General features: G+C 38.2%; 1 protein-coding gene and 1 long non-coding RNA gene across 4 annotated transcripts; both read left to right on the forward strand.

The window, feature by feature from the left end:
- The first annotated feature begins 3711 nt into the window (after window positions 1–3711).
- On the forward strand, window positions 3712–33165 carry LOC134198900 (uncharacterized). 2 transcript variants are annotated; one of them, XR_009973176.1, is made up of 2 exons: window positions 3712–3809; window positions 32967–33165. It is a non-coding gene; the product is annotated as an uncharacterized LOC134198900 (long non-coding RNA). The 2 variants fall into 2 exon arrangements; XR_009973175.1 differs by lacking the exon at window positions 3712–3809 and adding an exon at window positions 32494–32577.
- A 6323-nt stretch (window positions 33166–39488) lies between these two features.
- LOC119628541 (piggyBac transposable element-derived protein 4) lies at window positions 39489–44513 on the forward strand. Of its 2 annotated transcripts, XM_038011120.2 has the most exons (7): window positions 39489–39811; window positions 40349–40519; window positions 40998–41084; window positions 41188–41262; window positions 41343–41486; window positions 41578–41648; window positions 41840–44513. In XM_038011120.2, exons 1-7 carry the CDS (start codon window positions 39804–39806, stop codon window positions 43585–43587), a joined length of 2304 nt encoding a protein of 767 aa, XP_037867048.1. In that variant the 5' UTR covers window positions 39489–39803; the 3' UTR covers window positions 43588–44513. The 2 variants fall into 2 exon arrangements, with proteins under 2 accessions (XP_037867048.1, XP_037867049.1); XM_038011121.2 differs by lacking the exon at window positions 40349–40519.
- The last annotated feature ends 27576 nt before the right edge of the window (window positions 44514–72089 follow it).

Genomic DNA, 72089 nt, shown 5'->3' on the forward strand with positions numbered 1-72089 from the left:
CGATCCATGTTTCGCCACGACCCAATATGCGACTAGATTAATCGGCATTTTACATTATCGAAATCGAACAATTCAAACGCAAACTTGATTTTGAATATTGTATAAAACATGATTTATTTACAAGTATTTTTACCAACAATATTACTTTAGAATTACACAAAATTAGAATATATTAACATATCGTGTAGCGATGCGGGTGATTTATAAGCATATTGGTTAAAACTAAAAAAAGCTTGTACTTCAAAAGTATTTCATAAATATATAAAACTGCAGCATCGTTCTCCGGAATAGCGTTATGGAGAAATAAAACGATCGACGAACGTGCATCGGCAATAAAATAAAACGGTATATGCGACGACAAAAATGAAATATTGTTAAACTTGCAAAACTAACGAACGGTTGGTAAAATGGTACGGGGGCGCGACGAGGCGAGATTAGATATTATTTTGCTGTGAGATTCGCAAAATGTATCAACAATTCATTAGCACTACCTAAGAATCGTGGAAAATATATCCATACCTATTTAAATACGAATAAAATTCTTTCAGCTTTTATTTATTCCTATTTATTACTTTAAATCAGTTAAAAAAAACTAGAGCGTTTTGTTAGTAAGAAATGTGTCAACGTGTCTATTCTGAGAGAGAGCTTCATATCAAAACTAGACTTTCCACTCTATGCCTTCGCAGGGTGCTGGAATTCTTCGGATATATTGCTCGTAAAGAGGATCACAATCTAGAACAGCTGATGGTGACAGGAAAGATAGATGGCAAGTGTCCCAGAGGACGCAGTCCCACGAGATGATCGGACCAAATACGATCTTCTCTAAGCATCAACTTCCACGATACCTTTCATGAAGCTAAGGATCACAGCAGATGGAGGGAAATCGTACGTGAGAAACTGATGCAGCGGGGGAGTCACGACCCTCAGTAATGAGGAAAACGACGCGATGAGGAGGAGTAAGAAATACTTTTAATCTATGTTAGTAACGTCCGTCTGGTGTAGTGGTAAATGACATGGTCACTACACAAGGGTGTCGCGGGTTCGAATCCCGCCAAGGGAAGATATTTGTATGATAAATATAAATGTCTTTTCCAGGGTTATGGATGTATATTAAATATATGTATTTGTATAATAAAAATCTTAAATTTATTTCCGTTATCTGGTACCTGTAACACAAGTTCTATACGAACTTATCACGGGACCAGTTAACGTGGCGTGATTGTTAGTAAATATGTATTTACTAATTAAAAAAAAAACCTTTAAAATCTAACACATAACTATCAGACATACATTATATAACATTACAATTTGTTCCTTCCAAGTGCCTCCTCCAAAGGCTATTAATCAGCATTCCCTCGATCTTGCTCGAGATGATGTTCAGAAGATTGTTGCCACTGGCACTTAGATGAGTGGACGAGCTCACAGCCCACCTGGTGTTAAGTGGTTACTGGAGCCCATAGACATCTACAACGTAAATGTGCCACCCACCTTGAGGTATAAGTTCTAAGGTCTCAGTATAATTACAACGGGTGCCCCACCCTACTAACCGAAACGCATTACTGCTTCACGGCAGAAACAGGCAGGGCGGTGGTACCTACCCTTGCGGACTCACAAGTGGTCCTACGACTATTGTTGGCAGACGAGTACACAGTCCACCTGATGGTGAGTTGTTGCCGTGGCTCATGAACATCAGCAACGCCAAACCGCGACCTATAAATTTCCATGTTTCCAAGATTTCCGTTTTTCCGGCACTTATACATAGCAAGACCAATTCATTTTACTTTTTTACTTTTTGCGTAGTCGGATGAAAGAGTTCACGGCCCACTTGGTTAGTTAGAGCTCTCAACTTAAATGCCACCACCTACTTTAAATATTTAAAATGACAATAGTTACACAGGTAAACGACTTATTAGTACTAAGGCGTATCATAAGACCATTGAAGTAGGTACCACCATCCCGCTTTTTTCTGCGGCGTAGCAATCGCGATTTACGTCCTGCAAATGAGATTATAAGTGAATTAAAAATAATCCGGGTATAATTTTAGTATATTTATTCTATAATGTTAATTTAGCAGGTTTTTTTTAAGGTCTACGGAAACGTTTTGACTCGGTTCTACGTTTTTACTTAAATTAAATAAAATAAAGACAGGACAAGCTTCCATTTGATTCATATTATTACTTTATTCTTAACTACTTTGTACGTAGATACATATTTTCGCTACGTAGGCAATATAAAAAGTTCCATGTGTAAACTAAAAGTCGAAGTCATATTATATTTATTGAAACAATGAAACACAAATAAAATTATAATTAATTATATTTGAATATAAATGAAGATACATTTTCTACAATTCAAAATATAGGAGTGGGTGGTATCCCTAATATTGTCGAAGTTGCCACAATTCTCGGAGGACACGGAGGAGTTTCATCTTCCGATTTTACATACAAAGCTATTGGTAGGTGAGACACGTAATGGAGTATTGTAGAATATCTCAGGTTAATGGAAAAAGTACACGGAAGACATTTAAAAATACTACATGTGACATATTAAATTTAGTTTTATATTCCAAATATTCAATTTTTTATTCTACTCAACAGCTTATGGGGCGTATTTGATTCCATTGCAAATCCTACGGTTAAGTTTTACTATCCTTTTAGGGCGAAACAAACTTAAATATGTTTTGGTGTGACGGACGTAACTGATATTGATAGCCATTAATTAAAGGATATATATTTTTAATTTAAATTAATTTTAATAATAAGATGAGCTCATGGTTTACGTGAAACTGATTGGCCTCGGGAGCCAAAGACATCAGTACGTAAATTCACAGCCCTAGGTTCTGTTATTTATAGCGACTAACCCATTCTTCAAATGGTGACGCGTGGATGATTCATTAAAATTCTCCTAAAGAATTGGCCTCGGGGTATCCTCCTGTGCGGGCTTGATCTCGAAGTATATCACTCATTAATAAATACTTATCAGACTTACATCGTCCATGTATCCAAGCATGCGCATCGTACGTTCTATTCACAATATCACTACAACTAAAAATTTTAACTGCCGTGTCGAAAAAAGTTTATGCAACACACAAAATTACAATGGACCAGTACAAAAACACGCGTTCCGAAAATCAGCAAGCCACTTTATTTGATATAAAGATTAAATCGTTGCCGGTGCCGTGCTTTGCATTTTTAACAGCGTTCATGTGTGAAGGGTACAATGCAGGTACACGCAAGTAGTACCAATCGAAATTGCAAATTTGTGCAGGGGCCGCCTCGGTTCGTTAGCGACTTGTGTTTACGCGTTACCGAGCAGTAGGGTTGTCAACCGCCGAATTAGCTCAATACTTTTTTTGAGCTTTGCTTCTAAATAGCAGTGTAGGATAGATTGTAATTTCTCGAAGCGCACCTTCCATAGTAACATCGCGTATATATGTATAATGTCTAAGACGATTATCAATATTTCATTAACCAACCCTATGTTGAGCTCTAATCACTTGAATGCCATTATTGTGTGTACTTAAAAAGTTTCAAATGTTCCGCTATCAAATAAATTAAATAATGAATCAAATGATAATGTGAATTATTTAAATTGTTTTAATTAGCCAAAAAAGAGATAATAAGAACTATAATACTAACCAAAAAAAAATCACATATATTCACAAGTCAAACGTCATTCTACTGAATTGTTTATTTAATCAATTTTGATAAATCAAAAACTCATTACGAGTCTTCGAATAACTCCTTTATATGTATTAGGTATATTGACATTCTGTAAATAGTTTCAAATTTACTGTCGAGCGATATCTGGTAAGAACCTTGTGGCAAGTAGCATCTACGAAATGTTATTTTGTCAACAGTGATGGTATTTGTTTCTGAAATGAACGGACTCAGTAAATTGCAGACTAGTAAAAGTCCTTGTACATTAGAGACGTCAAACGATTTCACGTTTGAATAACCGTAGAATTCATTCAAATTAAATGTACAAAGGTAAAATGTTTATTTTGGTGTAATAGTTAATTTATATTAGAGCTTGTTAAAATGTTTAGTGGAATATTCGATGTACAGTCCGTGTATTTTAGATAGCTTTTCATAATATTTGTGTCTGGTTTAGACGTAGCAAAAACTATTCTTTATCAAGTGTACTATATTAAATTTTACTGTGTGCTAAAACTAAAAGTTTTAAAAAATCTTAACATTTTTAAGGATAAATCATATCATAATCATATTTAAACTGAGTGGCTAGTTGAAAACATTTGCCGAATGTGTGTAATATTTTTTCAGTAAGCACGTTGTTGGGCATATACTTACTTTCTGGTCTTAATATCAAGTTTATAATTCCGTTAATATTATAGTTACCGACTAAAAATAAGATTTACCATCCCTATTAGCAAAACACTACGGAATGATACTTCTTTTGCGGAACGTTTTAATAATAGCTAAATTCAACCATTTGCATATTTGTGGGGCAATCCATTATCCGTGTTCGCCACCATTCGTGGTGTGCGACGAAGGCACATTTACATAAGTGTGGAATATTGTGTTGTATGCTTATGTACTAAACGCTGAACTAATATTTCGTGGTAATTGCGCATTAAAACGTTTAATTTTACGTCGGTTTAAGAATTAAATGGAAATGAAAATTTTCCACTAAACCTTTTTTTTTTTTTTGTTGAAGCCGGTTTTTCGTTTCTATTTATGTAAGGAAATGTTTTTAGGTATGCCTGATGTGTAATTTTGTTAATTTTAAAGGAAACGTGCCATTTTCTCTTTTTATCGAATAAAAGCTGATTTGATGGAAGAGTGGTTGCCACTTCAATACTGACCGCGACAAGACGGAACTTACGCTGGTGATCTTCTTTGCATGTGACGAGTTGTGGCAATTAATTTTTACGTAATAAGTAATAAGTAACAGTGAGAGAGAGTACTCTACTGTCACCAAACTCACCTTTCGCAGTCTAATACAGGGCCACCCGGCCGGGGTGAACATTATTCAACTCTTGATACTTTAATTGTTTGATTTGATGGTTTGATTTAATTGTTTGAGATTCTCTCCGTTATCGCTTTAAATACCAGTATGGGAAACCCAAAAAGAAACCCTGTAAGCAGCTCTACAGGCGATTTTCAAGAAAGCGAAAGTCGCGTTCCGACCCACTAGGTTATACCGCGTAATGCATGTGGGGCCATCTAAGAATCGCACCTTGACCCTGTCTTTTCCCATTGTTGTGTTCTGTATCATTCAAGAACGCCACTTATGATACGAGCTTTGTACCACACGTAGCTTATCAAGAGAAAAAATAGTACAGCTTTATGGATAAGTTACAAAACATAAAGAAAACAAGGAGGTGAACACATTTGGCCGGAATAGTTTTGGTAAGTCTAAAACTTTACAAATTTCACGACCCTAAAAACACGTGCCGCCTTATAATCGTCCTTGATTATCGTCAGATTCATTCATATAAGCTTTTGTCATCATATAAAGGCATGATCATACAAAATGCTGTCGCTGCCTGTAATGGAAGAACTTCTCGTGTGAATCAGCCCCCAGTTTGCCTGTGACGAAGAGATATAGGCATTAAGAGGGTCTAAATACTTTCAGGCGACTGTGCAAAAAACTCGATCACAAAAACGTGTAAATATACGTACGGATGTACATATAGACATTTCATAGGCAGATTTTAACTGGTTGCCATTCGTGTGCAAGTTTTTTTGTCATTTAATGACTTTCAGAATAACTATGGTACAAGCCTATGGGTCTCAAACCATGCGTGTAATTCTATTGGCGTGTAGCTAGCTAAGAGGCAGTCAGGTCATGTCAATGTCTTCTCCCAATTTAAAATGTAGGTTCGAAATATTGGTTCGTTTGTGTGTCACGTAGCAAGATCAATAATGAGGATGGCACTAACCTTAGAGCTTGGTACACCCATACTGGTGAATTACAGACGCTCTCGTGCCGAGTCGATACGTCTATGTCAGTATTGAAATCCCGGAGGTAGGTACAAATTTTTGTAATGGAATAGGTACCTAAATGACATTCAGATATTACTTCCGCGACGAAGATAATATAATCGTGTGGTAAAAATCAAACCCGCAAAAATTACAGTTTGAGTTATAACTATTCATTGAGATATATTTCAAGTGATTGGCAGGATGGTCGTAGCTCTTAATGTGAGCTTATAATTCGATCCCTACCACAAGTATAGAGAGGCTCTCGGGCTATCAACATTAACCAAGATCCTCTCGCCTCAAAGTGCTCCAATTCATTGGAATTCAACTGCTTATGAGATTACGAGACTATTCATAAAATTCTTCAGAACATTAAGGAGCATCTAAAAAGCACAGTTCGTCAATATTTTCTCAGTATTAAGGGTTTTTCTACTCGTGAAGAGTGAATAAAATTACATTGTAAAATACGAATAGCGCGCCAGTGACTGACTTTATAATTTTCTTTACGACTGTACAGGGAAAACGTATTTCATGATTTCTGACCCTCGTTTATAGCCGTAATATTTACGTACTAATAACTACTGTTGATTGCCTCAACGTTGAAAATAGGGCTTTATGTTTTACACTCAATTTAAATTTGTTTTGATAATGTTTGAAAATGTAGTTCATATCTTCTTCTTTTTTCTCCACACTATCCCACTAGGTGGGGTCGGCACAGCTAATTTTTCTCTTACATTCTCTTCTGTCAGCCGTTATCTCAACACTCACTCCTCTCTCTCTCTCATATCGTCATTCACACACTCTATCCTCGATCACTTCCCCCACTACCTTGCACTACCATTTCCATACATCTCCTAGTCACATGCATCTTCTCTCTACGCATCACAATATGTCCATACCACGCTAATCTACGCTAACTAACGCTAACCCTAACGCACGCACTAACTAACGCTAAAATGTAGTTCATAATATAATTTATGTAATTGTTTTTGATCTGTCGCTTTGTTCTCTTTTTGCTGTTATGAGGCATATTTTGGTTCAAAAGGAAATCACTGGATACAACCTTACGGCAGCCGGTGCAGTGGCATTGTGGGAGACAACCGCAGCCCCTCTCGTCCAGTACTGGCTTAATATGACATTTTGGCTATTCATTCGGTACACAATAGAAAATGTAAATCATGAAATGCCAATATTTCAACTGTACATCAAGTTTTGTACCCTTTGACCTGAATTTAAAGGAATTAAGTACAATATAAAACCAAAGCTTTCACAGCTGTAGTTACGACTTCTATGGCAGTTCAGTTTTATATCTGGTTCATGGGCAGTCAACTATAAACTTTACTGTTCAAAGTTAGCTTGAATGCTAGTTTTAAAACCATTTTTTACGTCAGCCAATGCTGTGTACAAACGACAGAATGTTTATTGGGTTTTAGCTTTCGTATTTTTATTTTCTCGTTGAGTCAGACGTGTATATTGCGGACTATTGCAAATGGTTTTACAAGCTGAAATGTCATCAGTAGTGGGCCCGCCTTAATACTCTTTGTGTATCATATCACATATCAACTACGCCACGTGTTATTCGTTGGTACATTCTGTTTGCCTGTAACGTGTTTATGTCACTTCTGAAAACAGTTGTACGTAACGTTTATTATTCCAACAAAGGACATTTGAAATGTAATTTTTAAAATAAGGGCGCGTTACAGTAATGCTGTTTTATTACACAATATATTATTCGTTTATCGTTCAAATGTAATATGTAAGTTGAATTGTAGAATCTGTAAGAAAATATACTTTTAATATTATTTTACCACTCTATGAGTATATAGGATAACCCAGAAGTAAGTTTGAATTCTAGTCACTATTGTACTTTCTATTATCTGAAGTCTCTTGAGAAGCAACCGCCTTGAGTTTATCTACATCATACTGCAGTAGGATTGACGGTGAATACATTTGACTCACCAGTGACTTGAATAATAAGCGTGCATGGTACGAACTTTAGAAGGAAGTCGTATAAATGATAAATTTACCATACGACGTTAGTATACTAGTTAGTACAATTACATTAGACTAGTTAATACAATTTTGAGGTTTTTAGTCGAAAGAGGCCTTACAGCTCGGGCAGCTAGTTGCTTGAAACCTTAACTCATGGTAAAAATCCAAGGAGAAACTCCGACGGCCGATGCTAAGGGCGCGCCTCATATTTAATTAATATTCTTCTTCTTCAACTTATGTCCAAAAATGTTGAGTGTAGGTTTCTTCATATGCACTTCTTTCTTCAATAATGTTCATTCAAATATATTATAAAGTTCCTATTTGCTAACATGTACATGAATATTTTATTAACGAGTTCATGGCCCACTTGGTATAAATTGGTAAATGGAGCCCAAAGAAATCGCAACGTATATGATTACTTCACTGCCGAAATATGCACCTACCCGTGCGGACTAACAATACATCTTGCTACAAGTAAATTGTTGCAAGCGATCGCAGTGCTGCACAAAACTTCACGACACACATGGAAAAAAGTAGAGTGCCAATGGTAATGCATAATTATCCACATAATCTCATTACAAACCAGAAAGACTATTATTAGCATTTATATTGTTACGCCGGTAAGAGTAACGCCATCTATCGCCGAATAGTGGAACGAATATCGAAGGATCTAGTAGCGCCCAGAACGCTCGAGAAGTACAACGCCATCTATTGACAGATAGCGGAAACTACTACTAGAGATGTGTAGAATATTCTGGATAATTCTAGGGATGAGGTATCGGCTATGAAAGCGTTGTAGAGATGGCACGCAGTCAGTCAGTAATCGGAACTACTCGAAGCGAAACAGCAAACGGATCACCTGAAGCGAATCGGAACAAGCGAATTGAGAGTTTTAAAGTGTTTGTTGAGTGTTTTAAGGTGTTTAAGTGTTTTAAGTGTTGAATACAGTCTTTAGTTGTACTTTGGTGAAATTTTATTTATCCCGAACCCAAGCGCGTAACAATATTTTATTGAATAGATATTAATGTGATAAAACTGGACAATGAAGCGGGTACATAATGTTCAAATTATGCTAAGTGCATTACGATTCAGCAGCTTGTTGATCATTACTCAGGAGACAAGAACATAAATTACGGTATTGTCCAATATTTAGGTATATGGTAGTGATGCAAGTCACATCAACGAGGCATGATATTTGACTTAGTGTGCGTGCAGGTACCTTTATAAGATTTTCGAGTACGAGTGTAATTTAATAAATGTTGGGAAGCGTACTATTAAAATTTAGTTAGACACTTCAAGACTAATAATTAAAAAGATATTCCTTCCTTCGAAGCTTCTTATTATAAAAATATTAATTTTAAGTTCTATTCGAGGTACAAAGAAAATAATTATTCGGGTATACATTTTTTATAATGATTTTTTATTAATAAAAATTAAAATAATTAGTAATTAATTGATGTCAGAAAAATAAATATTGTTATTTTAAACAAAATTTAATTAAACTCAATAATCTCATAAATAGAAAAACAAAAAAAATATGTTTTTTTTTCTTCGAAATTTTCTATTATAATTATTAAAATAATAATAACCATCATCATGTAGACTGCACATTAACACTGTATAGCTATCACACTAACACTATACATAAATAATAAAAATCTTACGTTACGGACGTTTTTTCCCGGTTAGGGTACCCCTCCGCATCGTTCCATAAGGAACTTCATTCCAAAAAGAAGTTAATGAAATATGAATATAAAATACATTACCTTTTCAGCTTGTTCTTTTAAATTAAATATACATATTAACTTTCATTCATATGTAAATATATTTTTGCTCAATGCTTTGTTTGAGATAGTTTGACTAGTACTTGACTATGGGGCGGTTGCAAGATTGCACTCTGAAGGCGCCAAGGGGCTCCGATCTCATAACAAACACAAATAAGCTGACGTGATCCTCTTACTTCTGTAGATTAGGTGCGGAGAAAATATTTGTACGCTTCGCGAACCACGAGAACGAATTCACGACCACAGCTCACAATATTATCTTATCGGTATGAGAAATTGTTTACATGTAGATGCGGACTTGGTTATTCGTAATATATTTCAGTGATTCCGTGTAAAGTTGCACAGGCAGCAAACCGGAACGGTCTCTTAAGGCTCCCTGTATTGAGTTGTGTCGCTTTATTTGCAAGTTAGAATAGTTATTTTAGTGCTGAATTGTGTTACAGATGGTATCGGGGATGGAGTAGGTGTGAATTTATTTTGTTCCACCGCGTTATGCAAATGTTGTCTGGAGCTTGGCATATTTGAAACTCGGTTTTGATTTGTCTTTCTAGACGAATAGAGTATGTTTGTATCTATTTCATTGATATGAAACATAATAAATTCCTTGATACCAGTTGATTTTTTATGATCAATTTAAATTATCATTAGTATAAAGCTCACGAAATTGTAACGGATGTGTGACTCTGATTCCAAATCAATGGTATTTAGATTTTCTATATATTACCTCATTTTTAGGTCGAGAAGAAATAATGGAACTTCCACCTTTTGGGAATGCACCAATTGAATTCGAACGACCCTCAGATACCTGTATCGCTCGTTACCAAATTTCAAATTCCCATCAATTCAATAATAGGCTCTTAATATTAAAATTAAAAGAGCACATTATATTGTTTGGTTAATTTGTGCTACAATTGCGCATCTCATTTTAAAAAAAAAAACTTGATTTTCTCAAAAAACCTCGCTCAGTAATCAAACGAATTCAACTCACAAGGCCAAATGACAATTCTCATCGTAATTATTTATTAATGTTCGTAAATACAAAAGCATTACAGTTGAGTTTATCTTCGAACTAGAATACTGTAAACCTGCTTTATAACCTGAATAAACCAGAATCGTACGCGGACGGAATACTGTGAAGGCCGCTTAAGACAATGGATTTGTTGGAGTTACGACTTCTAGCATTTACTTTTGTAGTGATAGAGGCCTGCTCCGCATAACCTCGTTAGAACTCGTCAAATACTGTTAGCTATAAACGTGAAGGGTTTTGTAAAATTTAATTTTGTTCCTGTTTGGTACATAAATGCATTGGACATAAGTTGGAGAGGCCTATGTTCGGCAGTGGACAGTAGACAGGCTGATATGATGATGATGATTGCATACATACATATGATATATCTATCAATGGATCTTACACGACGATCTTATATCTAGCATCTAATTACATAGTACTTTTTTCGATACAAATACTTTAAATACTGGTGGTAGGTAGGACCAGGAGTCTGCACGGGTAGGTACCACGACCCTGCCTATTTCTGTCGTGAACCAGTAATGCGTTTCAATTTGTAAGGTGGGGCAGCCGTTGTAACTATACTTGAGACTTTAGAACTTATATCTCAAGGGAGCGTATTTACGTTGTAAATGCCTATGGGCTCCAGTAACCAATTAATACCAGGTGGGCTGTGAGCTCGTCCTCCCATCTAAGCAATAAATAAAAAAGGGTGCGTGTACTGAAGCTGAGGGTACAAAGAGCCACGAAGGGCTTTCAAGGACACGACCTTCAACAATGAAGTATTCGACTAAGAAGAAGAAGAAGAAGTACTTATGTACGCGCGTAAGAAGTTATACTTTATTTTTATTTTTTATTTTTTTTTAAATCTATATCTATACTAATAATAATTATATATAATATTATATTATATAATTATAAAGAGGAAAGATTTGTTTGTTTGTTTGTTTCGAATAGGCTCCGAAACTACTGGACCGATTTGAAAAATTCTTTTTCCATTAGAAGCCGACATTGTCCCTGATGAACATAGGCTACTTTTTTTCAATTTTTTTTTTATTTTATTTTTTTTGGTTTCATGTGTGTTTTAATGTTTCCGAAGCGAAGCGAGGGCGGGTCGCTAGTGTTAAATAATAAGAATAAATACTTAACGTTAATAATTTAATAATATTTAGTATGAATTATATTAAATAATAATTTTGTCATTTATATTACTAAAAAATGAATGCTAATAACACTTTTTTTACGAGTGTACATGCGCGAAAGTTCACCTGCGGCTATATTCAGACTCGCCAAGTTAAGTCGGTCGTATTGTAATGAGCGATTTAGTGGGCAACTTCATTTCCGTTAATTTTGTGTCACGGTGCGCGCGCATCTTAAAACTTCACTCTCATCAATTTTTCATAACGCGCCTAAAGAAGTATAACTTCAAAAATATTTTCCGCCGGTAATACGTAAGTGGTATTCTCTGGTATTTGCTTACCTAGTTTTTGACTTCCTGATACTTTAATTAATGTCATAAAAACATTCGCAATTCAGACCTTAAAAGTATGACTTGGAATGTCTGATGGCCATTTATGATCAGTTAGTTCATAAGTACGTCTGCTTTTATTAGTTTATAAATAAAATAACGTAAAACGTTCTTGATAGACCTATCAAGAGACGCGGCTTAGTAACACCGGGCTTCGTTGCCTCGGGCCACAGGCAAAATCAATTTCGAGTCAGTTCATCTTATCGATACTTTCATTCCACCACTGACATCGTTACCGAGATATAGATAAAGCCTACAGCGGGTATAGTTTGTTTATATTATTGAACCAGTTCCAACAGGGTAGTGCGAAGGGATCAGAGTAAATTATTTACTTTATGCAAATAGCGGTCTCGGATCGTTGCTTTGGAATTATTTTGTGGAGGAAAAATAATGATATTTATTTGGGTTTTTGTTTTTGTTTCAACGTTATAATGAGAAGTGGTCTTTTTTTTCCCTATTTGCAGGGTCACTCAGTTTTTGCATTCACATTTGTATAATGAAGACTTTTTTGCATTAAAGTTATCGTAGAAGAAACGACTGTTTACCTTTAAAAATGCATTTTTGTACCCTCAGCTTCAGTACACGATTGTTTGTTTACCTTTAAAAATTCATTTTTGTACCCTCAGCTTCAGTACACGACTGTTTGTTTACCTCTTTAAAAATGCATTTTTGTACCCTCAGCTTCAGTACACGACTGTTTGTTTACCTTTAAAAATGCATTTTTGTACCCTCAGCTTCAGTACACGACTGTTTGTTTACCTTTAAAAATGCATTTTTGTACCCTCAGCTTCAGTACATGGCGTAATGTGTAATATGCCATATAGATTAGGCCTCTTGTCGAGCTATCAGACAATTATTTCATCACTCGTCAGATTTTTCCTACAGGATATAGGGTCCTCCAATGGGCCTTGCGTTGTCCGTCTATGGCTCATTTTTACGGTTACATTAGGTGATCGTTCCACTTTGCATGACTATGCCGAGGCTTAAGAATTTTCCTAAATATGTACTAAACACGTACTCAGTCCTAATGGATTCACCTGATCCCCTTTCGTAGCTGTTGGACATTCATTATTTGCTATAATGCTAACAGCAGCCAAAGTCTAAATCACCATACTCGTCGAACTCGTCGAAGAATTCGATTGATACTTAGCTCATAGCATAAGCCCACTGAGTATCTCGCCAAATCTCCTCAACTCCGATTCTAAACGCATTTGGCAAGCAGTGCCTTCGAGATAATTATCCCCCACGGAGGTACTCCGACACAGATAATTCCTGGGATTCAGTCACCCATCCATGCCAATAAATGAATAAATTATAGTTTAAAAGAAGGTGAATTGTTCTTGTTAAAACAAATCTCATATCTCATGAACCCAAACTGAATGAGCTTTTCAATGTTAGAGTCCTATTACCCACCATCCAGCTTCATTATCAGACATTTATTATATTTTCATTAGAAAATAATTAAATTGCGAAGTTTCTGATAAAACAAATTACATGTCGGCGATAATTGAATTCAAAGATTCTATTACACTTATTGGTTACACATTACGGTTTTTAATTAAAATGTCATTAAAATATGTAGGTATAGCTTTATCATAAGCACGATAATATTCGGTTACTTTTAAAGCGTCAGGTAATACGTGTAAATCAAGGTAATGTGACGTTTGCCATCAGCCCGCCGCATTACAGAATTCGCAAAGCGTATGGCGGGCAGATTATCATTTGAATGTGCCCACAGACGATTGTTGGATTTTCGTGACAGTTGTACAATGGGGAAAGAGACCCGAAGCGAAATATTTTTACGTAATAAAACCGATGTTTTTCGTGTTCGTTCGGTGAAATTACAATTTCACCACGAGTTACATTTTGCGTTACCTCTTCTTTGTGTTAAGGTTTCACTGTTTCCTTGATTTATTGAAGATTTGGGTTTGAATGGCTTTGTTTTTTTTTTTTAATAACAATTTTGAATCGTCGTTGTCTAAACGATAAGACGTCCGTATAAGACGTACTTATCTAGCGATGCACCGGTGATCGAATCCTGCTGGCAAGTACCAATTTTTCTAATGAAATACGTACTTAACAAATATAAATGTGTACGATTGACTTTCACGGTGAAGGAAAAACATCGTGTAGTAAAAGTCAAATCCGCAAAATTGTAATTTGCGTAGTTACTGGTGGTAGGATTACTTGTTAGTCCACACGAGTACCACCACCCTGCCTATTTCTGCCGTGAAGCAGTAATGAATTTCGGTTTGAAGTGTGGGGCAGCCGTTGTAACTATACTGAGACCTTAGAACTCATATTTCAAGGTGGACCTTGAGCTCCGACCACCCACCTAAGCAATAAATAAATAAAAGTTTTAAACATTAAATTCTCATTACGTATCCCGACGCATATTGGAAGTTTATTATGAAAATATTACCTATACATACGTAAACTCGTATATAGTATTGCGACGAAAAATAAATGATACCTACTTGAATCCTAAAAAAACATAATTCCTTATCTTTTTTTATTTACCTTCGTAAGTCGAGACCAGTCTTTTCTGTGTATTTTGCAAGTCACTACCAATCATAGTAATGGCGTCGCGTCATTCTCACTCTCCATAAAATGATCTGAAAAATGATAAAGCACGTAAAAATTAACAAGAAAATAAGATCTAAAAGCCATAGAGTGACTTGGTGCTTTAGATCGAATTTATGATGATCATTAAACTATCTAAATAAATTACCAAGTTCAATATTTAGAAGCAGTGATCGGTAACTAATATTAGCAGTTAAAAAAGCTATTATTTTTTAGAAACATTTTTACTTCTAATCAATTTTATAACTGTAAAAATCGATTTACTTTTAATAAAGATAAAGTCTTATATAGCCTCCACGTTATAGGAGGGGTATTGACTCCAAAACCTCTTTACGACACGCGAAGTGTTAGGAGGCGTGCAACCGCGGCGAAAAAATAATTTTCCGTGGCTCCTAGCGATACGCAAGAGATTCCCCATTAGAGCGACTATGGGTACGCCATTAAATAAACATCTCTGGTTCCCCGCTAGTTATTAGCGCAGCCTCCCCAACCACTCGAACCTCAGTGATACGGCACGCAGACGGAAGCGGGGGCAAAATCAATTTCATTTTTCGACACGTGCATTACTGCTGTGTTTGAACCAGACTCCTTAACGTATCTTTAATTATGTTCTTAATTTAAAACGCGATTTAAATTGTCTACGCGATATAAGCTCTATATATTAATAAGTGAAGGAAAAACTTTGTATCCCTTTTTACGAAAATTGCGCGGACGGAGGAGTATGAAATTTCCCACACTTATAGAGAATATAGAGAAGGAATGTAGAATGTTAATATTTTTTAACATTTTGCACTCCTAAATCCTCGCTGCTCCTCGCTGCATAAATCATTAAATAATAAATAATACATAATACATTAAATCAATAAAAAAACATTACACACACTACCATGTACGTATTTGACGCACACACGCATTCATATTATTTATTTATTGTCAAACTTTTGTTCTTGACGTCTGTGATCAAATTGAGAATAGTGGAATAGATTAAATTTTGTTTGTCTTTATTAATATTTTTCTATAGTGTAGTCTTGGTGAAATTTGTGATTATAGAAGTATAATAATCTTTGAAAATAGAATTATAATAGTGTACAGACTTACAATTTCAATTAATTATAGTCGAATTTCGATTACTGCGGGACCACTAGTAAGCTTAAATCGATTTGGTGAAAATGAAAACTTTAAATATGACGTGTGAATTTGTCTTAAAATCGTTGAGATTAGCTTAGAAACAAGAGTGATGCAATATTCGTTGCACTCGAGTGAAATATCTCTCGAGTACTATACAATTCTTTCACCGGTTTAATGTTTTGTAATCCATTCTGATAACCTCGTTTTGTTCAAAGTGCACTCGTTTCGTGTCATTACAGCAAAGCGAACTGATACACACGAACACCAAAGTACTAAGGCTGTTGTCAAAAAGGCGATCTTCTTTATTACGATGGCTGAAAGCAGAAAATCGAATGAAGTCTTATAACTAGTTGAAAGTGGTGCGGTTTTCTTATACGATGTTTTACTGCGATTGATTCCGTCCGCAAGACGGACGACGGACCCGAGCAGCGCTATCCCGTACTTATCTAATTTTATTGTCACTCGAAGACGTCCCAACCCTCTGCTAGAGACCGTTCCGCGGATACTAGAAAATTCTCCTATCGATATTTTTATCTTAAAGAAGGATCTTTATTTGTTAGCAGTTAAACTCAATTCTTCGTCTTGTTTCTTAGATAAAAGTAGTGCACATTCTTGGTATATATTGGTAGAAAATAATTTGCGTCATTGCTTAGTCACGACATGCAGGTATTGGGAGCTAAGTCTGAAATGTCAAGGTGAAGATGCTTGAGTTATAGATAAAGGAGTAAACGGTATATAATATCTAAGGATCGCGTGCTATGCCTGGAAACTTGTTCGACGGTCGTCTAGAATAACCATGTAAGAGCTCTAATCTTGCGCATAAATAATATTCTTGCAAAACATTATCTGATTCAGTTCTCTTTGGTCTCATCATTCATGCTGCATACCATTACAAGATTAGATATAATACCACAAGGAAAAGATATCGTACACTTTGTGTTACAATGAGTCGTCATAGAAAGCTTCAAACATAGTTGAATCATAGAACATTTCGTTGGAAATTTTTTTTTTTTTTTTTTTTTTTTTTTTATTGCCCTTGTAGGCAGACGAGCATACGGCCCACCTGATGGTGAGTGGTTACCGTCGCCCATGGACTTCAGCAATGCCAGGGGCAGAGCCAAGCCGCTGCCTACCGCTTAATACTCTCCACAAGCCTCGTTTGAAGAAGGACATGTCATAGCGCTCGGGAAACACCGTGGAGGGGAGCTCATTCCATAGCCGGATGGTACGTGGCAAAAAAGATCTCTGGAAACGCACTGTGGATGACCGCAGTGGCTCCAGGTAGTATGGATGAACTCTACTCCGGTGGCGGGCGGTGCGATGGTAAAAACGAGATGCCGGTATCATCTCGAACAATTCCTCAGAGCACTCCCCATGGAACATGCGGTACAGAATACAGAGGGAACCGAAGTCCCTCCGCAGACCCAGAGGCTCCAAACGATCCGTGAGAATGGGATTATCGACAATCCGAACGGCCCTCTTCTGTATGGAGTCAAATGGAAGAAGCTGGTATTTGGGAGCCCCGGCCCAGAGATGGGAGCAGTACTCCACGCGAGGCCGGACTTGAGCTTTATAAAGCAAAAGTCTTTGTCCAGGCGTGAAGTACCGCTTTGCTCTGTTGAGGACTCCCAGCATTTTGGACGCCAACTTGGCTTTGCCTTCCAAATGACTCCGAAACTGGACATCGCTCGAAATGTCGACCCCAAGTATCCCGATACTCTCGGAAGGTTGCAGGGATACTCCTTGGAATTGCGGCGCCATGACAAAGGGGTCCTTCTTCGCAGTGAACGCGCAAACTTGTGTCTTTATCGGGTTGAATTGAACTAAGTTCAATTCACCCCATTCGGAGACTCGCCCCAGAGAGTTCTCCACTTCAGACACAAGTTTTGATCGTCTCTCTTGCACCGCGCTCCGAGAGACACTCTGATGGCCGATATATCGCGCATCCCCCGTGCTGTCATCCGCATAGCAATGCATGCCATCAATAGACAGCATGTCATTGATATACAGGATGAAAAGCGTGGGGGAGAGCACCGAACCTTGTGGAACGCCAGCGTTAATGGTCATGGTATCAGAGCAGTCACCGTCTACAACGACCGTGATGCTCCGCCCATCCAAAAAGCTAGCGATCCACTTGCAGAGTCCCTCGGGGATTCCGTAAGATGGTAGCTTCGATAGAAGTGCCCTATGCCAGACCCTGTCGAAGGCCTTCGCGATATCAAGGCTCACAGCAAGAGCCTCGCCCTTGCTCTCCAAGGCTTCAGCCCACCTGTGAGTAAGGTATACAAGAAGATCGCCAGCTGAGCGACCGTGACGGAAACCGTACTGTCGGTCACTGATCAGCTGGCGATCCTCAAGATACTTCAGGAGTTGTGTATTTATTATTCGCTCCATCACCTTGGAAAGCAAGGAAGTTATCGCGATAGGCCTATAGCTCGACGGGTCCGACCGGTCACCCTTCTTGGGGATAGGGTGGACGTGGGCGGTCTTCCATGAAGACGGAACCCTGTTAGCGCAATTCAAAATCTCAAATCTCAAAATAATAATAATTTCAAAATAATTTACTGGTGGTAGGACCTCTTGTGAGTCCGCACGGGTAGGTACCACCGCCCCGCCTATTTCTGCCGTGAAGCAGTAATGCGTTTCGGTTTGAAGGATGGGGCAGCCGTTGTGACTATACTGAGATCTTAGAACTATATCTCAAGGTGTGTGGCGCATTTACGTTGTAGATGTCTATGGGCTCCAGTAACCACTTAACACCAGGTGGGCTGTGAGCTCGTCCACACATCAAAGCAATAAAAAAATTTAAAAAAAAATTACTCATCAATCAGCTATGCTCAACTATTATTATATTCATTACATACAATCTGAATGTCAATTCATGTGCGCAATAGTCAAAGCTCAACGGATAACATCGTAGTCGTCAGTGAGCACTGAAAGTGATTAAGCTGCAAAAGTAGTCTTAATTTTAACCCAAGAAATTTGTTATTTTTAATTATAAATTGCATTATTATATTGCATTATTTTAAAAACATTTGGTTATTTTTTAATAGACATAGCATAATCGTAGCCAGTTTAATATACATAGCATTATTAATATTCAACGCTTTGAGGTTTGTGTAGGCGAACGCACCGGTGCAAAAGTCAGCTGAGATAATTCATTCGTGTTTCATGCGTAGACAACTTGTCTTGCCATCATTGTGGAAATCTCGCTTCTACACAGCTTCATAGATAAATTAACTTGTTGTCTAAAAGAACATCGTATGCTGCATTTTAATCAAATCAACTGAAATCTACACTCAAAATAAAAATCATTTTTGAATTACAATAAAACATCGTTCTGAAGTAACCCGCACAAGACACACATGCTGCTTAGCACGCAAGGGAGTTAAAGCGCCTTGCCCTCGTCGTACTCATATCGAACCTGCCTTTGATCTTTGTGGCTACAATGCTCGTCAGTAACTCCTGAAACCTGATGCCGGGCTCCTACTAGTTCGACAGTCATCTCGCAAAGAAAGCACGAGTGATTTCGTCCCGCACCAACTCACTATGTTGCGTGAATTGTGAAACAAAAATCACATGAACTACTCACACAAACAAAAAAATTTTTTTTTTATTGCTTATATAGGTGAACGAGCTCACAGCCCACCTGGTGTTAAGTGGTTACTGGAGCCCATAGACATCCACAACGTAAATGCGCCACCCACCTTGAGATACAAGTTCTAAGGTCTCAAGTATAGTTACAACGGCTGCCCCACCCTTCAAACCGAAACGCATTACTGCTTCACGGCAGAAATAGGCAGGGTGGTGGTACCTACCCGTGCGGACTCACAAGAGGTCCTACCACCAGTAATCTCCATTGCTTCGTTTAAGAATCTCTTCTCGTGTAAATCTGTCTTAGGCACTTGTGGTTATACATGCACCGTTATTGTCTAGGTCTTAGGAGCTGCTGTGGCTAAAATGCAACTAAACAGAGATATGTGTGTCACAAATGCTTTTGGGTGTAACATAACAAAATTAAATCCACGAAGCTAAATGAAACGCCTTAAGCTCTGGGAGTGTGTTACAGATTCTTGTTTTTGCGGTATTTAACAGAACCGGATTTCGTACATTACGTTCTGGGAATATTGGACCCATACAGGAGCAATTAACGCCGAAATTTATTCCTGGAATATTTAATGTATGCTATGAATGCAAAATGTGATTCTGGATAAGTATTATATTTCATTAAATTGAGTTCGTCCCTTTTTTTTTATTATCCGACATCAACAAAGTCTGGATGTGGAAACTAGCATAAGGTGTATTAAAATGTGCATTTGAGTGTATTGTCGGTAGCCTAAAATTAGATATTTCTTTATTTTAGAGGGCTCGACGCTTGTGCATATACATTTACTTAAGTAAAGTCAATGATAAAATCTGATGCAATAAATGAAATTTAATTTCGTTTCAAGTATTAACATGGTCCCTATGGGCTTTTCAAAATGACAATAATTCACCTCCACTCCAACCCTGCGTAACTCTGACTGTTTTGCGGGAGCTGTGTTCTCATCTCTTCGGCGCATTAGCTATGATAATTGGAACATTTGCTTTGCGAATGGGATGACATCGGGACACTTCGTGTAATAATAACGTGGCAGAGCATTCGCGGTTTATGGCTCTACGTGTTTGCGCTTCCGAATCTAATTTGAACGAGCCGAAACGTGCCACGTTAGGATTTTGCGGTACGATTGTTAGAAAATTTGCTGCCGAAGTGCCTTAGAAGTCGATTGTAATGTTTATGTTTAAATTCTAATTTAATGTTGTTAGAGACTATTTGTGCTCACCATACGAGCTGTTTTCATTTTAGCCATTACAATTTAGAAGATTCAACTTCAAATTTTGTAGTTGGGCTCTTAATTGAATAGGTACCTAGTTAGTTAGTGCATTTTACACGGGCTAATTATGCTGTATTTGGTGGGACCAATCAATCATCATATATGAGTCGTATGAATCTATGGATAGTTACGCGTTGGGGTTCGGGATAAATAAATGTTCCACCAAAGTAAAACTAGAAACTGTATTCAACACTTAGAACACTTAAAACGCTTCACAAACACCTTAAAATTCTCAATTCACTTCAGATCCGGTGGTTGTTTCGCTTCGTAGCAGTTCCGATTACTAACTGACTGCGTGCCATCTCTGAAACATTTTTATAGCCGATACCACATCCCTAGAATTATCGAGAATATTCCACATAAGTCGAGTATTGTGTGCTTCCGCTATCTGACATAGATGGCGTTGTACTTCTCGAGCGTTCTAGATGCTACTAGATCCTTCGATATTTGTTCGGCTATTCAGATAGATGGTGTTACTATTACCATTGTAACATTAATATAATTAAAAGTAAAACTTCCAAAACCGAATAAAAAATGAAAAGAGTAGGTATTGATTTCATTACGAATAGGAGAATTCAGTCTATCTAGCCATTTTCTACGGTACATACAAACACAGATCGAAATTTTGATCATTACTCTGCTACGTTTTCAAACGAAAAATTCAAATCCACTTTGACAGGAACTGCATGACAAACGAGGTAGGAAAACGAAACGTGGCGAACTATAAATTCATAAAGCAATAGACAGTCAGACAAGTGTTGCTCACAATTTTGGGTTCTGTACACTATTTGAAATGATGAGATCGAATGACAGCGATTCGAAATTTGTTGAGTTGTATTAAAAAAAATTGTTAATATAATATTATCATGTTCTCATTGCAATGAAGTTTAGTTGTCAAATGTATAGTGGTAGCCGGTGGTTGATCAATCTGATATATTTGAAGTACATTTCGATTCATTAAATTGCTTTCCTATTTTTGTTTATCTTAAGGAATATCTGCAAGAAATTACACCTAACGATAAAAACTAATCGTATTTTTATATCTTTTTAAGTATATATTATTATATACTCTTTCGGATTTATTTAAAAGTGAAAAAGTGTAATTAGTGGATGATTCGTTTTTGTAACATCAGTAAAGAATTTAGAAGAGCTTAAATTCTTTCGTTTTTACATGAATAAACAACAAATATACTTTATTTATTATGTATTATAAATGTTGTATTATAAATTTAATTTATGTTCGATCCTTTTTGACAATAAAATAAATATAAACCAGATATTAGAACTTAATAAAATTTATCTCACTGATGAATCGTATAATATAGTACGAATTTCGATTCTTCTTCTTTTTCTCCACCTTATCCCACAAGGTGGGGTCGGCACAGCTAATTTTTCTCTTCCATTCTCTTCTATCAGCCGTCAACTCAACACTCACCCCTCTCTCTCTCTCATATCGTCATTCACACACTCCATCCATGTCTTCTTTGGTCGACCTCTTCCCCCTCTACCTTGCACTACCATTTCCATACATCTCCTAGTTACATGCATCTTCTCTCTACGCATCACATGTCCATACCACGCTACCACCACCATAGTACGAATTTCGATTACTATACGGAATCCTAAAAATTCCAGAGAGTCGCAATTCTCGGTCTAGTGGCTGCCACTTCGGTTGACTGATGACCGCTGCTCGGCTGAGCTAACCTCGGATTGTTCCACAAAGCGCTGAATCTAATTATTCTATGTTTTAATGACGGGTTTTTTCCACAACAGTCTTATTGATTTATACAATATAACTGAGCATTACGCATTACGAAAGCAGTGAAAGAAATGTTCTCCTATGTTTAAAAGGTTTATTGGAAAGTCTGTAAATGCACTTTTATGTGACACTAGATGATGACCGAGTTTAGCTCGTTTTTTTTTTGATAACGCCATCTTTTTGTGTCTTTAAAGCGGTTGGTTGCCTTCAATTAAGAAAAATAGTATTATTATTTGCCAATAGATGTCGGGAAGAGTTGATTATTGAAAACACAAAATTTTCTGAAACTAAATCGTAGCTAGATCGATTTATCGCCCCCGAAATCCCCTGTATACTAAATTTTATGGAAATCGTTGGAGCCGTGTCCGAGATTCAGATTATATATATACAAGAATTGCTCGTTTAAAGGTATAATATAATAATAATAATAAGATAAAGTTGTATTTTTAAATAATTATATTCGCGGATTTCAATATTAATCCAATTATAATAAATATTCTCATAGTAAATCTATTGTGTTTATTATATGTATATTATGCTATTTGAATTCCTATCTTTGAAATAACAGTCTTAACAAGGCATATTTAGGTTTTAGTCTAGATTCAGTGTTTGGAATTACGGTGGTTAGGTACGTTAAAATGACTAGATTAAATTATATTAATGTTAGTTATTTTGTTGAGTTTATCATTGACTACACATCGGAAATACTTGAGACCGTAGATTGACAATTTTGCGAAAGAATATTCTTCTTTTTTTTTATTGAACCATTTTATACCAGCTGTAGTTTTGAAACGCGAAGGGTAATTTGCTTATTTTAAATTTAATCTTATTTAATATATAATCTTATTTAGGTTTATTTTAAATTTAATCAGATAACTATAATTATTTTTTACGTATTTTTACAGAAACTGAGAATGAGTATATCAGAGGAAGTGTGAAAGTGGCCCCGGTAAGCAACAAATTAAGGAGCGGACGGTTAGCGTGGTATGGACATGTGATGCGTAGAGAGAAGATGCATGTGACTAGGAGATGTATGGAAATGGTAGTGCAAGGTAGAGGGGGAAGAGGTCGACCGAAGAAGACATGGATGGAGTGTGTGAATGACGATATGAGAGAGAGAGGAGTGAGTGTTGAGATGACGGCTGATAGAAGAGAATGGACGAGAAAAAATAGCTGTACCGACCCCATCTAGTGGGATAAGGTGGAGAAAAAGAAGAAGTATTTTTACAGAAACTCAACGACAGCAATAATGCTATCAGTACAACTTTAGACATATTTATAAAGTGTCGTTTATTTGAGTTACAGGCTTAGTTGAGTTGAGTTACAGATAGCACGAGCCGAGACAGAACTCTGATGAGTACGAAATAAAATGCGCGCTCTATTGCAATTTGCATGGCCTTCTCTCCCACCAACGACCGTTAGCAACAATGATCATTGGTTATCTGGGCCTGCAGAGACGTTGCCCATGCTCCTCGGGATATTCAGCTGAAAATTACAATCGAAAAACTCAGATAATAACAGTCTATGTCATAAACTGGAAATTAGACTATTTACTTAATATTTTAAATACGAACCCCATTCTATAAAATAATACCTCTTTTTCTTACTACAAGCGACTAAGACTTTTATTTTAGAACATATATTCCTTAACTTAGCACCTTCCTAGTTCGAAAGTTAGACGGCGTTTCATTAGTTATGGATATAACTGAAAAGCTCTTAAGAAGTAGTTTATGCTTTAAACTTACTTTCCAAGAAGAAGGCTATACCTGTTATATTGATAAAAGTTTTCGTATATACGTAGTTAATAACACTGAGAGTCTCTTTTTTTCCTACCTATGGTGATAGCCTTGAGAGGCTATTTCAGCTTTTCCTTGCCGTGTAGGCGAGCTCACGGAGCTCTAACTGGGACTGTTGCTAACACTGGTCTTAGCAAGAACAGTGCTACGAAGAATCTACGACCGAATCGGAAACGTGACCCACTGAGAAGATTCGGCGAGAAACTCATTGGGCTGTATCTATGGGTTAATTCACTCATCGAGCCCTTCGTCGCAAGCGATAAGTTTAATGAGGACGGTGACCGGTGCTTGTAGTACCTAAAAGAACCGTTAATAGATCGGGATGAGAGTCTAATTAAAACTTAACACCTCAAAAATTTTTCAAGAAAGTGCTTGCTCACGAGATTTAAATATAATAAATATAGTTTATAAACAAAAATCTAAGCCGAAATAACCTGGTGATTCTGATTAGGATAGCAAATTTTCATTTGAAATCTGTCTGTGTGTCAAGTCTGAAAGTTGATTGAAATTATGTTGAAAGATTCCATTATAGAAATATAAATAAGTAGTGATAATAAAAAATATATTAAAATAAAAAAGAGCAAGCTACTAGCTTCGATTGAACAATATTAGCATGATATAACGGTAGGCAGTGGCATTGCTGAAGTCCATGGGCGACAGTAACCACTCACCATCAGTTGGGCCGTATGCTCGTCTGCCTACAAGGGCAAAAAAAAAACATTCAACCACATAAGCAAACTACTATTGATCTTTCAATGTTAAAGCTATAAAAACATTCGTAATAGAAATATTAATTACGCCCTAGCCCATAGCATCAGCCCGCTATGATTCGGATCAGATTTTCTCAGCAGACCGCGATTGCGATCCGGTAGGAGCTACCAAGTCTCCTTCGGAGACCCACCGGTATCTGTTAGTAAGTACCACCCTTCCTGGCTGACTCCGTGTTATCATTCTATTCTAAAAAAAATAACACAATTTAATTCTTAGCATACCAAAGTGCTACGCCGAAGTCATGGCTATTTGATAAACCGATTTGAATAAAAACGAAGAATAAAGAAGCTTAAATTCGAATTATTCACCAAATCGAAATCAACAGTAACGTCAAGTATTTTGTGAAAATTGATTTTTTTAAAGATAGCATTAGAATATTCTTAACCCATAGACACAGCCCATTGAGTTTCTCGCCGGATCTCCTCACCGGGTGGCTATTTCGATTCAGTAGTAGATTGGAAGGTCAATGCGAAGCACTGCTCTTGCTAAGGCTGGTATTAGCAAATTCTCTCAGGTTGAGCCTGTGAGCTCACCTACCCATGCAGGCGTAGCTGGAATAGCCCCTTAGGCTGCCAGCAAATAGGTAGGAGGAAAAAGAGGAACAAATTCTTGGTTAATTCTGAACGTCGAAATTATATTCAAAATTATATTACCTTTGTAAATAATCTCATGTAAGAGGATACTGTTTGATATGAACTTTAATGTTTCTTCATAACTAATTAGCGGTAATCTTTAGCATCCAATTTAATTTTAGTTGCGAGAGATTAAGTACATTATACTAATTATTACGGAAAACTTAGTTTTATAATCAATAGGAATACCCACGTTGTTTACAAATAACCATGAAACTTCATCCTTAATTTACATGTATGAAACTTAATTAAGATTCGCCGAAAATACTTGTTAGTTTATTTTGAAAATACCCAATAAGTCTGTAGATACATATGGATACATTTATTTAATTTGTTTAAGTTACTCTCATAAAATACAATATTACGAATCAAATGAATGCATTCAAAAACAAAACTTAAACATTAGGAGTCAAAGTTAAACCAATTTAGGAACTTTATCTCAAAAACAAAAGAGAAAATGCAATACATAAAATGAATTTAGTTCTTGAGATGAACTGACATCTGATACTTACGGTCGAATTTCGACAAGTGGATGATCCTTGTTGTTGTTGTTGTTGTTGTAGTCCTAGGGTACCCCGCTGGTACATAGGGCCCTCACAAGTTGTCTCCACTTTACCCTGTCTTGCGCTTGCTCCTTGACATCACTCCAGGTCACGTTGGCAGTCCTCATCTCACTCTCTACGGTGCGTCGCCAAGTGTGTACAGGGCGACCAGGTCTTCTCCTGCCAAGCGGTTGCCACTCAAACGCGATTGATGCTGCGTTGACTCCGCTGCGCCGTAGAGTGTGTCCTATCCAACGCCATTTCCGATGAGCAATGTCTTGCGCGATGGGATTTTGGTCGCATTTAGTCCAAAGGTCTTTATTAGAGATAGTGACTGGCCAGAATATGCGGAGTATTGACCTCAAGCACTTATTTACAAATACCTGCAGTCGGTTCGTGAGTGTCTTGGTCACTCTCCAGGTCTCAAATCCGAACAGGAGAACACTCTTGACAATGGAATCGAACAGGGTCAGCTTGATCCGACGATTGGTCCTTATTGGACATTTTTTGTGGCTTTGTTTATTTGTTCGTATTTTCTGCGTGCTTGCATTTTTATTGCCACTGCAGGCACACGTCCCTCGGTATCTGGCACAATACCATCAGCGTAAATCAGGACTACCCGAGTGCTAGTAGTTCCTAAAAAGTTTTGATAGTCAAAGTGAATTACACTCACTAATTTTGAATTTAGAGGGTTATTCAGTTTCTGAACGTAAAAATGTCAGCGAGCATCGTCCGCCATCACACCAAACCTCTTTCAAATCCAGCTACCAAGAGCAACGCATCAATTGTATAGTTTTTTCTTATTGCTGTTAATCTTTATCTAATCTTTTTTTAATATATTTGTAAACGACTTAACTGAATATTTAGTTTGTAATGATTTATTATATGCGGATGACTTAAAAATATTTCACAATATTTCAAGTCCAGCTGACTGCTCCCTTTTGCAGCAAGACTTAGATACATTAGTTAAATGGTGTAATTCTAATCATATGTTTTTAAATAGTAGCAAATGTTTTGTTATTTCATTTACAAATAAACGAAATAGAATCATTAATAATTATTTTTTGAACAATAGTGTCTTAAATAGGTCCGTTGTCGCTAAAGATTTAGGTATTATCTTTGATGAGAAACTTTCATTCCGTTCACATTATCAATATATAACTTCTAAAGCTAATCAACTTTTAGGTTTCGTTCTCAGATCAAGCAAAGACTTCAAGAATCCTCATTCGGTATTATACTTATTTTTTTCACTTGTGAGAAGTCTCTTGGAATATGCTACACCAATATGGTCTCCGTATTATAAAGTTCATATAGATGATATTGAAAGAGTGCAGAAAAAATGTCTTAGGATATTAGCTTACCGTTTAAAACCAGGTCGAAATAATCTTAATTATGAATATAGACTAACCCAATTCAAAATTGAATCTTTATCTCTTCGTCGTAAATACTTTGACTTAGTCTATTTGTACAAAATCATACATTATATAATAAATTCAAGTGATTTAATTTCGCAAATATCTTTTAATGCCAGATATACTGCGCGTAGATCACATTGCACTAATCTTTTTGCACTTGAAGTTCACAAAAATAACATCTCATACTTTAATCCCATTGTTAGAATGGCACGACATTATAACGAGTTGGCAAGTGACAGCACTGATCTTGATATATTTGAGAGTAATTTTTATAAATATTGTAAATTAGTTAAACATATTCTCAAATAATTAATATTGTCCAGTTAATAATACATTAGATCTAATTTAATCAGATAGTAACTTACATATGTGTGTGCGGCTGTGTGTGTGTGTGTGAGTGCGAGCGTATGTGAGTATGTATACATCGTATTTAGGCATCTGTTCAGTTGTAAAAATTTTTCTGTATGCACCTGTTTTGAATTGCAATCCAGATTGTTATGTTAAACATTTAAACTTATAATTTCTTTGGTTGTAATTTGTTTTGTGCATCAATAAAAAAAAAAAAAAAAAAAACTAACTATATATAAAAATGAATTGTTGTTCGTTAGTCTCGCTAAAACTCAAGAACGGCTGGACCGATTTAGCTAATTTTGGTCTTGAATTATTCGTGGAAGTCCAGGGAAGGTTCAAAAGGTAAGAAAATATAAAACAGCTCGGAATTATATAAAAACAAACAATTTTGTTTTTCCTTTGATGTGTCCCCTTGATGTGTATTTTATTTATCGATTGAGGCACTACGAAGTCTGCCGGGTCAGCTATTTATAATAAAAATGTTCTATAAATATTGAAAAAAAAAAAACAATACACGCTCAATTACAACAACGCAACAAGGGTTGCCTTACGTGCTTTACTGGTGGTAGGACCTATTGTGAGTCCGCGCGGGTAGGTACCACCGCCCTGCCTATTTCTGCCGTGAAGCAGTAATGCGTTTCGATTTGAAGGGTGGGGCAGCCGTTGTAACTATACTGAGATCTTAGAACTTATATCTCAAGGTGGGTGGTGCATTTACGTTGTAGATGTCCATGGGCTCCAGTAACCACTTAAGACTAGGTGGACTGTGAGCTCGTCCACCCATCTAAGCAATAAAAATAAAATAAAAAAAAAAACCTTCGAAATATTGATGACGGACTAATTACGCGGAGTTCTAGGGTCCAATAAAATCGTATTCACTCCTGTTCAGCCCTATACAAGTTTGCTACGATATTCGAGGTCGCAACACGCCAATAATTTGATTAGCGCCCGACATCCGAAACTTCATGTCAATTGAAAAGTTGCGCTACACTAAAATGTTCTGTCTACTCGTGTTTTTTAATAGCCTCCTTATTAATGGTCGTTAAATTTGGTCGTTCTTCAGAATATTACAGAATTTATCGACATCGGCAAGTTGACAACTCAGACTTTACTGCTGAACCAGAACGTAAACAAAAAATGATATTTTTAAGCTATTGCATAGCTTCTATCGCGGGCCTTGAGCGCGGCGACTGAATCATGAAATTCCGTAACGAAAATAACCTGACACCCCCACTACGCTTACTATGTAGCTCGCGTTCAACACATTCACACGTTGCGCTGGTGTAGCATTTGTGAATAAGCGCGCGGCGTGACGTCGCACTGCATGAGCATCACGAAAAGTCTGCCCATCTCACACAAACACAGTATCATCACATCAACACATCAACATCAAACACAGTAAAATTCCTAAACGCTTAAACAGGTTCCGGCTATTTATCAGGTAACTAGAACCGATTGATACGCCCCTGTCTTTATTAATGCTCACAAGCGGCTCCAATTATATTATTTAATAGACTTGTCTCTCTACTTACCTTATTAAAAAAAGAATACTTAAATCTTTTTATTTTTAAAAGCCTGAGCACAATTGAAATCTAGGAAGCTTTGAATTTTCTAATAAAGCTTAACCGCCGGCTTCCTCTTCTTTAATAAACTACCTGTTTTAATTTAGCTCAAGATTGTGCATTACATCTGAAGCGATACCTAGAGTACAATAGTACTTTATAACAATAAGCACCGCAGACAGTTCCCGTATCGCCTCCAGGGTTCCGTCGCGACGTTACTTCTGAATAAGCCTTGAGGAACGTCTACTAAGGTACTTTATTTGAATAAGTGTAAGTGGGTACGTAATAATCTCGTCTCCGCTTTATTTACATTGTGTAAGCATTTATGAAAATCTATTTGAAATTTAGAATTTATGCAATATGTACGAACAGGCTCAGTATAGCATGCTATTTATAGATATATATATATGTATTTATTGCATAGATGGGTGGACGAGCTCGCAGCCCACCTGGTGTTAAGTGGTTACTGAGGCCCATAGATATCTACAACGTAAATGCGCCACCCACCTTGAGATATGAATTCTAAAGGTCTCAGTATAGTTACAGCGGCTGCCCCACCCTTCAAACCGAAACACATTACTGCTTCACGGCAGAAACAGGCAGGGTGGTGGTGGCTATTCGTGCGGACTCACAAGAGGTCCTGCCACCAGTGAAAATTTCTATGAGTCTTGGACTCCCTAATAATAATGACAATAAACAATAAAGTTAATTTTAAACGCCCAGCGAAGCGGGCAAGTGCGGCTAGTATGTTATAAACAGATTACGCTTTACAGAATTGTACGTACAACCTACCCGTATGTGGTCGGAATATGTCCGAACACCACTGATTATGTGAATTTAGTGTGGTTTCGGACACTGGAATCAAATTCTCAATTACTCTCTTCAATAACTTTCTACAATGGATTAGCGAGTCAGTGCCGACACGAAAGCAAACATGAATCTCGTTCAATATCTAAGTTGTACAGCAATCAGGCTTCCCAGGGACAATACAAACTTAAAGCGCCAAGTAAAGGGAATTGCCCTAACTCCAGCCCTCGCAGGTTGTTAGCTAACAAGATTACTTGTCGCTACTACCAAGTCTTGTTTAAACTATTAACTGCGCCGAGTTCAGTACGAAACCATTGTTTTATTCGACCGTCTTCCGGACTCGACATCGAGAATTGCCTGCTGAAAGTTTTATTAACTTTGCGAGTGGGTAATTAAAATCGTGTCAAAATGATTCTTTGCAAAGTTTTCGTTCAAGATTTGCCGGAAAATGTTAAAATAGTGTACAAAATATACCTTATTTTCTATATTTATTTATTTGTTTATTGTGTTTACTATATAAATTTTCCATAACACTAACAAGAGTTAGGAGGAATAAATTTTATTATAAAAAAAAGAACACAATATTCCTAACCTAAAAGTACATGTTATTATCCGTAACATGCTTCGTCAGAATTATTATACTTCGTTTATTATATTGTATTTGTTGTGTTGTATAGAAAGAAAAAGAAATAGAACAAAAAAGAAATTAAAATTCGATTTGAAAACTCGCGTCAAGCTTAAGGTATAATGAGTCTTTTTTTTACTTTTATCTGGTTTAGGCTTAAGGCCCATACATAATACTGTACTCAGAGTTATGATAGTTTAGGCTATGAATAGTAATTTAATTGAATTATAATGTAATTACGCAATATTGGGTAGTTATGTATCTATCAGTACTAGTTGTTTTTTATTCGCATATGTGCGTTTTTTGGTGTGAGCGTGGATCTTAAGAGGGCTTTACTGGTACAGGGTAGTGTGAGCACACATGAGTAGTTATAAAATGAGATTGAATCGTTCAGGTTTCAAAGATAGGGCTTTGTAAAAATCAACGAGACTTCAAGGTCATTAAAGATAGCGATGTAAGTCAAGTTGTTCCTCTCAGTCCCGTATCTACAGTAAAAATTTGTAGGTTTTGATGTTCTAATTAAAAACCCTATCATTTCGTTTATTAATTTAAGATGAAACATTGACTTCTTAACTCGTCGAAGAACATAGTCGATCGAAACTAAAACAGCAAAGTTTTAAGACAAACACACAGTAAACAAGCAAGTTTGCTAATGATTGAAATACTGATGAAGCGAGCTCGCGCTGGGTAATAATTTGATCAGAGTTAAGCCTTGTGCCTCTGAAACTTATGCGGTGACTAAATACAAACAATAACTTATAATGCTATTTAAATTCATATATAAATAGGCAAAGCTACAACAGTCAGTACAATTTTGTTAACCGAACATTTTTTTATACCTGTCCTGATGAAATTGCAAAGGCCTGGGCAACAGTAATTCCTCATTCATAAAAAAAATTGTAGCTATTGACGAGTTTTGAAATGATACTTTATGATACTACGAATATTTTTTTGGTTTTAAGTGTTTTTTTTTTCATTATTTTAGTAATAAAACAATCAAGAAAATGTAATAAATAAAATAAATTGAAATCTTGACGCGTAGATGATTATGGTCGAATTTCAATCATTGGGCAAACAATAGTGATCTTAAAAAAATAACTTTATGAAATTTTCATTTAAACTCAGAAGTTAATTATAGTCAGATAGCAACATTAAGCGGTAATTTGAATAGTTCCAAAATCATCTGGAAAAGCTAATTTTCACAAGCTTTTCAATCCACTATCTAAGGTAAGCTTAATAGCTTGTAATGTCAAATTAATTTAAAACCGGACTGTCTGTTAGCTATTTTTGTTTCTACAACATTCTATAATAGTTCATTTCATCATATTGTTTTTTCCAAGAACCTTTTTTTCAGGAACGGTTTTTTTTCACTCACGAGAAAAATATCCTTAAGGTCGAGAATTACTCAAAACAGAGTGACATATCATAGGAGTCACACTTTCCAAAGGGAAAGACTTATCATAATTACAATTTTAACGTGAGTTTCAAGATATGTTAATACTGGTTCGCATATACCCTCAAATTCACCTAACTCAATTTTCAAGTGGAAGATTGAGTTTTGGTTGTCGCCTCGGGGTAGGGTACACAAAAGGTTCCACATCGGTCCCTTGTATGACGTAGCTAATCTTCTGAGGATACGGAAATTGTGCTTATAGTTAAATTGGTTGAAATTTCTGATTATACTATTTAAAAAATTAAGGTTCTAACTATTTTTCACGGATATTAAGTTATATATTATTATTTTGGAAGGGCAAGAAGTGTTCCACTAATTAAACATAAGAACACGTTTGAAACATAACTTATACCATCTACCTACCTAGAAAGAAACATTACATCTCAACAGAAACATATCAAATTTGATTTCAGAATAAACTTGAAAAACGTATTGTGAAAGTCAAAATTTTAAGGAGAAATGAAATGACGATGACATAACAACTAATCTGCAGCTGAACAGTTGTGAAATACAATAAAAAATGTAAATTGTTGGAGCCAATAGTCGCCAATAGGTATACACTGAAGAAATATATGTCTTGCAGAATGTTTTATTAAATAAGTTTCTGTAATATGCTAATGTTTAATTACAGTTATAATGTTATTTAGTAATCCAAATAAACTACAAAATTTCATTACTATCTCAAATATTGAACTGGAGTTCACGTACTCACCGACATGTGTAATAGTCTTAATTGACAAATGCGAGGCGTCCCTAGCCATTAGTCATGTAAGGAAATTGGCCATCCCTACAAAATAATATCGGATTGCATGTTGATCTGTCCAACACTGATCTGCGTCGACTGGGCTCAATTGAATTAATGTCGTCTGGTCTCCCCGCGATTTTTGTCATATTTCCTCTTACTGTCCACTGGTTCCCCGAGCAAAATATACAAAAGACACAGTGAAGAAAGCAAGTAGGTGTTAAAAAAATGTGTATTTTAATTTTATTTCAAGGACCTTTTGTTAGCTTATCCTAACCTAGAATAGCACTACCTCATCTTTTGTCGTAAATTCCGAAAAAATAGCGAAATAATATCAACAAAATCAATTTACAATAAATGGCAAGGCTCTGCGTTTCAATTGATTAAACGACTTGCTTCTTTTTTTATTTAAAGTTATTAATAAATGTGTTATTTTGAATTGTAATGTAATCAATAATTGTTGATACAAATTATACAAGCACGATAAGAATTAAATTTATGCTGGTTACGTTGGTATAATGTTTTCAAGCAAAGAGTAATTATGAAAAAAAAAACTTATGAAAGATTACGTGTTTAAGATATTATATGACTAACCATTCTTTACTGTTTATTGTCATACTTGGATACCGTAGATATAAATTATTGCCACAGATACGCTTAATTGGTTTGGCGTTGCGGTCGCATGACATTTCCAGTGCATTGCTTTTGTCATCGGTTTAAATTTTTGCGGTACAACTTTCCTGAATTATTTAAAAAGGATGATTTCAATTGCCGTTTCGATATTGATGCGGTTCGCCGTTCTAGAAAATGGTTGATTTTATTTAAAATACAATGTGACAACATCTCGTTACGTATTTTTTGGTTTTGAAACATTTACAGATTTAAATTTTTATAGATATGTACTTTTTAGTAGTTTTTTCTTCAGTTCGCGTGAGTCGTAGACATATTATGTGATCAAAGTTAGTTTGAATATAGAAGGTTGAGAGAATGAAAATTTTAAATTTATAAGACCTTCTGTTCTCTTTTCCTCGAACGCTATGGAGTGTTGGTGGTAGAATGTAATGTGTATACATTCACGGGACTATTTTTATTTTTAATCGAATCGTAGGGGTTGGGATTTGCTAACAGCTGCTCGAGAGCATCCCATGTGGACAACTGCTGTTGAGCTGATTCGCAGATGTATCGACCATCGGATTAGAATCGTAACCCGCTCAGAAGATACGATAAGAAACTAAGCGGGTGATATAAATTAGGTTTCATAGCGAACTATTCGATGAGATCGTTAACTAATCAACGGGACTGTGTCATGGGCTCTTACCTATAAATCCATCCATATTTTCATAAAATTTACGATAGAATTATCGATATTCTAAGGTGCCATGTACATCATGGTGAGTGATAGCGTCGACGTGGTACTTATGAACTCCAATAATCATGAAATACCAAATGCGCTTATCTTTGATTTAGTGTAATAACAAAAAACATGAAAAACGAAGAGTTTATTCTATATTTAAAAATCGACTGGCGCATGTTTTATGACTGTGTGCGATAAAACGGCCATGAATATATCTCGATGAAGTTTTATACTGCAGAAAGAAATAAATAATACTCAAACACACATCCGAATTCAACCAATCACGAACGTTCTGCATATGTCGCATGCGGCAAAAAAAACCCGCAATAACTCAAACGAAGATCGCAAACAAAAAAGTCACGTTGTTGTCCCACAATGAATATTAACACTCGAATAACGCGCGTCGCAATAGTAGTACCACGAAGATAAATTTATCCGCGCGTCGGGAAATGGACCATTTTTCACAGCACCTAACACTAGGTGTCACACGCTCGCGGAGAAGACGACGTTACTTACATAATACGTGAGTCGAATACACGTGCGCAGCCGAATTAGCTCGTGTGTATTCTTTTACAGGCAGTATTGTTATTTGGCTGTTCGTTACGTTGTGTCGTCTCAAATCAACAGGCAATTTGGGAAGCGTTTCGAAACGTGGCTCGGAAAATTGTACGTTCGTGTAGCAGCGTTTTATGAAGCATATTGTTGGCGTTTGACTAAAGATGTGATGTTCTTTCTGCTCTTTTACTTCTATTAGTTTTTGTGAATTTTTGGTTTGAAATATTTGTTAAAATTGTTTTCAAACACTAGTGCTAGCATTTCGAAATTAGATTAAGTTTAAATACGCGCAATGAATAACAAAAAATACACGGGGTCGATGGCCTCGAGTGATGGAAAAAACTGCTTTTTTAAAAAAAAATATAGGATTTGACCAACTCACGGCCCATCTGGTGTGGAGTGGTTACTAGGGCCCATAGATGTCAATAACCTAAATGCTGCCACCCACCTTGAGACATGAGTTCTAAGTCTCAGTTTTATAATAGCGACTACCCCACCCCTTAAAGCGAAACGCATTACTACTTCACAGCAAAAATAAGTGGATGGTGATGCCTACTTGCGCGGGCTTACAAGACGCTCTAACACCAAAATTACTAATTAAATTTAGTATTTTTATTTTGGTAAACAGAATATTTTACACGGAATTCACAAAAAAATCGCTTCAAAAAATAAGCGCCTAATTATGAATCTTTTTTCATCTAGTTCGTTTCACTCATGACTCCAATTCGCTTTGGTAACGTTTTAGTGAGAGCGTGCACTAACTTTACCAGCTTTTCAACAAAAATGCCGGAGAACGCAGACGGCTAAACACAGGGCGTTGCTTACCATTGTTACGAACAATATCTTGGGTAAAATATTATCTTGCAACTGCACACATGGCCCAAAGCGCGAAATACAACACATAAAGTAGCAACATTACCGCTTACGCTAGCTCTTATCGGAACAGAGTAACAAAGTTTTTCTCAAAATGTTTAGAAGTTAAATTTTTTTTTTTAAGTGATTTTATGACCTGTTAACTGATACCTTTAAGTCATGTCTTATTTTAATTTCTATTCATATTTTTATGAAAAGCGATATTATGGAGTGAAATTAAATGAAATGAAATGAGATGATATGGTATGAAATATAATCTCAGTAAAATGGTGGTCATTTACTAAGATTTTTCAGTGGACTTTTTGGAGGATCCCGAGAAGTTACGTCCAGCGGCTTTGTTTCATTTTCCCACATTTGTGCACTTTCACAGATATTAAATAGTTAATAAACCACCATTATTACACATTTAAACCCGAAGAAACACTAAATAGACAAAATAAAACAAATCACACAACTTCACTCCTCGCGTTCCCGCCAAAAAGTCCTAGAAGTTCAAAATTATTAAAGCGTAAAGATTAGCCACAAGTACAGATTAAAATGAAATCACGCCTAAATTATTTTTTTACCATTCCCGATAGGAAAACCTAAATTTGTTAATAATTACGTAGTTACTATTACCCATCGATTTAATAGACCGTAATATTACAGTAATACACAATTTTAATTCGACATACTTTAAAAGTCATTCCTAGAAATTGGTCTTTACTTATTTACGGCCTTAGGGCCGATTCAATATTAATGATACATACATAATGCAATTACATAAAAAAAATGTGTTATAGAATCAAAGCGAAATTTTGTGTGTCTATGATTAATTCAATCCGTCGGGTTTGCACGAAACACGGACTCTATTGTACACTTATTCGTGTGACATTACGTCCATGCTTTTAGATTGTATTATTACAGGTTGGCGGCTAAACGAAACAAAAGATTGGTCTGCTACGGTTATCGGGTACTGTAGTAACAGGCATGGTCTGAAATAATATGTATTATCGTGGCTGAGTTTTGTATTTTATCTGTCTATGCTGTTTTAAATTTGCATTTATGTGTTAAGAATGCTTAGTACAAATTATGTTTTATAACTAATAATGATATACATTTATATATAACTCATAAGTTCAATATAACTAATAAATATAACCTTGAGTTTATTGAGTAAAATTATGGAACAATAAATATATTTTTAACAGGCGATAGGGCGCACCTTGTGAGACCACAATCTCTTACGAGGTCCTCGCGCCTAGGGGGCGCGCGGGGTATGTGGGCCTTGACGATCTGCAAGGTGTTGGGAGCAGACCGCGGGCCCAAGGAATTTTAGGGCCCTACCGCACTAAAACACTCCCCTGCACTCTTACACCCGACGTCCGATCTCCGTCCGGGGTCAGAACTCAGTCAGAGTAGAGGGGTTCCCGCGGTCAGCACTACAACCAGACTCGCGACTCCACCCCGAAAATGCCCGACCGATGGGTCGTGGAGGCGATGGTCGACGACCAATGACATGGGTCTCAGCAGTACGGCAGCCCTACCAGGCCGCCCGGGCGATGCCGCTGGTGTTCCGGAACACCCCGCTGTTAAGTGTATAATATATGCCCCGCTGGGTCAGAACGAGCCTGTTGGGTCGAAACGCGATATACTGCCGATCGGGTTTCTTTTCCATATTATGTTCGGCGACGACAGCAACGACGGCAATGCGGACCGCATCGCGCATCGCAGCGGACGACGCCCCGTCCCATCATCCTGGCCTTTTAGAGTAACGGTAGCGTGCGACGCAGCCGCGACCCTCTCAGGTCGCCCCGTAACCATCACCGGGAGGGACCGCCCAATTCCTAGCCGAAGTACTGAAACCCTGTCACCCTGATCTCTTCTCTTTCCTTTCTTACGTGTACAGATACATACATGGTGTTTTTATGCTCTTTGATTTGAGTATTGTATCCCGATATGATGATGGAAGCTGAAGATAAAAATAATAAACAGCAAAACAGAAAGGAATGCAGATGTTAACAATTTTTTTCTATTCAAGTGTTCTTTCATAATCTGTTTCAAATTCAACACAGATGGTACGGTGGTGCTGTTATATATCTTAATTATAGTTGAATCAAGTAACAATAAATCCAAATAGTGACTTTAGAAATCAACAAGCTTACAAATTGTGTGTTGTCCGATTCTGTTCATTGATTACTCACTACGTTTGAATAAAATATTTATTGTGGCTGAATCGAAAATTATGTTATCACCTATTTGAATTGAATTTTTTTCTATTTATCCTGATCGCTGTTGTTGTTTTAGCATTATCAGTATTTAAATATAAATATATATTAGTATTTTCTGTTTGTTTTATTTGCAAATTTATTTACATTATTTTTGGGTCAGAAAAATCCAGTGGTTTCATTATGAAAATGTAGTAATAAGGAATGGTCGAGATGATCCTTTCTTCTTCTTTTTATCATCGCACCAATTGAAACCCGTGCTTTCATCTATAGTACATTTTCAGATATATTTTTTGCCACGCACCTTTGGGGTGTTCGGCTTTGGGGATTCATGACTATCTACGATGGTTCCCGAGTGCTATGAAATGTCCTTGTTCAAACGAGGCTTGAGGAAAGTCTTCAACGGTAAGTAGTAATGGTAACTACTAGTCAAACATTATGTATAGGCCGTGTGCTTGTCAGTCCACAGTGGCAGGACGTCTTGTGAGCCCGCACGGGTAGGTACCACCGCCCTGCCTATTTCTGTCGTGAAGCAGTAATGCGTTTCAGTTTAAAGGGTGAGGCAGCCGTTATAATTATACTTGAGACCTTAAAACTTATATCCCAAGGTGGGTGGCGCATTTACGGTGTAGATGTCTATGGGCTCTAGTAACCACTTAGCACCAGGTGGACTATGAGCTCGTCCATCCATCCACGCAATAAAAAAAATTGTAAACGATTAAAAAAAAAGGAAATGAATTCATTAATAAAAAGTTAAGTATGTTACGGCTGCACATTTTTGCCGATACGAAAAATGTCCACCAAAAATAGTTTCTAATGTTTTGTAACGATAAAAATACGATATAATATGTAATTGATAAGAGAATTGCTTTATAACATTTACGATATTACAGAAAGAGCACGCTATTTCATGCTCCTTGATTCGACAGCTCCTTCGATAAGATGGAATTTAATTTATCAGAATCGAGACTGTAAGAGTTTTGAGCGTTTTGAAGTTTTATCGCGAACGATAAGGCTCATGACGTACGGCGTTCGTCGTCTTAACGAAAAAGTTTAGACAAATTAGAAGACGATAAAGGCTTGTATCAGTGCAACGTGTTATTAAAAGCGTTTGCTATAAAAGCCATTCATTACAAAGTTTAAACTCGTTTAACCCTTCCTATGGCAGACGCCATCGGAAAAAATGTGCCATGGTGGCAGCCTCCCGCTCCGGTCATGATAAAATAAACGCTTAGCTGGCAGGCGACCGGAACGGTCAGTAATTTGATGCCGCTGTTTTCATTCGAAAAGCGCACTTTAAAACACGTTCTGCAGTGTTCTAACGCATACAACTGCTAGAACGTTAAACAAAGACAAAATATAGACGCTTTCTTAAGTAAACTTACATATGTTTTTAAGAAAAAAAACCTCATTGTTCCGGACTTGCTAACGCGGAGTAGTTGGAAGTGTTTGTGCGTCTATTTTCAAGTGTTTTTAAGTGGTTGACGACAGTATAACGAGATAAAGTTTTGAAAAAGCGATGGAAAGGTATGTAATAAGCATATTTCTTTGTTTTTGTACGTGTTTTGACACGCTTTTCGTGGTAAAACATTGATATCTAACACCTACTCAGGCTTAGCACACGCTCATGTCGGCCAAACAAACCATTCATTTAGCACCAAATATTGGTAGATTTGTGTAATTTATGGAAACAATGAAATAATTACTTAACTATTAACCTTTTCCAAATTGTAAATTTATTCAAATCTTTCATTAATTAGAGAAATATCGAATAAAATAACACGCGTCCCTCCACTGACCGGACCGGGACGATGACAGTTAGGTTATTTCGGGCAACGCGGCCATTTTGTTCGCTCGCTATCATAATATGGATAAGACTATTGGATCTACTTTTATATGGTGTTTGGTTTGCTTTGACAAATAATTTGGAAAACTTTTTTTTTATTTCTTTCTTTTTTTATTCTTTTGCACTTGCGCTTTATTTAAAACTAATTTGAATGTCTTTTTCCTGCACCCAGTTAACTGCATGTGGCTTATGTTGCGCTTTTGATTGGATTTTCATAGTGAGAGAAGTTTGCGGGTGAGGGGAGGCAGTGCAAGAGCAACAGGCGTGCGCACTCGCGGAGGTCGTTCGAGTGTTGCCACACGTGGTGGTTCACGAAAAGGAAGGGTACGAGGTAGAGGAAGGGGGTGCCCGCGGTCTTCTGTTGAACAGAGGCCGTCGGCAAGTTGCGCGTTAGTATTTTGTTTTTAATGGAACTTCAATTTTAAGTACTTGTTAGGGTTCCGTACCCAAACGGGACCCTATTACTAAGACTTCGCTGTCTGTCTGTCACTAGGCTGTATCTCAAGAACTGTGATAGCTAGAGAGTTGAATTTTTCACAGATCATGTATTTCTGTGGCTGCAATATTAAAAACAAAATAAAATAATTATTAAGGGGGGCTCGCATACAACATAGGTGATATTTTGTTACTTTTTGCTCGATATTAATAATAATGGTACGGAACCCTTCGTGTGCGAGGCCGATTCGCACTTTTTTAAGTTTTTTTTATATTTATTAGCCAGTTTTTTTATATTTATGTAGTGACACTGCATCTCATGAGTAAATGTGCATTTATTTCATCATCATAATTAGCCTGAATCCACTGCTAGAAAAGCCTCTCCTCCATGACGCGATCTTCATTGTCTTATAAATGTGATTGTATTTACAGATTTAACCTTATTGCAATTGAGGATTTGCCCGCTGGGGAACCGATAGAGCAGGCATTGACGGAGCGAAGTAAGCGTTCATGGAACCCGTAAGTATCAATCCTCACCCAATTTATTTTTGATTTATTTGCCAACTTTATCACCATCATCATTTAGCTAACTGTCAATATTACAATACATTATTATTTTCAGCCGAAATTATGAACCTGACGGAGAGGACATTCCAGTAATTTTGTCTTCACCTGCGATTCCGCCATCACCGGCAATGTATATTTTTTTATCATAATAATTTATTATTAATATCGTGATAGTTGATTTTATAATACTTATAACGTATGATGTTTCAGGTACGTTGAATGTGGCGGCAGTGGTACGAGCACGCCATCTTCTAGATATAATATACAGATTTCTGTACATGGCAGCCGTAGTCCTTCGCCGTCACATAAACGTGTGCGTCGATCGCTTTGCCCAGACCAAGAACATGATATTACGTAAGTGGTATTTTTCATATTTCAATGTAGAAGAATGCGATGATGGGAGAGGAAGGTGTTGATTCTAAATGTATACTATTGTACTACACAGGAACAGAGATTCTATTTCATCGCTACGTCGACCGCTACGAGACTCTGAAATTTGCTACTTGTTGCACTATGGTAAGAATTTAATAAATGTAAATTTGCGATGTAAATTTATGTGCATGTTGGCACTAAATTACTAAATAATTAGTATAGGGCATAGGGCGATTTCAAATTAGCTATTGATAACATCTTACGCAAAGTTTTTTGTAATCACAAGCACAAGCTTACTTTTCTCAAGACCTAAACGTACTATTATATTCAATTAGGAAGTGACGACGATGACAGCGATGATGAGAGCCAGAATGATAACGACGAAATCGTTCCCATGATTATCCCCCGGGCAGCTGGAATACTGATGGACACTCCGGACGACGAGGAGATTGAGATTGACACGGCGGCGGCAACTAAACCTCTTGTGACATCTTCCTCGCCTTCCATCATTTCAGCACCTACATCACCAGCTCGTGATACCGGTATGAAGCCTAGTCATTTTTTTGAATTTGACTGGGGAACTTTCCCTGACTCTCCTATACCGCCAACAGAAAGGCGTGAATCTTTTAAGGAACACTCTGGTCCCACTGTCGCTGTAAGTGACCCTTACGAGATTTTTAGACTAATTTGGGACCAGGAGTTCATGGAATTTATTGTGCAGGAAACAAATAGATATGCCCAACAATTAGCTGCTGAAATGTTGGACGGCGGGGAATTACAGGCCTCCAGTAGGATTACAGAATGGAAAGAAACCAATGTAGACGAGTTATTGGTGTTCTTCGGAATATTACTGGCGATGGGAATCGTCATAAAGAACCGGGTTGAAGAGTACTGGAATACGGAACAAAACATCTTCTCCACTCCAGGTTTCAAAGTATATATGTCGCTTAGGAGGTTCCAGTTACTCAGCAGGTGCTTACATTTTAATAATTCCGAGAACTTGAGAAACCTCAACCTGGATCCCTCACAGGCAAAGCTTTTTAAAGTGGAGCCTGTGATTAGCCATTTGAATTCCAAGTTCACGGAATTATATATAATGAAGCAGAACATTGCTTTAGATGAATCGCTGCTGCAGTGGAAAGGTTGGTTGAACATCAACCAATTTATTCCAAACAAAGCTGCAGCAGTGGGCATAAAAACTTACGAAATATGTGAGTCGCAGACGGGGTATTTATGGCGATTTAAAATCCATGCCCATAAGGCTTCGCCTACAGTCTCAGAGGCTGATCCATTCACAGCGAGTACACCGGCGTTGGTTCTTAACCTTATCAAAGGTTTAGAACACAAAGGGTACACGTTGTGGATGGATAACTTCTACAATTCCCCAGCACTTGCCCGAAAACTCAAGTCGATTGGGTTTGATTGTGTCGGTACGTTGCGGACAAACCGCAAGTATGTCCCGACGGAACTGACCAATCTGAAAAAATCTCAGATGAAGCCCGGGCAAGTAGTAGGCTATACCAGTGGAGATGTCGATTGCATAATATGGAGAGATCAGAACCGCGTAGCGACGATCTCAACGTACCATGGCAATGCCGTCTCCACTAAAAACGGAGTAACAAAACTTATTTTGATACGTGACTACAACATCTGCATGGGTGGCGTGGATAAAAAAGATCAAATGTTGGCTGCATTCCCAATTGAACGCAAGAGGACACAAATTTGGTACAAGAAATTGTTTAAAAGGTTACTTAATGTTTCTGTGTTGAATGCCTATATCATACATAAACAGACCGCCACGGAGGTCTTGGACCACAGGGGCTTTAGAAAAAACCTGGTAGAATCCCTTTTGCGTAGGCATTCAATGAAAATGCAGCCATATGTCTTTTCTGCCAGGGTACAAGATACCATTTTCGAGGTGAGCCGCCATCACCCCGCCGAATATCCGCGGCTAACTTCATTAAACAGCACAAATCGCCATCGCCACCCATGTAAAGTGTGCGGCAAGCGCACGGTAACGTATTGCGTAGGTTGCGACAAACCTGTGTGCGTATTCACATGTTTTGTGAAACTTCACAATTAATATAATAATAGGGTAAGGCCAAATAATTTTATGTACCTATGTTAATTATTATTTCTTCTCAATTGTAAGTAGCCTACATGTTAACTTTTTTTAAGACTATCAAAACATTGTTGACATATTTCAAGAGTTTATTTTTTGTCTGATTTTTTGTCTTAAAATTTTTCGTCTTAAGTTCTTAAGAGTATTTTTTTGTCTGATTGTATGTACATTTTTTGTAAGAGTAAATTTGATTTAGAGAGAGAATTTGAATTTGATTTTTGATTTAATAATCTGAAAAAAAAACTTTTTATACATTTTTTTTTCTAAGAACAAATAAATAATATTCTGAAACAACAGAAATAATATAAATACAGTAACTGACCGGACCCGGTCATTCGCCAGACGGAGGGTAAAAAGTCGCATCCACGTTAAGACAGCCGTTTTCGCGTGCCATCTTAGTAAATAATTGTTGTTTTATTTCATCATTTTCTAATAAATGTTGTATGAAAACACCATCTTTATATCTTACAAGCCTTTTGCAAATTTATTCATGTTTTAGGAAATACATTATTAACTCATAAAAATAATTGAATACTACAGTACAGATCATTGTTTGAATATACCTATTTTTTCTTAGTTTACACAGGTTTTATTTGAATCTTAATATCTTTATAATCTTACATATTTCAGACGTAAATATTTAACACAATTGAGATTATGAACCAAACATCAATATAAACATACATTTCAATCTCACTTGATCAATATATTTCTCAGAACTAAGCTTGTAACATGAGCTATTTTCAACATCCGGCGCAAGATCTACCACTGCGGCCGATTTTTTGTAAACGTTCTACTGATATTTTTTTGTATAGAATGATGTGTAATTCTTAGGATTATGTTTTGAAATAGTGTTTGTCAAAGCAAATTAAATACAAATATGATCGCTTAGTTGTTTTATTAAATATTTCTGTCAGTATTTATACCTAAAATTGGAACAAAATCTAAATCTGCATATTTGACTTAAATTAATTTACTATTTTCACACCTTTGCAGTTATTATTAGTATAAAATATAATAGCTTCGTCCTTTGTGATTCTAAACCTATAGCATAATGCACTGGTTTTGAACAATAAAGCAGTTTAATTACAGTTTTTCTAAAAAGTATCTTCTAGAATTAAGGGGGAAGATAGACCTCTGCCAGACAAGGCTTTTTTTCCATTATGGCGGCCGCCAGATAATATAGCTGACCGGACCGGGACGCTGCCATACGAAAGGTTATCAAAGCCGAGAGCTTAGATTAAAGTGAAATATAAATTGTTACTCCTATATCATTAAATATTTTTTTTATTTTTGATGCACTTAAAATTAGAGGTCATGTCTCAAGATTGTCGTCGTATTGTTGTCGTTGTGTGAAAGCCGGGTAATCTTAGGGTTACCTTGTTGAAGTAATGACTACACCAAAATGAAGGATCCAGTCGAGCTTACATTAGTAAAATATTGGTTGGATTGGGTGGGTAGACTTTTCAGATTTTTCTGTGTTGCTGTAGAATATACCAGAGGGAGCATATACCTATGTTTCTAATGAGTCTTACGGTACTCTAGAGAGAATTATCTTCTGAGTTGAAAGTAACTTTAGTTTTTTTCCGTTGACTTCGGGACTTCGATATACGGACTTAGACGGATAAGGCTGAGACATGAGTAATAGTTTTTTTTTTATGTTTTAGTGTAGGCCTTTGCTTAAAATAGTTTAAAACTATAGTCCCGTCCCTGCCACTTAAAATCTACTTTCGAGTTGAAACAACAGGAGATGCTTTTGGTTTTAGAATATAGAGGGAAACGAGTAAAATACTGATGAATGTTTGCTATACAACTGTGACATTGATTTCGAACCTTTGATGTCAATAGTTTTCGATAACCACTAAACACCTATTTAAGTGTTGGGCTAGGATCACCTGATACGCAAGAAAAAAAATCGAGGAGGTATCCAGTACAGGATTTCATGGTTCGATTTGGTTACATTTCATGGTTTTGTAGTTACATATGTTACTTCATCATACCTTTGGCGTCGCCGTTTGTCCCTGGTTGGAAGCATAGCATCAGCATAACTCAAGAGCTATAAAGGACGGCCAGTTTTAGGGATGTTCGAATAAAAAGGTCAATGGGTTGAGCGCAAATCTTTCGCTGTGTTTTGGACAGTCGAAAAATCGAATTCCAACATTCGTATATAACCCTTCCATGAATAATTCGCAAGACAGACGCCGTGAAACACTTAATAAATCAAAACGACACAAGCTCCGGGCGTAATTCGCACTCTTGTTTCATTCCAGCCGTGCACAGATAAGAAAGTTGACGGTTCGAGTCACGAGCCCGCATGTCGTTTGTCACGCCGCCCTGAAGCGACTCCACACTACCAAGCGCTTTATATCTGATATTGTTTGAGCCAAAGCGATATGCCGTTTTCCTGTTATAATAAATGAAATATGAAATTATTGTTCAATGGTGTCTTCTTCGGTTTTCGAGGATCGTAGAGATAATTAAACTAACTTTTGACGTGACAACGTCTTATAATTCGATGGAGCCGGCTGTACGCACGAAAAAACATGACTTATGCGGCGTTACCTCGCTCTGAGGCGTTCCATTTAAGGCTTGAAGTGCAAGCGAGAGCGCGCAACGAGCGACAAAGAGGCACAATCGGCCTCCGCGTTCGGCAACGTTCGACATCTGTCTCTCTCGTACTTGAGTGATCGATGCATCCGCGTGGACAGCTGCTATATAATAAAAAAGTGTGTGTGTCCGCTCCGACGCACGACTGGAGTTTACTGGATATAAAAAATTAAACGAAACAATACGAGAAATAGTTCTATATTACGACAACACGATACACTACAGATTATTAACAAATTAACGAGACACAAAACAAACGACTAACAAATATATCGAGGGGTGAAAGGCTATTTGGTTTAAGCGACATTTTTGCAACTTTACACGAGAGCCATTTAAAGTTTAAAATTTTGGAAAAAATATCATAACAAAAAAACTTCTTCAGCAATTTGAATGGAGTAAACTTAATTGAAATTCAATTAAAAACATCAAGTTGTTGATGCTAATACCGAATAAAACGGACCTTTAATTACAAAGATAAACGTCGCTTAATACAAATTGCCTTAAGCCCTTATTTTTCAGAGTATGGAATAAAGATTTAAGTGACTTCATAACCACAACTGGCTACAGGGAAAAAAAAATAAGCGACGCTGCAATATATTTTCAGAGTAAGCCAAAAAGCATGAAGTGACTTAGCCCAAAATTAATAGTAGCAAGCTATTTATCTCAACTACCAATTTAGATTAAAATGACTGACAGGCGAATTTACTTATGTGACATATAATATTGAAAATTTACCGTTTGATGTTACATTTTTTTACGTCTAATACTATCAGTGGCTGTTAAAACAACCTAAATATATCGCAATCACTGAAAATCTCAGGTGCTTATATTGAATAAATAAAGAAATACACAAAACACAACAACAGTTAAAGTATTTATTTAGAAAAATAATTAAGTAGATCAGTCTCAATGTGGGAACATCAATTATATTTATTTATTTTTTAGTCTTAATCAACAACATCAGTTAAACTATTAATATTTTGTATAACAATCAAGTAAAATCAGTCTGACTGGAGCCTCTGGGTCTGCGGAGGGACTTCAGTTCCCTCTGTATTTTGTACCGTATGTTCCATGGGGAGTGCTCTGAGGAATTGTTCGAGATGATACCAGCATCTCGTTTTTACCATCGCACCGCCCGCCACCGGAGTAGAGTTCATCCATACTACCTGGAGCCACTGCGGTCATCCACAGTGCGTTTCCAGAGATCTTTTTTGCCACGTACCATCCGGCTATGGAATGAGCTCCCCTCCACGGTGTTTCCCGAGCGCTATGACATGTCCTTCTTCAAACGAGGCTTGTGGAGAGTATTAAGCGGTAGGCAGCGGCTTGGCTCTGCCCCTGGCATTGCTGAAGTCCATGGGCGACGGTAACCACTCACCATCAGGTGGGCCGTATGCCCGTCTGCCTACAAAGGCAATAAAAAAAAAAAAAAAAAAAAAAAAAAGGAAAATCATCTATAATTATAATAATATAATAAATAATTATAGTTGATTTTCCTACATTCAGACTGATTTTACTTGATTAATATACAACATATTAATTAACAACATCAGTTAAAGTATTCATATTTCGTATAATAATCAAGTAAAATCAATCTGAGTGTAGGAAAATCAACTATAATTAATTCATTATACATGATTTTTTTTTATTTTTTTTTTATTGCTTAGATTTGTGGACGAGCTCACAACCCACCTGGTGTTAAGTGGTTACTGGAGCCCATAGACATCTACAACGTAAATGCGCCACACATCTTGAGATATAGTTCTAAGGTCTCAGTATAGTCACAACGGCTGCCCCACCCTTCAAACCGAAAAGCATTACTGCTTCACGGCAGAAATAGGTGGGGCGGTGGTACCTACCCGTGCGGACTCACAAGAGGTCCTACCACCAGTAATTACGCAAATTATAATTTTGCGGGTTTGATTTTTACTGCACGATGTTATTCCTTCACCGTGGAAGTCAATCGTGAACATTTGTTGGGTACGTATTTCATTAGAAAAATTGGTACCCGCCAGCGAGATTCGAACACCGGTGCATCGCTCGATACGAATGCACCGGACGTCTTATCCTTTAGGCCACGACGACTTCACAAGACTTTTCCTACATTCAGACTGATTTTACTTGATTATTATCACATCAGTTAAAGTATTAATACGTATTAGTATTTTGTACATTATAAAGTATTATTACTTTTACTGATGTGATATTAATCAAGTAAATTCAGTCTGAATGTAGGAAAATCAACTATAATTAGGTATTATTTATTCAGTATTACTTGAGATCGGCTGTCATAAAACTTACTAAGACTATAATTAATCACAACCAATATTGTTTAATTATAACTTAAACTAATAAAAACAAAATAAAAAATATCAAATCAATAAACAAAACTTGTAGTAATTATAAAATACAGCCAATGCTTGATAATAATCATAATGCAATAAGAAAGAACGTATTTAATAATCATTTTCTTCGACTGTATCTTCTACATTAGTATCCAGTAGAACATCTTTGGAATTGCAGTGTTGTAGATTTATGTATTCTTTATGAAATATCTTGGGTATAACCCCAGTGTCACACAATTTCTTTAGGTCCATGTATTTGGCTTTGGTAATCGGCAAACTTGAATTATATCTACGATTGATAGCTCTAGGTTTCGCAATAATTTGTATAATCTCTTCGGATGCATTATCTTTCATTGAAAATTTTACTTTCATTTGATTTGGATGAGATTTTTACGTAAACACTGGCGGCGACTGCGCGTCACGTCACTCCTCGATGCACTCTGGAGTTCGATTGAAGCGCCTGCGCGCGGCAGTCCGGTTGAAAGATCACGATTTTTAACTCCCGGGAGATGAAATAAATATGGTATCATGCGACATGAATGAAATGTATCATATTAAAATTTAATGATTGAAAGACCGACCCGTATTTTTATTTATACCGAAAAAATGTTTCATATTGCATTACTTCATTTTATTGTCTGTATTAAGCGACATGCATTTAATAAAATAATAGGACCAAAATGTTTTAACGGCTAAGCAAAATATCTGAAACAAAAGAACTACTTGATTTAAGTAGCAACCTGCATGGAAAATAGATGCAGCTGAAAGAGCTTAAGCGACACTCCATGTCGTATTTGGGTGACGGACAAACGACGGTTAGACGGTTTAAGAGACATCACACCATGTAATTGGTAGAAGTCAAAATGATTTAAGTTACTGCTTAATAAAAAATTGAAACAGGAAACACGCTTTAACTCTTATTGGATTATTTTTCTGAGAAAAGGTAACTGGTTTATGTCTCGTCTCTTAATATCATTGTATGGTTTAAGTACATTACTAAAAAAAATATTCAAAATCAACGTTGGATAATACACTGCCACTTTGGAAACAACCCAAAAACAGTATTGTTTCAAACGCCAAAAAAGGGCTCTGATTTTAATAAATCCGGCATCATTCGACGGAGAAAAATTCGCTGATTCCGTATATGTATATAACTCAATATCACCCTAGATGTCGCTTAAACCAAATAGCCTTTCACCCCTCGATATGAAAATACAATAATGAGAGAAACGCGCGATCAGTACGAGGCTTTGTGGCGGACTGCCGGCGCAGCAGCCCGGCGTCACCTGCGATAACGCATTTCGTGTGACATGCGCAATCAGGCGCATAACGCATTTCGTGTGACATGCTAGTACGATTTTGGTCCCCATAATTTTCATACCCCGGGCCTATATATGTAAATCGATTCTAAAGGAGTAAACTCCAATACATTTACATGTTTTCGTCAAGCATGAAGTTCAGTGAAAAGTGAATGTGGGTTCAATTGTCCATACAAAATATCTATCAAACAAATAAAATTAAAATTTTCTTTTGGAAAATGAAATCATTCCATCAGTATTTTCTTATGACGTTGTCACGTTCAACTATCATCAGTAAACCGACATTACAGATAACCGATTTTTTAATACGCTTTTATTAGCTTCAGACGTATGTACGTTAGTGTGCAACGGAATCTTTGAACATGATTTTGAGCCCCTTCAAAACGTCGGATTAATTCGACATTTGGTATACTTATTACATATTATATTGCATTATTTTATTTCGGACGAACGACTGACCGTTGAGGCGCCAACAAAAAACTATAATCTATTGGAAACGTCGGAAATAATACAATAACGATAAAAACGCGACATTAAACCATAAAAGTAGATTTTATTATTTTATTTTTACTTTTTTTCGTTATAATTGTTAATGTAAAAATGTAAAACCAGGTAAGAATTCAAGCACATTGCGGAACGCAGCTCCTTTTTTGACGTCATGACAATAAAAATCGTATAGACGGCCACTGTCGCAGCTTACACTGGGATTGTTTAAGGCAACTGCCGAAAATAACTAAAAGTGATTTTTACACTTTTTTGTGGACAAATTTGTCCGCGCCTACTCACAATCTTCGGCCTTCAAGTCTGACGCTTTGCAACAGCACAGACATATCGGAAACTCACTACAAACAAAAATCTTGCCAATAACGCGTTGAATAAAAAAAATAGTATTATCACACCATTTACCTACCTTTACCTATATATGTATATGTGTGGGAAATTCTGTATTTTTTAATTAGGTTCACACTGGCACACTATATATATGTCGTGGATAACGACTTTTAGTTGTCGTGGATAACGACTTTTAGTAATATTAAGACGGTGGTTTTGATTATTATTTTAAATGATGAGATGTTGTTTTGATAAATATCACAAAATGAAGGGTAGACTACGTAACGCCACAGTATAAAATGGCGGTACGTGGACAGAGTCGTGGCATTCCGTGTCAGACAGTCATTCCGTCCGTCTCAGTCAGTCGGTCTGTCGGTATGTGCAACGAAACTGTCGGTTTATCCTGTCATTGTGAAAGTTGTGTGTGTTGAGTTTCAATAATTGTTATTCAAAAAGTTTCATTAACTAAACTGAGTTCAATCGAATACGAGTGATGATGAAACTACCGCTCAGCCATCCCTGACGTGTGCTGACATCAGAAGTGAGATCAGGACTCTACTCTCACTGGCGTGACGTGTTTGAACATGTTCGAAGTACAGCAAAAAAAAAAACATGATGCAGATCAGAATACTAGTAGTGGTACGCCACAAAAGCGTGAATGCAGCATACGTAAGTCGTGTAATAATGTCTCTGTTACCTCGATGGAAGATCTGAGCCACGAAGAAATCGTCACATCTTACGTTCTGGCTCATGTTGCCCAGTTTGACTGTCGACTTCATCACATGGCATTTACTAGCGGAAATACAACACGTAACAAGCTATTGCAAGAAATTAAGGCAAGTGCAAATCTCAAGTGAAATTTCGATCGCAATAATGGATCTGTCATGACGAGTGGGTAGTTCCGACAAGAATTATTTTAAGCAGCTGACTTCTGCTAGAGTTACATGGCACTAGTGCAGTAAAACCAGGACATGAGATTGTGAATTGTCGCTGAAATTTTAGAATCTACTAGATTCAATACCAATAACATTACACGTTCGATGACTTCGGGCTCCAGCAAGCAAGCAAACAAGAAAGCAAGCAAGTTTCCGTGGGGAAGAAAAATTGACACATCTGAAGTCGTCGTGACCTGTAAGATAAGACGTCCGGTGCGTTCGTGTCTGGCGATGCGGCGGTGTTCGGGTTGCGCTGGCGGATGCAGGTTTTTCCGGTGAAGTGCGTGCTTGTGCGTGCTTGACAAGTGTTCGCGGTTGGCTTCCTCAGTGTGGGAGTAACATCGTGTAGGAGAGGTGGAACCCGTAAAATTGTAGTTTGCGTGGCGGCTGGTAAGATTTGTTGCGGTAAGAAGTTTGCATGGTGGTAAAATGTCTTGTGAGTCTGCACAGGTAGCCGGAGGTGAGACTTCCGCGGTCGCGGCCCACCCAGTCCGCGAGAACCGGGCAGATCGCCTCGACGGTACGGAGGCCGGCCGACGGGTCCGCCAAACGACGAGACCACGCCTCCAGCACGGACTGCCGAGATTGGAGCCCCCGCGCTCCGGCTGCACTTGCGCTAGGGCGCGCCGCCTCGTAGGAGACTGTGAGGTATCCTTGAATAACTCTGACTGCGATCGCGCGCTGCCGGCGTCGCAGCGCGGCGACGTTCTCGTGGGTAAGGACGTGGCACCAGACGAGTGCTCCGTATAGTGCCATCGACCGCACGGGTACCATCACCCTGCCTATTTCTGTCGTGAAGCAGTGGTGTATTTCGGTTTGAAGGGTGGGGCAGCGGTTGTAACTATACTGAGACCTTAGAACTTCATCTCAAGGTGTGTGGTGCGTTTACGCTGTGGATGTCTATGGGTTCCAGTAACCACTTAACACAAGGTGGGCTGTGAGTTCGTCCACACATTAAAACGAAGAGCGTAATCAAACGAAATTAGATACGAAGTTTAAAGGGCCGTTTAAAGTAGTTGAAGTATTGGATGGTGACCGTTACACATTGAAAGCTTTAAATTCAAAACGTACTTACAAATACCCACATGATAGACTAAAAAAAAATGTCAGCATGACACATACCAGTCGAGGTTGATGTAAACGATGATGATGAAGAGCAACCTTAAATTGTGGTGAAAACTCGAGTAAGGATAGTCTATCGGCCGTATTGTGTTCGACCGTACCAGTAGCTATTACGTAGTCGTAGCCCGGTAGAAATCGGTGTCTCTTGAGGCAACTCAAGTAGTCCGTGGGTGCGCGGTGCGCGTTTGGCTCTGGCGGAGGTCGGGGTCTGTAAAGACCATCGTGTGTGGTCAGCGGGTGATGAACACGGGCGATCCACGCTGTGGATGCGCATCATGAGGGCAATTGCGATTGCTGGTCGGCTGGAGAGCCGTGGCGTTAGATATTTTTACTCGGAAGTTTTCTTCGATCTGAGTTCCTGTAAGCTATGCCTGATTTGTACAGAGTAAATTTGAAATTTGATGAACGACTGTGGTACGTGCTCTGGCTGCTGAATAGTGAACTTTGTATACCCTATTGTTTGATTTGGTTAAAATGGTATTAAAACAGTTTAAAGCTTTGATGACTTTAAATTTTTCGATAAGTCGTAAAGTGTAGTCAGGAGTGATCGAGCGGAACAAGTGTTCTCGTGGATGTTTTTGATTGTAGGTTAACCATCACACGAGGACGTGTACAATCAGGAAGACCATGTCGCAATCAACACGTGATTGCTGCAGCCAATACGAGATATGGGACGCAAGCACAGTCTGTCGGCGCTCGATGGGTCAACTATTCACCGGCCGAGCGGAGCGACGTGCCGGTAGCTGCGTAACATCGGGCAATTTTGGTAAATAAGAACAATCTGGTGAGTCGTATTATTTTTATTTGGATTCGGGTGCCGAATGCTCTCTTGTCAAGAAATCTATTAGTAGTAGCTTCATAACTCATCAATTTTATACGATGGTTCTCATAAAAGGTTTCTGTTGTTTTGACTCAAAACTGTACGGAACAAATCCTATGCGATGGTTTATTGCTTACCTATTGTATGTCATGTACTACCTGATAGTTGTTTTAATCGGTTCAGTGAGATTGAGCATTCAGCGAAATAGAACACTTAAATCAAGTGTCCTTATTCGAAGCCCAGACTTGCGTTATTGATGACCAAGCTCGCGGTGAGCTCATGGAATTGTTCTTGACAAGAAGTGCTAGAAGCCGTACATCTATTTTAAATTGTTCTACCATAAAAATAACAAAAGTGAGCCCCTTAGAATTCTTAATAGTTCGCGTGCCATATCCCTAAAGGTTTTTACTTAAAATGATACTGAAAGTAAGAGATTAACTTTGACGAGACCAGAACATTGGAAAGTTAGTAAAATTTGATGTTGAATTTTGTGGCTTTAACTGGTAATAGAACCTATGATTACATAAGGTTGCCTCTAAGTAGTGCTACTGACGAGACTGATCAGTGAGGTGAGAGAGAGCATCTCCATCGATTGGTACAGCGGAGACCTGGGTCTCAATGGAGACTATTGTTGTGTTGGTCTAGTAATGACTTTGACTCTATATTGTGAAATGATGTGTATTGGTTTTATCATTTGTTTTAATGATAATGTGGGTGGCAATGTCACTAGCTGCGCCGGCAGCCAGGCCAGGAGCGTTCTATACGATTTTGTTGAAACTAGTGATGTAGAAGATGTAGGATCAAATGACCACGATACAACTGACTGATTAAAGTAAGGATTTTGTTGTCCTATTTTGTGTGATTAGTAAAGAACAGTATTCGGTGTCATTTATGACTGGTAATTGAACACATCGCTCGATTTAGGTGATGTGTTCGTTTTATTGCCGGATGGAGGCATTGCGATGTGTTTTATGGTTGAAGTGGGTACTGGATGGAAGTTCCACTTGCGTGCCGGATGGAGGCATTAGTGTTTTGTGTTGAAGTTGGGTACCGGATGGAGGTCCCACTTATTTGCCGGATGGAGGCAATAAGTAGTCAAGAGCTACTTGATGGAGGTGGCACTTGAATTGGTTTATCGTCACTCGATATAGGTGGCATGAGTTACTCTCACTAGATGGAAGTAATTGTAACGATAGTTTGTGGTTGATACAGAATACTGATGAAATACTGCTCAGATTGAGTTGTTTTGTAATAACTCGGCTTTCTAATGCTTATTGAGCTTTAATGAAATTTTTCAGTTGTATAGTGTATCACTGATAATTGGGTAATTAAGTTATCTACTCACACAGGTTAACATGGTCTGTTAAAGATCTTGTTGAGAGCTAACGTTATGGTTTGTAATGAAAGGAATCCCAATCCTCAATCGTGAATGTATCAGGATTGTCCCAGACGAAACCTGTTTGATATTGCAAAAGGTTGTTTTTCTTGCAGGAGCGTCACACAGGGACGTGTGACATGTCAGAATGGCCGTGTCGTGGATAACGACTTTTAGTTGTCGTGGATAACGACTTTTAGTAATATTAAGACGGTGGTTTTGATTATTATTTTAAATGATGAGATGTTGTTTTGATAAATATCACAAAATGAAGGGTAGACTACGTAACGCCACAGTATAAAATGGCGGTACGTGGACAGAGTCGTGGCATTCCGTGTCAGACAGTCATTCCGTCCGTCTCAGTCAGTCGGTCTGTCGGTATGTGCAACGAAACTGTCGGTTTATCCTGTCATTGTGAAAGTTGTGTGTGTTGAGTTTCAATAATTGTTATTCAAAAAGTTTCATTAACTAAACTGAGTTCAATCGAATACGAGTGATGATGAAACTACCGCTCAGCCATCCCTGACGTGTGCCGACATATATATATCTTATAAGAAGAAAAATGTCAATGTCGATCATCGATGAAGATGAGGATGCTACGAGTGCTTTTTTTTTTAAATTAAGATTTTAAATATAAATTCACTGGATTTCGGCCTACCATCCCACTTATATAATTAATAAGATTCTTAAAATAAAATAAATCTAAGACTAGAAGGTGACTTAAAGAAAGTAATGCCGTTTTTAGTAAGTCCGTTGACTAAGTACGGGCAACCTAAAAAAAATACCTACGCCGCGTTCCGACTTTAATTTACATGTTAATTTACGAAAAGTAAAAAAAGCTTTCCATTTCATTTAAAATTATTTATTTGGGATAAGTAAATCTCATTTGAAATTAAAATCTCGACGGAGAAATGCGTCGTATAATTATTTATTTTCCTGAATTTATGCTCTTTAAAAAATTCAAAGTGAAATGTTTTTTTAAAGGTGAACAAATTGTGGGATTGGATTTTCATAATGTTAAATGAAGCTAATCTTCAGCAAAATAAATTTAGCGACTAGATCGATTACAAAAATGTGTAATTGGAATAAAAAAATTGAATACATTGAACTAAAGTTTATGTAATTAACATTTGTATAATGGATTAACGTTTACCTGATGAACGCTTAAACAATGAATTGGCATTTATACAATAACCATGTTGAATTTTTGTTGGTCTCGAAATTTTCAGTCACTTTTTTACTTTTCTTACTGGTGGTAGGACCTCTTGTGAATAGGCGCGGGTACCACCGCCCTGCCTATTTCTGCCGTGAAGCAATAATGTGTTTCAGTTTGAAGGGGTGGGCAGACGTTGTAACTATACTTGAGACCTTAGAACTTATATCTCAAGGTGGGTGACGCATTTACGTTGTAGATAACTATTGGCTCCAATAACCACTTAACACTAGGTGAGCTGTGAGCTCGTCCACCCAAATAAGCAATAAAAAAAAAACCATAATTTCTGCTGGTGGTTTACGCATAATTTCCCTATATGATGTACTTCAAATTACTATGGATGTCTGTCTGCATCACGATGATAGCGCGTGGCGGGACACCTGCACATAATTTGTCACGTCGCGCTGTTGTTCTCTAGATAAGAAACTTGTTCGTTTTTGTCACGCCTACTGAAGCTACCACACGCCTGCGAGATTGGTTCGTGATTTACATCTGTTTACCAAATTTTATGAACAACTGCAAAGGGTAGATTGTCTAAAAAATTTTTATAGAGGTTTTCTAAATTTCTTATAGAGGTGTGAAGTGTTTGGATATTGTATCGAGCTTACATAATAATAAATAAAAAACATTTGGTAACGCTTAGAAAAATCAAGTTTGTGCTTCGAAAGTTTAAAGCTTAATGATACTTATTTAATCATAGAAACGCACTTTAGTGCAAATGACTTTCTACTGGATTTTTGTTTCTACCTATGCTGATAGCCTTGAGAGGCTATTTCAGCTTCTTCTTGACGTGTAGGTGAGCTCACGAGGCTCTAACCGGGAGTGTTGCTAACACTGGCCCTAGCAAGAACAGTGCTTCGTAGAATCTAACCGGATCGGAAACGCGACCTAATGAGAAGATCCGACGAGAAACTCATTGGGCTGTGTCTATGGGTTTATTCATACGAGGACGGTGACCGGTGCTTGTGGTACCTAAGAGCACTGTTAATGGATCGGAAGGATCCTTAACTTATTTGTGTTCTTATACAATAAGTGGTATGCTGTTAAAAACGATAGTGTGTTAAAACTTAACTTCACTAGCACATATTCACACATAGCACTGATAGGGATTTACAGTAAAATATACGTTTTCTGCGATCAGGCCGTGGAGAGTTAAATGTTGTATTCGAAAAAAAATATTGGGAAACCTAATTGGTAATAAAATATATTTCCCCTTATTTTTACGAGTAACTGAATAACCTAACAAACAGAGCGTATTTGATCTCGTGCATGCGCATGACGTTCCCCTCGTCACGGCATCCGGCTATCCGCCGTCCGCCTGTCCCCGACGTCCGATATGTTATGCTCATCTGAACTTTGACAGTACCTGTCATTGAAACTTGCCGGTTTGATTTGGTGGAGATACGATACCTAAGTGATTAGAAACATTTCAATATTTAAACAAATTTTTGAAGCATTAAAATTTTTTAGTTTTAAATGATATAAAAAAAACCAACATATTTTCTTAATCCTACCATTCATAGCGCTCACGATTCCTAATTTTAACCTAATTCTTGCGATCTGACTAACAAATAAATCATTATTCCGTATAACAATGCTGTATTTAGATGTGCATTCGGCAGCATCACAATAACTCGGAACTCGCATATTATATTTCACTACCAATTGGAAGTCTTTAAGTTTGGTGCACGACACATATTCTAGAAAGTTCCCAGTCGAGTTCTCTGTAGGGAAACTAGGCTATCGACAGTGCACCGATCCAACTCTGCACAAAGGAACGCCTAGAACTTCTAATGAGATGAATAATTAAACGGGCTCCATGTATTGGACTAAATTATTGCATAATTAAAGGAAACTCGATCTTATTAAATTAATCCCTGATAAATACTTTTCCAAAATTGGAAATCTATTATAAGTAACAGGTAAGCTAACAGCTGAATAAAGAATGTGTGATAAATTAATGGACTCCAAATTTTTTATTGTCCGAAATTAAACAGTTTCATTTTTATTAACGTACCAGATACGTGTTTCATTAATTGCAAAAAATACCTCACAGTCAAGTATACACATTAAAATTGTGGAAATATTTTAAATTTACAATGTACGTGCGACCGACCTAATGAGGGATTAAGAAGAATAATTACTAAATGCTCAGGATTTCAGCTTCTATTTACTAAGCGTTTTGGTCTGCTAAATTCTTAATTATGCAGGATTTTAAATGAATGATTACGTAAAAGTTTCTGTGCTCTCAAAAACACATTTTAGGTTTATTGTCATAAGCCTTCGTGAGAGAGAGAAAGTGAATACACTTTATTGCATACCAAAACACAATTTATATTCAAAAACAGTCTAAAAGCAGATAGATAGGCGGTCTTATCGCTAAAAGCGATCTCTTCCAGACAGACAACCGTTTCATTTAGAGAAATTCTGGAAAACACAAAAATATAGAAGGTATGTTGCGGTATACCATTAACAATATATTATTATAGAAAATATATACAGACAAAATATATATTATATATATATAATGAGTTCATTTTGCTTCATTTCGAAACGTTATTCAGTAGCCGAGTGAAATAAAACTACTAGCATCGAATCTAAAAAACAGATCAACCTCGCTTACTTAACAAGACCACTAGTTCGTTTTGAAAGTGCACACAGCACAATGTGAAATTCCTAAATTAATTGAATACAGCATGGAATGCTCTCCTTAACTCGATGGGTTTCGATTTGAGATTTGACCGACGCTCATAGGTAGCTGATCAGTGCAAAGAAGAACACGCATTCGCTTTCTTGCTTCGTCACTTCCTTCTGCTAAACGGTGGGAACTTAAAAAGCCGGTAGATCTCGCCGCAGTCATTTCCTCATCAACAATAGTACTGTGACGTTTGGAAAAATCACCACATCAGTCAATATGTTGGTAGCGAAATCAGCAAACCTTCTTTCGCGGTTGAGATACCTGCATATTGTCGCCATTATAAACACACTACCACAATAACATGCTTGTACCGTACTCTGCATATTTTTCCCCAAGGCGAATTTAAATAAACTCTTCTGCTGTAATAAATTAAAACACTTCTCTTTTTGGCAAACTAGTAGTACTTTTTATTTTTTAACTCTAAATGTATTTCAAATATTTCTCAATAATTCTTAGTATTCAAAGGCATTTGGAGAGCCATATTTCACCCTCAAGCCAGCATCCCTCTAACAGAATCCGGGGATCAGATCATTTAAATACAAACAGATTGAATTTATGTAAACATCAAGAATATGTTGTTTTATCTTGAGTGCGAAATGCAACAGAATCCCTAATAAAAACGTGACAATATCCGGAGTGTATATTCACGGTTTCTTCTATCGTAAGTACGTCACTAAAATATTCATGAGCAGTGCAAGAGGGTCTACCTATGTTAGGGACACCTTAAGGGCGAAAACCTAATGTATTCACTTCTTCCATCGCCACATACAAACATCACAGAGTTTGTGACTTTGTATAGTAATTGAATTTATTTTCACCTTTTTTTTTATTTGTTTACAATTTGAATGGAATGCAGATATATTTTTTATGATCAGTTCAATTACTCATATTTATCACATCGTTGTTTTTGCTTTGAATAAGCCGATGAGCTCACGGTTCACCAGTCGGTACACAGTTGTATACACTTCCTTAGGGAACTATCAGATCCAATAAGTCTTGCATTAGTGTCTTCAGCTTTAGGAACCCCGGTAACCGTACTCGTCGAACTCGGCAAAGAGTTCGACGTGCAACCTAAGCCCGCCCGCTGCGTTTCTCGCCGGATCTTTTCAGATGGTCACGATTCCGATCTGATAACATACATTCATAACATAACATTCTCGAAGCAGCTGCTCTTGAGTTGTTAGGTCTTCTTCAGAGGCGCTCGGGCAGCTGTTAACTAATCGCACCCCTCCTGGTTGAGCCTTTGCTCGCCTACATGTCCTGATGAAACTAGAAAGGCCTCAGGGCCATCAGTAATCATTAAAAAAGTAGATACCAATATTATGTTATTTTCTGTGATGTGTTAGTGTGTGGTTTATGTGATTATATGTATAAATTATGCAAACCAACCGCGTATCTGGGGGCTCTAGTAACCAATATCACGACATGTAAGTCACCAGCCCAGCTTAAGATACGATAATGAAGTGTCAATTGGGCGATCCTCCAATTTAGTCCTACAAAAGGAACGGATAACTTTTTTTTTTTTTTTTTTTTTTATGATTGAAGGATTACTGGTGGCCCGGAGGCCTTTCCAGTTTCACCAGGACAGGTGGGCGAGCAAAGGCTCAGCCAGGAGGGGTGGGATTTGCTAACAGCTACCCGAGCGCCTCCGAAGGAGACCTAACAGCTCAAGAGCAGCTGCTTCGCGAATGAATCTACTACCGGATCGGAATCGCGACCCGCTGAGAAGATCCGGCGAGAAACTCAGCGAGCTGATTCATGGGTTAGGTTGCACGGCGAACTCTTTGTCGAGTTCGACGAGTACGGTTACCGAGGTCCCTAAGCCTGCTCCTAGAGCTGAAGGCGTCTAGTGCGAAGGTTATTGGATCTGATGGATCCGTAAGGACGTGTCTAGGGCGTCGACGGTGACTGGCTCCTGCATGATCAGGATTCGGGGAGTAGTCAGCGGCGGCTACGATAAGGCGATTATCATGACGCATAGCCTTATCGAAGTACCGTTCCGACGCTGACTTCATGTATTTCTGTATAGATTCGAGGCCCAGGTCGTCGTGTAGGTCAACGTTCCTCACGAACCACGGAGCTCCGACGGCTAACCTGCAAAAGCGGGATTGTAGAGATTGAAGGGTGTCTATGTGCGTGCGAGCCGCGTGAGCGAACACCACACTCGCGTAAGTCATGACGGGCCTTATGCAAGTTTTGTAAAGTGTCACCTTGTTCCGAAGGGACATTTTACTCCGCTTACAAATCATGGGGTAGAGTCTACCGAGAATAAACGCGGCACGGTCACGGACTGATTTTATATGCGGGCGGAATGTCATCGATGCATCCAGGGTAACGCCCAGGTACTTGACCTTCCTGGCCCAGGGTATGGATTGACTAAAGAGAGTAATCGGGGGTGTGAGATTCCTCCTCCTAATACGGGAGGAAATCCGTGTGGAGCTTCCCCTCTGAAATAGCACCGCAGTACTTTTCGCTGGGTTGATGTCTATGCGCCATTTTCGGAACCACTGTCCTAGGGCTAGGGCTGCGCTCTGAAGCTTCTTCGCGATTAGGGACTTGTTTCTACTGGAATAGTAAACAGTCGTGTCGTCGGCGAATAAAGCTAAATGGGTCGGCGGCGACCGGGGAATATCGTTAACGAATAAGCTAAATAGGAGGGGTGAGAGGACAGAGCCTTGCGGGACTCCAGCTGTGAGAGGTCGTGGGGAGGAGCGGGTTCCCTCGACTCGATATCGAAAAGAGCGGTTCGACAAGAAGTCCCGTATGATGAGCACGAGACTATCCGGCACACCCATGTTGAATAGTTTGAAAATCAAACCGTTGTGCCAGACTTTGTCGAACGCTTTTGCGACGTCGAAGAAGAGAGCTCCCGTGTATAACGGTTTTGGTCGATTAAGCCCCACAAGAATGTGCTCCGTGAGGCGGTGCACCTGTTGAACGCATGAGTGATTTGTACGGAATCCGAATTGTTCATCGATGAGAATGCCCTTGGATGAGACGAAGTCTCTGAGGCGTTTGTAGAGCAGACGCTCATACAGTTTGCCTAGAGACATGAGGAGGCTAATCGGGCGGTAGCTCGTCGGATGATTTTTTGGTTTACCGGGTTTATGTATGCCGATAACGTCCGCTTCTTTCCACACCGCGGGAAAGATACAGTTCGCCATAGCGGCATTGAAAATAGATGCCAACATCACGATGAGTTGGACGGGTAGAAGTTTAATAACGCGGTTGGATATACCGTCGGAACCGGGAGCCTTGCGAGGACGTAGGTCTTTGATCAAGTCTTTAACTTCCATCGGGGTGACGGGTGGTAACACATCAGAGGGTGGCAAGGAGGCTCTGCGTTCTACCTCACTGTCTACTAATTCTACATGCACAGGGTCCACGGCTTGAGTGCTGGGCGTGCACTGGGTTTGCAATGTATCGGCCAGCAGCTCTGCTTTTTCGTCATCATCGAACGCCGTGAGTCGGCCTGAGGGGCCTACGAGGGGGGGCATAGTTACTACCGTATCCGATTTGAGAGTACGAGCTAAGCGGTAGTAAGACCTTTGGGAGGGCGCGAGTCCTTCTAAGAAATCAGACCATCTGGCATCTCGGACTTCGGCGATGCGAGACTTTACGTCGCGTTGTAGGGCACGCATTCGAATACGATTTTCCGCGGTAGGATACCTGTCGTAGGCGCGTATCGAGGCGTTCTTAGCTCTAAGGAGTTCCCTAATATCGTCGGACAATTTGAAGCGGTGAAGGAAGTCCTCCGCTACAACTTGTTTCGATGACCTATCTAATGTCGAGGTGATGTGTGACGTTAAGATGTCTATGGCTTCAGCGGTATCCTGAGGAGACGGGGTAGAGTCCGGGCTAAACGGTAGCGATGGTGGATCAGATTCAGCCAGGCTGATGCCCAGCGTGTGCCAATCCACCACAGTCACCGTGACGGGAACGGAATCGGGAGCGCGACCGAGCTTCATAACAACGGGACGGTGGTCTGAATCTAACTCTGAAACTACTTCGATCGAGTGTAAGCGCAGAGTTACGTTTTTTAATAACGCTATGTCGAGTATATCCGGGCGATGCGCGATATTTAGCGGGTAGTGAGTCGGGATTAGCGGAGCGACGATATCGAAGGCGAGATTATCGACTAACGCGTCAAGCCGCCTGCCATTCGGGGTTGTGGTGTGTGAGTTCCACCTGATGTGTTTACAATTTAGGTCGCCCGCCAGAATGACAGAGCTCCCCATGCCGAGCAGCGCCTCGATATCACTGCTTAGAACGATCTTATCCGGTGGAAGATAAACGGACGCGATAACGATCGGCGCGTGTCCCGTCAGTGAGATTCGGCACACTGATGCTTCGATATTAGCGAGCGCGGGAGGATCGAGTGGGACGCAATGCAGGGCTCTTCTATAGTAAATGACGGTACCACCACCACGAGCAGAGAGCCTGTCGTTCCTGACCATGTTATAGTTCGCGATTTTAGGGTCACGGCGCGCGGGCTTAAGTAGGGTCTCCTGCACTAAAAAGATATCAATTTGATGGTCACGCAAAAAGTCAGAAACCTGATCACGCTGATTTGCGAGACCGTAAGCGTTAAAAAATCCTATCGTTACGGATAGGGGCTTTATTCTATTTATATACGCCATTGATTACCGGCGGAGTGAGGGGAGGACGTACGTATTTAATGACGCGTATACGTCGGCGTATTCTTGCACAACGGCGATAAAGTGTTGTGCAGTGGAGGCAGAGCGAATGGCGTCGCCCAAAGCGTTAACGCGCTCAAAGTTGATCGACTGAAAGAAGTCGATCGCTAAAGCGAGATTGTCGGACGCGGTCGGAGGGCAAGTCGCGGGAGAGGGACGAGTCGCGGGGGCGGGACGAATCGCGGAGGAGGGAGTTGTAGCCGTGTTCATGTACGGCAGCGGTTTCGCCCAGGCCGAGACACTGGGCACCGGCGCCGGAACGAACGCTGGCTTAGCCTGCGACACAGAGGGTGCCGAGGCTTTGATGTCTGGGCCGGAAGCTCGGAGGCGGTTTTGGCGGGCGACGCGGCGATTTATTTTCGGGGCTCGGGGGCATCCGCGGTAATTTGCGGGGTGACCCTGTGTTCGACACAGGACGCAGCTAGGCGGTTCCGTCGCGGTTTTTTGATCGCGAGTGCATAGGGCCGTGGCGTGATCGCCTAAGCACTTGACGCATCGGGGGCGCGCGTGACAGTTACGGGAAGAATGCCCGTATAATTGGCAGTTATGGCACTGGCTAGGTGTGCCTTTCTTGTGTGGGGTTTCGACTGCGATCCCGGAAAGGTTACAGACCGTTCGGATGTTGAATATTTGCTTACCCTCGGGGGTAGGCTGGAGGGCGACGAGAACCATATTATATGGCTCCCTTCCGCGGCCTGTGTGCATGCGGTGTACGGAGTTAACCGGTAGGCCTTGTTCGAGAAGGTCGGCCTTGACGAGCTCGGCATCCAACTCTTTAGGGATGCCACGTATAACGGCACGGAGTTCGCGCTCCTCCTGGAGCGTATATGTGTGGAAACTTATACGCTCCTTACGGAGGTAAGAAGAGAGGGCCCTATGGTCGTCGGATGTTCGAACCTTAATTTGAATGCCGTTCGCGAGGTTACGGGCATTCGTAAAATTGATATTTTTGGCCTTAAGGGCCAGGGAAACTCGTTCCCAAGCTGCCTTCTCTTGAAGGATTACCGGGGGAGGGGTCTGGGCTTTGTTTTGTGCCACCGGACGCGGCGACGGAGTGGCACGGGCTGGAGGCGCAACGGGAGTCTGAGGGCGGGGGCGCGACGCGTTCGCGGCTTTGCTAATTTTAGCGGCCGCGGGAGCTCGAGACTCCGCGGCACGCTTCTTACCCTTTTGCACCAGGGTGAATCCATCCGTCGATGAGGCGGGAGCGAGGTCGACCTCCATCTCCGAGTCAGAGTCGGAGGACGAGGAGGCGGGCGCAGGTGACCTACGAGTAGGTGTTTTGGACGGCGCGACGGAGGCCGCGGATGATCGCGCTGCTGGAACGGCGACCACGGCGGACGACGCAGCAGTTTTACTCGCCAGTATAGGCGACGCGGGAACGGCAGGCACGACGGAGGCTGCGGTGCTCGATGCAGAAGCTTTGCACGCAGGTACAGGCGACGCAGGAGCAGCGAGCTCGGTGGAGTCCACGAGAGGGCTCGCAGTGTGATCGGCCTTGAAGGCCTGAAACTCGGAAGTGAGCTTTGGGTAGCGAAGCCGGAGAAATTCCGCAAATACAGCGTCCATGATGTCTACGTGCCCAGGTGGGGCTACCCTGGGTCTTAGAAAACACTCGCCTTGCGGCGAGGCCCCAACTTCTCGGACCTGAGCGGTTCTATTGAACACAGGTGGCGATGCGGCACGATTACTGCAGGACAAAGAAAAATCACAACAAAACGGAAATAACAAAAAGAAACAAAACAATTAAACACTTCCAGGAAGACAGTTTGTCGGCAGATGTACCACGAACACAGAAATAACAAAAGGAAACCAAACAAATAAAAACTTCCAGGAAAAACACTTGGTCGGCAGATGTACCACGAACACAGGCCGCGCGAACAATGGCCGGGCTAACAAAAGCCGGGCGAACAAAGGCCGGGCGATCGAGTGGTCGATGAGCACGTCCGCGCGTGACGGGTGCCTCTATCGGAATGAACGGATAACTGATTCGAGGCTGAAATGAAAAGAATAGTGGTAGTCTATCCAAGCGATGATCTAAGTGATGATTTATGCCATAGAAGAAGCGGAATTATAGAGTGCTTTTAACAATACCTTGTGTGCAAATTAGGTTAATCGTTTATAGTCGTCGCCTAAAGAATAAGACGATGCATTCGTGTTGAGCGATGCATCGGTGTTCGAATCCCAGGCGGGTACCGATTTTTCTAATGAAATACGTACTAAACAAATGTTCACGATTGACTTCCACGGTGGAGAAATAACATCGAGTAATATAAATCAAACCTGCAAAATTATAATTTGCGTAATTACTGGTGGTAGGACCTCTTGTGAGTCGACGCGGGACGGACGCTTGTGAGGTACCACCACCCTGCCTATTTCTGCCGTGCAGCAGTAATGCGTTTCGGTTTGAAGGGTGGGGCAGCCGTTATAACTATACTGAGACCTTAGAACTTATACCTCAAGGTGGGTGGCGCATTTACGTGGTAGATGTCTATGGGCTCCAGTAACCACCGAACACCAGGTGGGCTGAGAGCTCGTCCATCCAACTAAGCAATTTAAAAAAGTACAAAAAAGTAGGCAGTGGTTTGGCTCGGTCAATGACCACGATTGTGGCTGTGATTGCTAAAGTTTGATTCAGTTTTATGCTTGTCTATCTTCGAGGACTCCAAAACGTTATCTCTGTCTGTAACACTACCAATATACTTGACGTATCTAATGAGAATGGAAAAAAAAACTTAATTTTATATGATTATGTCATTCTGATTAGCGGTTCTTTAAAAATGTTACGATAATAGATAATTGTCCACCGACAACCACATAAGTTCCGTTGAAATAATAAAAAGTTAAAATTCCGAATCGTTTTGCAAATCAAAACTCTGGTGATCAAACCATACATTTGCAAGGCTCTTGTGTGAATTCAAATAAAGGCAGCCTCAGGTGTTGGATTAGTCGCGATTCGCATTGAGAATAAGGCGCACGAATAGGCTTGGCTGTACGCGAAATATTTGACAAGTTAATTCGGGTTCTTGGCGCGGAAGAACGTAGATGGTATTTTTAGAGTAATGAGATATATATTACTGCAGCTGAATCCATTCGTTTGCAATAGAACTTCTAATATAACAGCTTATTTTTTTATGTAACGTAATTGATAATGATGATAATCTATATATCAATACGTGAAGCAAAAACTTTGTATCCCTTTTTACGAAAATTGCGCGGACGGAGGAGTATGAAATTTTCCACACTTATAGAGAATATAGAGAAGAAGTGCACGATGCTAATATTTTTTTTAAAATAATGCATAAAATATACATTAAATCAATAAAGAAAACATTACACACACTACATACCATGTATTTGACGCAACACGCATGCATACTATTTATTGTCAACTTTTCTTCTTGACGTCTGTTGTCAAATTGAGAATAGATCATGGTTTGTCTTTGTTAATATTTTTTATAGTGTAGTCTTGGCGAAATTTGTGATTATAGAAGTATAAAATACAATCATAATAGTGTACGAACTTACAATTCCAATTAATTATAGTCGAATTTCGACTACTGCGGGACCTCTAGTGACACTTAAATCGGTTTTTGTCTGGTTTGATCACATGACAATTAACCCTCAAAGAAAAAGACGTAATGTGATGTCAAATGAAAAGTATTCAAAGTGACAATAGGTTCATCATTGCGCGAATATTTTTCATTTTGAGCCGACTTTAATGGTAGATTTTTAGTCAATGTTACTTAAGCAAAGTGTAAATAAACAATGCATTAACTTAGCATCACTTTACTTTTCCAAAAACAGAAACAATAGTTTTCACAATAAATCCTATCCTATATTTCAGGCTTACAGTACTTAGTTAAAGCAAGGTAAATCCTGATTGTACACACGAAACTATTGTTTTGCGAACGATACATTATATCCGTGTGAATTTGCTATTGCAGCACAAACAAGACCAACTAATACCCGGCTTACCGTGGATTTAACGTGACATCTGTGTCACGTAGCATGGTTTTTTTATTGTTAAATAATTATTAAATTTTCAGATTATATACAATTTGTCATTAAATTCATTTCTCTTGTCTTTTTCATTTAAGTTGTCCCATTGACCTCTTAAGAATAGTAGGGCTATGCAGAGCAGAGGATGCTTTTTATTACTACTATAGGCGCAAGAAAGTATAAGGGGCCACCTGACGATAAATAGTCATGGTCGCTCATGAGCATTAGCAATGCCAGAGACACTGCCAAGCCGCTGCCTATCGCTGAGGACTTTTCTAAAATCATGTATTGATGGGCGAACTAGTAACTATGAAAATAAACTGAGTATGCAAGCTACAGTGGGGTTCTCATTCAGGAAAGAACACCAATATAATTGTTGAAATTGTAATTGTGTAAAAAGTTTCGTCAAATGTTATTATTGCTGTCTGTCATTATTTAATAGCAGTTTGATTGTTTAATAAAGCTACCACGTTTTATTTTTGCTTTAGTCTCACACGCTTGAAGAAAAATAAAATAAAGAAATAATAATAAAAAGTTTTCTTCAACGAATTCCACGTTCAAGCCAAAAGGTGTTTTATAATTTCAAACTTGTAAAACAAACAAATACATCAAATTATTTTAAAATATTGTTTACCTAATATAAATAGACACGGCCATCCTACCTATTCCTGTAGCAGAACGTTTCAATTCGAAGATCCAGTACCAGGTTCAGTTCAAGTTATAGTTCAGTACAATGGAAAATTGAGATTGGCCAAATAAGTCAAGAGGAGCGGTAGTATTTATGTTCAATCCACGTTTATGCACTTACATCAATAAAAAATATATGTTTAAAATGTGGAAATGTGAACTGCGTTCTTTAAATTGAGAATGAATTAAATGTAATGTGGGCAATTGTTGCATGAACCGTAGTGCCTAATTCCCGGCTTAACACGGGCTTCCGGAGACACCTGTGTCATGTCGTTCTCAAATCGCAATAAAATCATTTGTATTTTGTATTGATGCATACAAATGTAAGTAAGATTTTTTTTGCGATTAATAATTTAGGTAAACACTTTATTTTCTGAACAAATTTTCGTCCCATAAGAAAATATACTTTATCTTTTATTTAAAGCGAACCATGTCTTAAAAATGTTTATAAATACATAATATTTATGATCGTGTAACAGATGGTTGTATATTTTTGTAAAAATCTCGATTCACCTTTATAACTTAATAAAAAGGTTTGTCGCAATAACATAAAGACTAATTTTCATCTATATGGAATATAATAAAAAAATCGATTCACGTAAATGTCAGATCTTCATTCTTCATTTATGGCCATATCACAATATATCATATTAAAATATGTATGTGTGTGCAAGTCACACCCGATAGAAGTGAAACCGCCTGCATAATCACGGTATCCCTACGCCAGGTAAATATGATTTAGCAAGAGAAATACGAGAACGTCTATCAACTGTGTAGCATCTCGTCACCGCGATTCAGGAATTGTTGAATTTACGTGCAGTGACATAATATGTTGATAACAAACTTAATAGAAATAAAAGTATCTCAGAGCGCTCCAAGAGCCACGACAGCGTGCACGGACGTCAAAAACACACTGACCTAGTCGGCCAGACCGTGTGGAGCGCTTCGTGATTTCTCGGCGCCGCTCGGAGCCGCTTCGGCAAGCCAATCGCGGTACACTTATTTTTTCGTTTTGTTTCATTTCGTTTCATCGAGCTTGAAATCACAACGATTCTAAAGAAGTTTCAGTTAAAAAAATTAAAAATAGCTGAAAATAACTAAAAGCTATATAATAAAAAAATTAAATTATTTAGTCTATGTGTATGTATATGTTCGTTCTTGGTATTAAGTGGATACTGGAGTCCATAGATATTACATGGATGTCATGTATGGATTTCTGTCTCCCATGTTATCTGGTACTAAGAATAAAATAACAATATTTTTAAAAGAAAACTTTCTAATTTTTCCTTTATTATTGCACTAAGCAAATTTAATTGCGTTAAAGGCAGGCAAAAATACATTCCACCCGTGGTCAGTAATCACTATCTTCTAGTTCTTATCTGTTTTGTTTAAGACACTAATTATGCAAAAATATTCAAAATATTAAATTTCAGATTAAACCTATGTTCACGAGTAAAATATAATATTTTTTTATATATCTAAAGTTGAATTAGAATTTACGAAATGTGTTTAATACTAAAGTACGGTATGATTAAAATACAAGAATCCAAAAGACTGCTTTCAAACAGTTGAATCAAAGCGTGGATTCATTTTCGAAGTGCATAAAAGTCCCTTTGTAGGGCTAAGTGGGACGTAGTAAGCGCCTGCCACTTTGAGAACCATTGTCTTTATGCAGAGCTGTTTCAGTTTGGATGGAAATAGGCTATTGAGAGGGCGATCCATTTGCAGGAGACTGCTAGAAATGCATGCTTATAGCTCAAGTATTCCACATTAGTAATTGCGGAAGGAAGCAATAATTAAAGATGAAAAATCTATTTTTTGGTTGCAAGTGTTTTTAAGAATTTTTAGAATAAAAAGATTTAAAGATGAAAAAGTTTAGCTTAAAAATTTTGCACGAATAAAGAGACTTTGGACAATTTTTCAAAAATATATTTTCTCTTTATTGCCATTTACAATAATACACCAGAATACGAACTACACGAACAATGAAGTTCAATTTTTTTAGCATAGTAGTGTTACTGTAGAAGATTCGGCGAGAAACTCAGCGGACTAATGTTATGTGATAGGTTTCGCGTCTCTAGTTCTTTGACGCGTTCGACAAGTACAGCTACTAGGATCCCTATTTCTGCTCCTAGTGCTAGAGCTGTAGGCTTCTAATACCAGTGTCAGTAGGACGGGTGTATCTGTAAGGACGTGTACGAGATCATATCCAGCAGTGAACGTCCTTGACCTTATGACGATTGTCACAATAGACTAGCTAATGGTCAACCTGAAAGTGAGTAATTTTTTTTTTAATTCTTAGACGGGTGGACTATCTCACAACCCACCTGATGTTAAGTGGTTACTGGATCCCATAGACATCTACAACGTAAATGTGCCACCTACCTTAAGATAATTATAAGCTCTAAGGTCTCAAGTATAGTTACAACGGCTGCCCCACCCTTCAAACCGAAACGCATTACGGCTTCACGGCAGAAATAGGCAGGGTGGTGTTACCTACCCGTGCGGACTCACAAGAGGTCCTACCACCTAATGAATGCTAGAAATGCTAGGGGAACAGCCAAACTCTTTCCTACTGTTGATGACTTCCTTTAATCTTTGTTTAAAGTCGTGTATCCCAAAATGATTAATCACAGCATTCCCAAGAAAACAAATAGTTCAAGACACATACATATTATGGGACACAAAATATGCATTTTTATAACAAAACGAATACACTCTTCATAAACTTCTCGTATTAAACTCATTGAGATTGAATAAAATAATTTAAATATCTAATGAAATACTCAATAATTAGATTTTTTCAAATAAACACTGCGAAGTAGTTAATAGAGACACAACAGCAATAAAACGTTTTTGTAGGCGCATCAAATGACTCAGCCATTTCCTAAACACGCAAACATGCTGATCATCAGCATATTTCAGCGACAGTTAGATCTCCCCCAGTGTCGTTCCACAGCAGTCCACTGACGCTAACATCAAATAAAGTTGTTTTACTTACTTATCAGACCGCTGGGGTAGATTGGGGTGCATAATGACCTTGCTACTTACTGTTCGCGTGTTAGGTGTCGCTGGGCGATTCTTAAATTATAATTTTTTTCTTTTGTATATTTTTTTTCTTTTCATTTCTAATTTAACATTTTGGCACAATATGTTTGTATTAAAATTTTGAATAGAATTAATTCATAATTATATTATCATTTTCATGGCTACATCCATAGCTAAACAATTTAGTGATATTATGGTTCTTTTTGTTCGCTTAGTACGGAAAATTAGTTTATAGACTACATGTTGTTAAGCAGCTATTGGAGCTTATGACAAAATAGCTTGTCTTCTTGAAACATAGATGTCACTTAATAGTTTATAGGAAACATAGCTTTTGGGGTACAAAGCCGTCGTATTGACCAAGTACTTTTAAATACCAAAATACCTTTCAAAATATGTTACACAATAGCTATTAGTTACAAACAAAGAACTAATTAATGATTTCAGTAAAAAGGAATAAATAATCACGAAATGCTAAGAAGAATTAACCTTCACTCGGCACTTGAGTTCGATACTAAAACTTCTCCCTACATATTCTGTGTAAAAGCCTTTATGAATACCAAAGTATGTTTTTTCAATGACTTACTGAGAGTGTTTGATATGAAAGTACTTTAGATTTCTATGTACAAAATAACATACTAGTAGCGTGCTGGACCAAACAATATGTTTGTAAGGTGTCTTGTGAATGTCCTTTAGCTATTTTCGTCAAATTATGTTGGAAAGCAACTTTGCGTTTTAGTTTAAGTGGACATCCATTATTCCTTTGG

This window comes from Bombyx mori, chromosome 5 (assembly GCF_030269925.1).
Source record: "Bombyx mori chromosome 5, ASM3026992v2".
NCBI lineage: Eukaryota > Metazoa > Arthropoda > Insecta > Lepidoptera > Bombycidae > Bombyx > Bombyx mori.

Bases quoted from the DNA above. Each gene is read 5' to 3' on its own strand.
- LOC119628541 (XM_038011120.2), top strand. The intron at 41,085-41,187 runs GTAAGTATCAAT...TATTATTTTCAG, and splicing joins AGTAAGCGTTCATGGAACCC to CCGAAATTATGAACCTGACG. The intron at 41,263-41,342 runs GTATATTTTTTT...ATGATGTTTCAG, and splicing joins ATTCCGCCATCACCGGCAAT to GTACGTTGAATGTGGCGGCA.